Raw genomic sequence first — 72,089 nt, forward strand, 5'->3', positions numbered from 1 at the left:
CAAAGGAAAATTCAAAGTTCAAAAGCAAAGCCAAATGTTCCAATTACATCAAACTAGCTCCTATTTATACACTTTCCATTCTTGGATCTTAGGATTTGGATGGGCTTTTTATTTGGTGAAGAAATAAATTTTATTGGATTTTTAATCTAATTTTGGCCCATGAAGGATTGCTTCCAGGAGGCTGCCCTGCCCTTGTGGAGGGCAGGGCAGGATTTGATGCATGCGGCCATGGTGCGGGCGTGGCGTGTGAGCTTGGTGCGCAGCATGCGAGGGCAGGGCAGAAAAATTTGGTGCGCCAGATTGGTGCGCTGGCCGTGCCACAACAAAATGCTGCCCTGCCCTCGCGGAGGGCAGGGCAGTGTTTCCAAACTGAAGTCCCGCATTCGAGACATGGCTGAAACACATGCTACTTATTTTCCTTGGCTTTCTTGGCACCATAATCAAGCCTAGTTCCTTGCTTCTTCATTGTTCCGTGTTCGACTCTTGTGGCATGCATGTGTGAACTTTTTCCTTTGATTTATTTTCCATGAAGGCCCGATACTGCCCTTGTGGAGGGCAGGGCAAGGTTTTTCCTTCCTTTGATCCAAGGCACAATTTTGTGCTCTGCCCTTGTCGTGGGCAGGGCAGAGTTGCCTTCCAAGCCTTGTTTCCTTATGTTGCCCTCCTAGAGGGCAGTGTGCCCTTGTGGAGGGCAATGCTTGCTTCCTCCATTTATGCGGCACACTTTTCCTTCCTTTGGCCACGTTTTCTTTTCCTTGGGCCACGCTTCCTTAGGCCACGCTTTTCCTTTTTTTCTTTTCTTCACCTACAATAAACCAAAACAACCACTCCAAGTATCACTAAATTCACAAGGCTTATAAATCAATTAAAAATCAATTAAATTTAGCTTAAACCTCATGAGTTAACATTAATTTCATGGTGGTTGTTTGATTTAAAGAAGTTATGCATTTCCCTTCCAAATCACTTACTTAGAATGCAAGAAAGTGCATAAAGACTAACAAAACAAGTAAAATTAGCTTGAAAAATGGGTATATGATGACTTGTCATCAGACGTAAACCTTTTTTTTCCAAAATTCATGCATGTCTTGAAACCTTTTTTAGTAACCCTTTCAAATGGTACACAATTTCAAGTCAAAATACATCGGAATAGTAATTTTGAACTCTAAAATCACGCTGCAAAATGCCTTTAATATACCTCAATTTTGTGTTAATCTCTTATCAGTTTTTTGTTCTTAAAAAACACACAAATCCCAATTACTATTTGGACATTATTACTTTAACATTTAGGATCTCAACTCATTGAAGAAGATTGGGAAGGTTGATTTGAGCAATGGGTTATATATCTTGAAGGCTGATCCACCTTCTAAGATTGATTCATTACTGCAACAGTATGATGTTATTAGCGTTAATAATTTCTGTAATTTTGATATATGACATTTTTGCTTAGGTCATGTATCAAAAAAGTCTTTCAAAATTTTCTTGTGTCAAATAAATCTTCATTTAGTTCAATCTATTCCATTTATCCATAAGCTTAATTCAAAAAGCTTTCTTTCGAATAAAAATAATATATATCTAAATGCATTTGATCTTATTCATTGTGATATTCGAAGAGCTTACCATATTTTCATCTATAAGAAATATAATTATTTTCTAATTTTAGTTGATAATTGTACTAGATTTTGTTGGATTTATTTACTACATAGCAAGAATGAAGCTGCAAGATATCTTAAATAGTTCCCTACTTCTCTATTTATTTATTGAGACACAATTCAACATCAAATAAAGTGTTTTAGATCAGACAACACAAATGAACTAGGAGAAAAGAGCAAATCGATCCCTAACTTTTTGATCTACGAACATTTAAATTTCTAAAGATTTAAAAATACATTTAAGTCCCTAACTTCTTCAAAATTTAGACACATCAATTCCTGAGTCTAATTTATTCCATTTTAAAAACTCTTCCATGTGTGCATCCGTATTGACCAGGTCAGTACAACGAGAATCACGTTTAATTTTTTCGTTGGTTCTGACAGACCTAAGTGAATATAAGAGATTGATATGTCCAAATTTTAAAAAAGTCAGAGACTTAAATGTATTTTCAAATCTTGAAAAACTTAAATATCGTCTACGGATCAAAAGTTCAAGAATTTATTTCTCATTTTCTCAATGAACTAGTATTTGTATTTTCTTACTAGAAAGAGGAGTACCACATCAATCCTCATGCTCATATAAATCACAACAGAATATTGTGATAGAAAAAAATATCGACACATCTTTAATGTAGCAAAAGCATTATATTTAATTTTCATTCACAGGTTCTAATCTGGCTACGGGGAGAGTGCATCACCACTGCAATGTTCTTAATAAACAAAACACTACTATCGATCCCGTTTCGGTGACAAAGATGAGTTTTAGAGGCAAAGCATAGATGAGAAGAAGGGTGGTTGTAGCAAGCAGCTAGAGAAAAAAAAGAGGAACAACTATACGCAATTGGTCAATTCTATGGTGTCTTTCATGGATGTATTTGGAGTTCACGTTGGCGAATAGAAAAGTCCGTTTAAACATCTTGAACATCCTAATCTAAAAGTGCTTTCACCTCTGAACGTACGTTCACGTGAAGGTAAAAATTCTACCTTCTGCATTTACGTTAGGAAGGTTAATTACCGTTGAAGGAATTAGGTAAGAAATTTATTTCATATCTACCAACTCTACCCTTCATTTCTTCTATGAAAAGGATGCACATAACCACATAATTTCACAGCAGTTCTCTGTATGTTTCATTACAGATTTTTTTTTCCATCAAACTCTTTCATATTTGTTTCCATCACTGTCAAAGTAAAGATTTTAATTTTTTTTATTTTTAGTTCTTTCTTTCATATTTTTATTTTTATGTTTTTTATTATATTTTTTATTTATATAATAAATATTTTTCATATTATTTTTTTAGTGTTTTGCTGTTATGTTTTTAGTTTTCTATTGTTATATTTTTATTATATTTTTTATTTATATAACAATTATTTTGATATAAATGTTTATTTTTATTAATTTTTATGATATTTTTATTATTTTTTGTTTATATAAATTATTTTTTTCTATCCTTTATTGTATTATATTTATGTTGTGTATAAAATTTTTTATTTTTTATTTGATTTTATTCGTATGAATTTTATTCATTTTTATTATAATTTTTTTATTCATATGATATATGTTGATGGTTGTAATTATTATATACTATGTTTGTATGAATTTTTTTTGTTTTTGTTTTTTATTTTTATTATACTTCTTACTGTAGTTTATTTTTGTTTTTATTATATACTAATTATAAGTAACAAAAGAGTCATAAATAACAAAAATTTATAGTCTAAAATGATACTGTTCATACCCTGCCTCAATACTATGGTCCAGACCCAAGTAATCCAAAAAGGTCCAACTCAAAGATTGACCTTCACCAGTTACCCGACCTCATCCAAAGAGGTCGGACTCGACATGAACTGGCAGATAACACTTATTCAAATAAGTAACTGCTCCCTAAAATCTCTCATCCAATTCCAGAAGCAATATCTCAACAACCTTGAGATAAAGGGACGGTTATCCACCTTTAGAAGTGGAACTACTCTAACGGTGGTTATTGGATCACCACTATAAATACACTGACACACTCAAGTAAAACCAAGTTTCAGTACACTCTAAACCTGCTTACCCCCTTGTTAACTTAGGCATCGGAGTGTCTTTGCAAGTACCACCCCCCATTCTCCAAAATACACAACTCGAACGGCGGCTCCCAAACGTAAATAAGTAGAAGACCACCTTCCTCTAACGTTTGGGCCAATCCTTCAAGCTCAATCCGCCTATCTTAGGTTACCCACGTAACAGATACTAAAATAAAGAGTACTAACAGCACTAAAATAAATTATAAAATATTTTTCTTTTATTTGACATTATAAAATGTATAGTACTCTCTTTCATATTTTTATTTCTTATTGTTTTTTAGTTCATATGAATTTTTTTATCATTTACTGTTCTTTATATTTAATATGTAAAGTGTCTTTTTTATTTTTATTTGACTTTGTTCTTTTTTATTTTTACTTATTTTTATCATTGACCTTTTTTGTATTATTTTTTCAGTATTCTAATCTCTCAGATATGTTATTAAATTTTTTTATTAATTTTTTATGGTATTCTTATTATTTCTTGTTCATATGAATTCTATTTTTTTATGAATCGTGTTTATATCTTATACGAAGTTTATTTTATTTTTCTTATTTGATATAGTTCATATAAATTTTTTTATCTGAATCACACTTAACTATTGTGTCCACATTTTTAGTATCCGGTACATCTATTGGGGAAGTAATGGCTGAGATTCAAAAGATGGAAATAATTACTAATGATCCCGATTTTCATAGTCGTTGTTGTCAAGTAATGATGTTTAAATCTGCTAGAGAAATATTTGTATTCTTAAAAGAATATGAATAAAGATTGTTGGATTGACTCAAACATGCGGCATATAATCTACTACCATTCATGCAAATTTTTTTTTTGTGATTTTCATAAAAAACTAATTAAATTATTATTGTATTCCATTTTAATTTGTCCTTGAATTTTTTGTTATGCTAGGATAAAATAATAAAAAAATTTGGGTGTTGCTTATTTATCATTTTATAATATAATATTTGTGGTACTTAATTATTATTCTTATTATATATAATTTATTTCTTAGCTTGGTATTGATAAGAATTTATTTATATTTTTATGTAGGACTTAATTTTTGTTAATTAATTTGGAATGAACATGGAGTATTTGTTTGAAGAGTATGAAAAAGAACAATACGAAGAATCAAAATTACTTTTCATTATGGAAGAAGATACAGATAAAATTGAAAATATTTCAGCATTAATTGGTCAATATACAGTCAATTATTTGTGCAAAAAATCATGCAGAACTAGTGAACAAACAGATTATTTATGGGTGCAAGAAATTTTATGTGGCTATGACATTCGTTGTTATGAAATGTTTCAGATAGAAAAACATGTTTTTTTTTTAAATTTTGTGATGAATTAGTTGAACAAGGATTAAAATGTACAAGACAAATGAGAGTTCAGAAAATGGTTGCAATATTCTTAAATACGGTTGGTCATAAAATGGGTAATAAGATGATACAAGAAAGGTTTCAACATTCTAGAGAGACAGCAAGTAGACATTTTCATGAGGTATTGGTTGCTTGCTTGAGATTATCTATTAAATATATTAAGCCATCGGATCCTAAGTTTGAGAATGTTCATAGCAAAATAAAAAACGACCAATAATATTGGCCACTTTTTAAAAATGCTATAGGAGCAATTGATGGTACTCATATCCCATGTGTAGTTAGCCCAAGTGATCAACTCAAATTTATTGAAAGAAAAGGATATCCAACACAAAATATAACGGCTGTATGTGATTGGAACATGTGCTTTATTTTTGCTTTACTTGAATGGGAAGGCACTGCGCATGATGCTCATGTATTTAATAATACTATTACAACTCCTACCATGAATTTTTCGCATCTTCCTCCAGGTTAATTTTTATCATTTTCTTACAAATAAGCTATATTTACTTGGTTATCATGTAACTAATTTTATTGTTCATTAGGTAAATATTATTCGGTAGATGCCGGTTATCTAACACCGAAAGAATATATTGGTCCATATAAATGTGAGCGCTATCATCTTGCAGATTTTAGGCGTTATTCTTCTGGATTTACAAATCATAATGAAGTATTTAATTATTATCACTCAAGCTTAAGATGCACAATAGAAAGGACTTTTGGAGTTTGGAAAAATATATTTGCTATCTTGCGACACATATACCCAAGTTCAAAATTGAAACTCAAGTGCAGATAGTGTGCAACAATGGCTATTCATAATTTTATTAGAAGATATTCTAAAACAAATATTGAGTTTAATCAATATGAACATGCAAACATTCTTGATGGAGAAGATAATAGTTATGTTAGTGAAAGTTCAGATCAAACTCCAACCATTAGCTCTTCTACAGAAATAGAACGTGTTCGAAACTCGATTAGGGATCAAATTATTAATCACATGCAATAGAAATAATAGTATTCTTATGTACTAATTTTGTATAAGATATTTTTTATGTATTTTATTAGTATTTTATCTTTTAATTTAATATTTATTAGTGTTTTTATGTATTAAAATATATTTTGTCAACTTTTATATGTTACTTTAATTTAGTAAGTAAATATTAATTTTATTATAAAATAAATTAATAAGATCTATTCAAATATCTAAAGTAAAATAATAGAATAATATAAAAAAATTATTTTAATTGATGTCTCTTTTAATAATTTTTCATCTAAAAGTGATTTTGAGTAGTATAATCCAAATAACATTTATTTTACTATAATCCATTTTGATATAAAGATTGCTAAACATAAATCACGTTAACACAAATTTACTTTTCATCAAAATCAAGTTTGCAAAATCAATTTTATGCAAACTTTCGTTTGCAAACTGTAATCCAAACACACACTATTTGGTGTTTAACTTTTGTCCAAATTATCTTTTATAATAATTTTAAAATTTTTTAATTTTCATATTTTTAAATTTAAAATTAATTATTTAATCTATTTTTACAATTAGATAACATCTTTTAGACACCATAATAAATACTTTTTTATCCTCATTTAATAATAGTTTGAGATTGATGAAATAATGGAAGAGAAAGTAAAGGGAGACAATGATTTTAGTGTACAATGTGTACAATAGAAATAAAAATGATATTTAGATCATATAATAATTAATTAATTAGTTTTTAATAATTACCCTTTTTGAATTCAAACAGAAATTAGGATTTGTCTCAGGGTCAGTTATACTGAGACCGCAACCCCCTCTCTGCATGTGATTTCACGTCTTCGACGGTCATTATCTTCCATTCTCATAGGTCCATCGCTGCAAGGAACAACGCCATCGCCGCTTAGACCACAGCCTGATGCATCGCTGCCACCGCTGTTCAGACTATGACCCGACGCTGCCCTACTCATCGTGGTCGTCTGAGCATTCTCGTCGTGCACAAAGGTGGTTCAGGTCGAGCACACAACATCGGATTCCTCTGCAGGCCTTCCTTTCTTCCCCATCGCACACAAAGAGAGGTTCAGGCCGACCAAAGAAGGTTGGATCCCTTTGCAGGCCTTCCTTTCTTCCTCATTGCTACGGTTACGTCCGGTTACCGCACAACCGGCAATTGTTCAACGCTGCACCACCTGGATCCCGCCGTAGCCGCAACCGGGCACGGCTGAAGTCCCCGTTGACACACCGTGGTAGGAAATCCGAGAATAGGAAGCCCCCTCGCACAACCCGGTGTTGAAGATATCAAGAAGGCGAGTGATTTGTTTTATGAATTTAGATGATGGATGTTTAATTCACTAGGTATGTAGATGGTTATTTTAATTCTTAATTGGATGACTATTTTGTTTGATTCAGTTTAATTATATACAATTAATAAATCCTGGATGGTAATTTCACTAGGTAGTCGGATGTTCATTTTTCGTGAATAATTGTTTGATGGCCGGTGAGAAAGCTTCTAACACCGGAGAGGTGGAATAATTGATAAGGATGGGTAGCAGACGGGTTGGGGAGGAAAGAGGGTGTTTGGGTAAATTCTTTTGATAAATTAGAGTTAGGATGATTAATGTTTTGAAATAATTATTTAGGTTTCTTTTTTATTATTATTTATATTGGCCAAACTTAAAATTTATTGTACATATTGTCAAGATATCTCATTATCTTTCTAGCGGAGTTCTAGATAAAATTTGGTTATTGACTGTTTCAAAAATTAATTAAAGATGAAGTGTTAGATTATGATACATCAAAGTATCAAACTGTAAAATGGGATAATTCATAAATAAAATTTTTGATATTAAAAGATTAATTTATAATTATAAACTTATGAAGATCAGAGACAATAAAAATATGACACGTTCAATTGAATAATTTATTTCTATTTTATTTTGAGTTGTTCAATATATATGCATACATAGTTGTTATGAATAAGCATAAAATTAAAACGATCCGTACCACGAGTAAGTGAAATCAAAATTAAACAAGTGTGGAAACAAATAACTCTATTATATCAAGTGTAGTAGCTAGTGGACAGCAAGATAGGTGCGCAAGAATTCATCATCACACGTTTAATTATTACTGAGGGATCTTATTAAGCTTGCAGTAAGCATAATCTTTGTATTTCTTTGTCTTGTATTTTGGAGGGTTATCTTCGTTAACCAACTTTGGGTGAGGACCAACTACGTGCTCTCCTTTGGGCTCTATAAACACTGGCCACGACATTCTTGTCTCGTTTTCCTTCACTGTTGTTCTATGTAGTACTGCCTTGTACTTCCCATTGCTAAGGATCTTTATATTAGCACAAAAAAATGAAATGGAATAAGTAATTTTCTAATCATCAAAACTTTATGTAATAGTAATTTTTCTAAAAGTAATTTAATTTCATTCATTATATTTTTGTCCTGTAATAATGTTTGTAATTTTTTTTAAAAGTACTTTTAGGTTTAGTTTCATTTATTTTTGTCTCTAATATTTTTTATTTGTGCCAAAGTTATTCTTGGACGTTAATTTCATGTAAAACTTTAGGGATAAAATTAAAAACTTTTAAGGATAATTTTGACACATATTGAAAACATTAAAAAAAATTAAATGAATTAAAAATGTTAAAGATAAAATTAAATGAAATTAAACGTTAGAAATATTTAAAAAAATCACAAATATTAAAGATAACAAATATACTTTTATCCTTTGTAAAAATATTAAAATTTCTAGTTAAAGATTTTTAACTTGTACAATAAAAATCCTCTTTAATTCATGGATTAAACAAGAAATTAAATGCAAGATATGTAGATGTAGATGTACCTCCATTTGGTCACCAATGTGAATAACCAAGGCATTAGGCACATACTTAACATCGTACCAATGTCCATCTCTAAAGGCTTGAAGGCCTTGAACCTCGTTGGGGACAAGAATGGTAATGTAGGACATGTCTGTGTGCTGTGGCACACCAAGAACAAGATCAGGGCATGGGCATGGTGGGTAATAGTTGATCTTCAAAAGGTGAATCATGTCATCTCCACCAGCATACTCCTTTAACTCATTCTCTTCAAGCCCTAACCCTATTGACATACTCTTCATCAGCTTCTCTACCACTCCACGTAGGTGCTTGCTGTATTCTTCATTCACCTCCCTGCCATAACATCAAACATAAAATAAAATCATGTTATAGGACAATATTCTCCTGCACTACAATTGAATAGTTTTTCTTAATTAAAATTCTTTTAATTTAAATAAGAAATTAATTAATATTAATTTAAATATTCTCTTCGTTTTAAAATAAGGGTTCCTTTCATTTTTTTTTTCATTGAAACATCAATGTATCTAGAAAAATTCTTTGTCTAGATATATTAACTTTTTAATAAACCCAAAAAATAAAAACGATACTTAAAGCTTGTTTGGATGTTGTTAAATTATTAAAAAAATTAATAAAAAATATCTTTTTTATTTTTAGTATATTTAATAAAATTTTAGTAGTAAAAATAAAAATACTAAAAAAATTAAAAACTATAATTTATATATTTTTTAATAAATTTTTATTTAAAAAATATATTTTTAAAAAATATTTTTATATTATTATACCTAAAAATAATTATTAAAAAAAATATTTATATATAAAATATCCAAATATAAAATTACTGTTACTTTTATAAAAGATCTTTTAAAAAAATAACTTTAAAAAATATCATTTTGTATAAACTTACTCAAACAAATTTTTATTTAAAGAATACAAAAGAAAAAAAAAATAATTTATGAGACTCCTAGATTGTCCACGCAGGCCTCGAGGCCTACCCATAGTATAACTTGGGTGTTGAGATCTCACTCACACAATTCATGACATTTATTTGTGAAGTGGGACGTCCTACTCTATCTACACCGACTGGACGATTTCGTTCAATTTGGGCAATGCATTTACAAAAATATACCCAAAAAAGGCTATCACTAATCAATTATCTTATATTTGTATTATATATATATATATATATAATTAAATAAACAATAATTGGAATAATTAAATTAACAAACAAATTTAAGTTTATTCATATTTGTCTTATTTATCTAGTGCAACAAAATACAAAAAGAATGATTAATTCAAAAATTTAAGAGTTTGTTCATATATTTAAAGTAAAAAAATATTCAATACTTAATCAAGAGTATGCGAGTCTCTTTTTTGTGGCTACATTTTTTCGGATTTGAACTTTAATTTGAGAACTCGAATAATTGTGTCTAATATGGACCCGAAGCGGATTTTTTTTCTGAGTTATACACCTATTCTTTCTGGATTATTGCTTGTGAGTGATTGTGTGAATTTATTGATGATCGTGATTTAATCGGTGATGGGAATATGATTAACTTAATTAATATAGAATAAAATATATAAGATCTAGTGGCTTAGGTATATATTTATCGTACTGCTTTATTAAAAATATATAACAATTAAGACCATATTTTAAAAAGATAATAATAATTTTTTTAATAAATTATTTTTTATAATATTTTTAAAATATATCTTTAAGATACCTGTTAAAAAAGCTCATATTAATATTATCCTTTTAAATAAGGTTAGCACCAATTCTTGGTTGTAACTTGGAAAACCACCGCCGTAGGTAGTTGGAAGTTGCGGACTTTCGGTTTTATAAAGAAAAAGAAAATGAGAGACATTTCAACTCATGCATTTAATTATTAATGGTCAAAATAGTTGACTACATTTATCAAATCGGAGTGAATATTACATTTGGTCTCTGACAATTATCCCGAAAGGATATCGAGATCTCAAAAAGAAAAAATTCAACTCGACTCTTAAAATTTTTTGGACTGATTAGTTCTATACCAAAAAAAATAACATTGACTTTTTTTGATACAAGAACTAATTAATCCCATAAAAATAAAGCTCAGGAGCTGGGTTAAATTTTTTTTATTAAGAATCTTGTTGTTTTTTGAAGTAATTGTCAGGGCGTTTAGGATTTTTTTTTCTATCAAATTGTGACCTTTATAGAAGACTATTCTCAAAATTTATTTCCGGTTCTCTAAAAATAAACAGCAAAATAACAGTATATTTAGGTGGACGTTTATTTATAAAGATAAGAAAAAATTTATTCTTTTTTCTTAATATATGTTAAAATGACACTCTTTTCTTTTTTATTTATAATATATATATATATATATATATATATATATATATATTTATAACTTTTAAAAATTTTATTTTTAATTTATTTTAAATTTTTTAGGTTAACTAACGTTAATTTTTTTTTTTAAAAAAGATAAATTATTTTTTACGAAAATATTTTTTAATAAAAATTTTATTTGTTTGTAATTAAATTTTGTTTTTTAAAATATTCTTTAATAAATTATATTTCTATAAATTAAATTATATTTATACCAAAATATTTTTTAAAAATTTTTAGAAAAATCTGAAAAAAGAAACCCATTTAGAGAAGGAAAAATATGAATCCTCCAAAGACAACATTCAAAAGCAAGAATGATTGTTATTTATATTTTTTAAAAAATAATTTGATCATTAAAAAAAATATTTGTTATCTTATAAAAAAATAATTTAATTATTAAATTTTTTAAAAAATATTTTAGTAAAAATATAATTTAATTATTAAAAATAATTTATTAAAAGGTATTTTAATAAACAAAATTTAATCATAAAAGAAAATAAAATTTTGTTAAAAGATATTTTTTTAAAAAATGGATAAAATTAATGTTAGTCAAAATAATAAATTTAAAATGGATTAAAGAGAGTCTTTTAAAAATTATAAAAGAAGAGAGTGTACGTTTTAAAAATAGAGAAGATGAAAGTGTTATTTTAGCATCTCTTATAGAAGGAGAGTGTAATTTTTTCTAAAGATAAAGATACTGAGTTATGGACATAGAAACATAAAGAATAGACTCTATTATTATTTAAGACCGGATTCGGATTAAGACGAACTCGACTTCACTCGACCTATGTACACTCTTATTAAATATATATTCTAAAAATAATTTTAAAGATCAAAATTTGACGCAAATTTTTTGGAATTATTACTAAAAAAATATATTTTTATTCTAAAAATTTAATAATTTTTTGTCAAGTAAATTTTTTTAAAAAATTTATTATAAATGATCATATTTTTTTAAAAAATAAAATGAAAAATCTAAAAATCAAATTTTGTTCTAAATTTTTTTGAGCGTGTTTTAAATATTTATTCAAATATTTTTAAAAAATTTAGATTTAATGGATAAATTATTTGTTAAATAATATATAATATATAATATAATTGATCATTCTTAGAATTCAATGTTCAAATATTTTTATTTTTTAATTTTTCAAGCTATTTAATAACCTGACAGGCCAAAGGCCAAAGGCCAGGGGCTAATCTTTAATTAAGAAACCAAAGAAACTTATTACCTTAAAGATCACTCGAGCAAATGAAATAAATTGTATAGAAAGATTTTTAAATGTTTCTAAAATATTAGTGTTTCAAAATATTAGCCGTTAATTTTAATTATAATATATATAATATTAATTAAAATTAATGATTAAAAATATTAAAATATAAATATTTTAAAAATATTAAAAGTTTTATCTCAAAAATATATAATAAATTTATTACTGATAAAAAATTTTAAATATTTTTATTTATTAAATATAACATAAATATATTAAAATTTTAAATTTTTTATATTTTAATAAAAAAAATTTTATTTTATAACTTTAACATGTGTCTTTAAAACACATCATAGATAAATCCATATTTAAAAATCTTGATATGGTATACATATGCCATGATTGCTTGATATAAAAAAAGTTGAATGAGATGCATGTCAAAAGGCGGAAGAAATTAAATTAATATATAGTATAAAGTCAAATGACATTAATGTTTGGCAAGTTGGAAGTAACCTGTAGGAAGGAGGGTTTTTAGGCCAGAAACGGTAGTTAATTGATGAAGGTGGCCATATAACATGGAACAAATGGTCCACCCAACCCTTCTTTCCATTCATCTCCTTCGAAAGCTTTGTCCCATAACCTTCCAATGACTCAGATCCTTCTATCTTCGCATACACCTCCTTCTCCTCTTGTGGTAACTCGAAGAACTCTTTCCCCACACCTATATTCCTCAAATATTCAATATCATATTGTACCATAGGTAAATACATAATTTTGTTAAAACGTTTCTCACAAAATTAATTATAGAATTATTTCTAACATAGGTAATATTACTTAAAAAAAAAACGGATATTATATAGCTAACGATTTAAAGTAGTAGAATTTGATATATACATATACGAAAGGTGGAGTGTATGATACCTCTATCATTATGGTGTCTATGATAGCTAAAGAAATGAGTGTCATATTTTTTTATATTTTGATAATATTTTTATTTTTATTTTTTAAATTAAAAGGTTTTATTAAATAATAAAAAAGTATTATTTTAATTTTGATAATACTTTTTAAATATTGCTAAAATTGTATAGTGATTGTAGCTACCGTAATTATAAACAATGTCATAATATCACTTCTTTTAAAAATTTAAATTAATAAAATGAGACATTTGAATAATTATATTTTTAATATACTTCTTTATGCATGAATTTTTTGTTAGGTTTGCACAAATTTTTACATAATATTTTATTATTCTTATGTTAAAATATTTTTTAGGATCAACAAAAATTGAATTCTATATTTTAAGTTATAAAAACTCTTTTATTATTTCAGTATAAAACTAATAAAAAAATATATGTAAAAAAATTTATGAAAAATCTAAAAAAAACTTGCGTTGAGGATAAATATTAAAGATATTTTTTATCGGTTTAAATTTTTAGGAGAAGTCGTAGGAGATATTATAGTATACACCTAAATAGAATATGCATAGGTTAATAATAAAAATGTAACATTTGTGCATGGAGTAATGTGACAACACCTTGCAAGTTGCTTATGAGTTGACTTGGTATCTCATGGTTGACGATTTGGAACATGCCCCAGTCCTTACTGGCCTCATAAACCTCCCTGAGAACTTTCTCTTCGTTAGGGTTACTGAAATCAATGACAGGTACCTCAAGGTTCACGCCTTGAACTGTTGTGATTCCTGGTTGCTCTGTCTCAGACCTAACGAACATGGCTGGAATGGAAGCATCTTTGGATTCTGATGCCACCCTTTGCACCCTTAGCACCTCCATTATTATTATTTTGCCAACTAGCTACGTTCAATTTGTGTGACTTTCTCAAAGGTATGTAGGTAGGTATGTATTAAAGAGAAAATAATGGAACTCATAATTTGAGACTCTTTGTGCTGCGTTATAAATAGAAGAGGTGGTGATGCCTTTGGGTACCTACCAATCTACCAAACAAGGATAATGCTGAGTCATTTAGATACCAATTTTATACTTATCAAAATTAATTAGAGGAAATAAATATGCTAATTAAAGGTATAGATTCAGGAAATACTTGGGATTTTTATCATTTATGGTATATATTCAAATTTTTATTACTTTAACTTGAAATTGTAAGATAACTTTGAGGACTTGAAATAATATTTTTTTAAAAGATAATACTTATTTATGATAGATTATTATTTTATTTCTTTTTGTTCTCTTTTTGCTTTTTTATTTTTTCCCTTCAATTTATTTATAGTATTTGATATCTCAGAAAAATATATATTAAAAAATAAAATTGGCTAAAAAGTGTTCTAAATATATTGGTTAGTATAACTAAAAAAAATCTCAATTCTTTTAAAGAATTATTAATACATTCAACTATATTGAAAGTTAAGAACATGTATATTATTTAAATTATTTATTTATGATGATTTTATAGAATTTTATAACACTTAGCTTGTTATTAGCAAGACTTAATTATTAATTATTATTTTTTTTTTTTTTGATAAAAAGTCGAGTGTTAAAATGAATGCGAGAGCAAATATGTCAAGAGATAGTTAAATATATCACCAAACCAATAAACAATTAAGCATTTTAGCGGGTGATGACTGATGACACGGCCTAATATAAAACATTTTAAAAGCAATAATAAATAAATAATTGACCAACATAACATTCTGAGAATGTAACTCACAATTTTAGTGGTGATAATTTCTTGTGTGTTTTTTGCAATAGTTTATTTATTTAATTTCATCTCAGCAATGCGAGTTAATTTATTACCAATTTGATGTTAATTTTTATTTTATTAATTTTTAAATTTAAATTAAAAATAATAGTGGACTTATTATAATATTAATGCAAAAGACAGATCTAAACAAGAATACTGTCTTATTCTCAAAACGTAAGAATTTATCTTTCAATGGAATCATTTAGAACAAAAAACACTTTTATTTATTTTAGAAAAACATTTTTTCAACTACTTTATTTATCTATTTTTTTTTTCAAAAATTAATTTCACACACTTTCACACACATATATATATGAAAGAGAAATATAGACCAACTATTTTTACGACCTAAAGTATTTTAGATAATTCTTTTACCAACAAAGTGACAAGTGCATGAGAATTTATATTTTGGATGAAAACAAAAATATTAATAAAATTTTTTATGATAGTAGATATAAATATATTATTTTTAATTTAGTTTTATAATAATGATAAAAAATTTTAATTTAAATGTATTTTGTTCACGTTTGTTATCATTAAAGATTTTATTAGTATGTTTTTCAGAGACTTATTTATTTAAAGTATAAATAATTTTAGTAAAATATAATTAAATATAAAAAAATACGCATATCAAATAAGTGACAGATGAATATCATGGTTAACAGAGTGCTTCGTAGTTCAGTCCATAAAAAAGATAAACAAAAATTTATAAAAAATCATAACACATGATCTGTTTCCTCTCCAACAAAAGGTAATGTGTAAAGTGCAAAGTACAAACCACACCAAAAGGAAGGTACTAACCCTTGGATCCTAAGTAGTAGTTGAGATGTGCGGTTCTTGTCTCGACACCGAAGCAAACAATCTAGAAACCTTATTTATTTTATTGGACATGGTCTAGATTCTAGAAGCTTTATTAAGAGCTAGCCTTTTTTTTTTCTCTAAACATTATAATAATATTATAAATTCAGGTATATTATACACACGCACAGTATTTTAAAAGATTTTTATCCAATATTTGATTTCAACTAAGTTTGGAATGCAAGTATTGTTACTTATATGGTAAATGAATTGCCACTAAGTGAAGGACTCGACCACGTCTTGTTGCTTTCTATAACAGGTAGTTCCCTACCAGTCACAAGTGGATTTTACTGTTATAGCCTTTTATAGTGAAGCTCCATATTGAAAAGGATAATATGGGGATCCTTCTCCTTTCACACACGGTTTGCAATAATTTTTTTTATTTTTATTATTTTTAGTGTAGGGTAGTTGCAAGTTTTATTGGCATTTTAGTTTCTCCAAACTAAAACTACAAACACTGGTATTAAAGCCCGACAATCCATTTTTTGGCCAGAAATCTCGACAAGTTTAAAATTTCATTTTAGGTAAAGTATATTTTTTGTTTTTAAAATTTAATAAATATTTTAAAATATTTTTAAATTTTATTTTATTTTAATTTTGTTTTAAAAAATTTTTATTTGTATCAAATATATATTTTTCGTAGCTAAATTTTTAAAAAAATTTAGAGAAAAAGGACAAATGGATCCTTGACCTTTTGACTCGCAGACATTTATATTTTTGAGGATTTAAAAATACATTTAAATTCTTAACTTTTTTAAAATCTAGACATATCGATCCCTGAATTTAATTTGTCTCATTTTAAAAATTCTCCCATGTGTGTACCCGTATATCGATCAGGGCAGTACAATGAAAGTCATGTTTGATTTTTTTAGATCTACCAGACTCAAGTGAATAGAGGGATAAATATGTCCAGAGTTTGAGAAGGTCAGGAACTTAAATGTATTTTCAAATCGTTGAAAATTCGCGAACCAAAAAGTGAATGACCTATTTGTCATTTTCTCAAAAGTTTAAGACAAATCCAACAAAAATGCATAAAAATTATGCTTGATTTGTTTGTTTTAAAAGTTGTTCTTATGAAATTGTTATTAAATTACTCCTAAATTTTTTGAAAAATTAGCCGTCAAGAATATATTTAAAATAAATAAAAAATTTTTGAGACAAAATTAAAATAGAATAAAATTTAAATTTTTTTTTTAATTTTTGTTAATTTTTAAATATAAAATATACTTTATCTTTATTTTTTGCATGTCTAATTTTTTTTTTTTTTTTTTTTGGACGTGCAACTCCAATTTCATCCTCAAATAAGCTCAAGGAGACCAAGGCCCACCTTTAAAGAAACGCATTTAAGGGAGTGTCAAAATTTGGAATACATTAATAAAGGGACAAGGCAAGTCCAATAGGACAATAGAATTTAATGAAATTATCGGTAGTTAATCGATTTGGGTTAATTGAGTGAACTTGTCCACTTAAATAAGTATTTATGATTTAAATTTTATTTTGTATATCTAATAATTTATTGACCAACAATAAATATTTATATGTAATTAAATTTATGATAAATTAATCCTTAATTGACAGTTGTAAAAAATATTGTATGCAACTCAAAATAAAAGAAATTCAAATCCAAAACAAAATTATCCATAGTTAAATTTAAATTAAGAGTAAAGTATTGTTTTTGTCCCCAATATTTGGAGTAAATCTTAAAGTGAATTAATACTCAAAATGACCCCTAAAATTTGACCTCCAACTCAATTTAGCCATTGAATTACTAATTGACTCAAATTATACCCTGAAATTTTAATACGTGGCTTAAATTGGCCCTTCCGTCTATTTACATCACCAAAAAACTGACGTGGCATATGTAATTGACACTTGGCAGCCTCAACGGTTGTCTGACATGGCGAAATTCTTGTATGCATCAATTTAGCCCCCAATAATTTGAAAAAAAAAAACCCTGCATAAGTCTTCTTATCATGCTTCACATCTTCCTTTATAAACCTTGTACAATTCAACTTCATCCCCTCCACTGTGCCTTAGATCCCTCCTACCTTTCCTGTCACCACCACCATCTTCTTCACCATAACCACCATTTTCTTCTTCACACCCATCTCTCCTCCGCCTCTCATATCTATCCTTATCCTTATCCTTACCCCTATCGTTCTCTCTATCTCTTTTCCTTCTCCTAAAATCTCCTTTTTCATCATCATAATTATCATTATTTCTATCTCTATCTCTATTCTTATCTCTATGCCTTTCATCTCTATCATATTTATCATACCTATCCCTTTTATCTCTTCTATTTCTTCTATCTCTGTCTCTTCCTCTATACTCATCTTCACCGTATATTTCTATGTTTCTATCACCACCATGTTTCTCTTTGGCTTCAGCTTCAATCTCCTTCTGCAGCTCCTTAACCCTATCCCTATCATCTGCAATAGCTAGTGCCTTGAACTTTCCCTTCGAACCACCACCGTCCTACTTCGAACCCTTAACGTTGTTGTTCCCAGAACCCTTCTTCAGAGAGAGAATAGCGTGAATTATCGTGAGAAGTGTACGAACAAATTGGGAAGCTTGTGGAGGATCTCCACCGCCATGGCTCTGATGAAGAACCGAAGCGCGAATGATGAATTGGTAATTAGCGTGGATTCGTGGAGTTACCTGAGGTTTAGTTGCTGCTCCCCAACTCACCAGAAATGACTATAATTTGGGAGAAATAGGGGTTGTTAGGATTTTTTTTAATTATTGGGAGATAAATTGATGCATACAAGAATTTCGCCATGTCAGACAACTGTTGAGGCTGCCATGTGTCAACTACATGTGCCATGTCAGTTTTTCCGTGACGGAAATAGACGGAAGGGCCAACTTGAGCCACGTCTTAAAATTTCAGGGTACAATTTGAGTCAATTAGTAATTCGAGGGCTAAATTGAGTTGGAGGTCAAATTTCAATGGTCATTTTGAGTATTAACTCATCCTAAAGTTGTTCTTAACGTTTCAATCGTCCTATTTAAGTTTCTAACTTTTCAAAATTGACTCAATGTTGTTCTGCCATTAAGGATCCGTTAATAGAATTGAGTCAATTTTGAAACGTTAGGAACTTAAATAGGGCGATTAAAACGTTAGGAATAACTTAGAGACTTGTCCCAAATATTGGAGACAAAAGTGATACTTTACTCTTTAAATTGATGAATAAACTATATTAGGTGTACACCAAAATTAACTACCAGTATAAAATATACATTAAAATACAAAATAAATATTAAAAAAATTAAACTACACATATATTATTTATACACAAATAAATAACAACTAATTTTAATGTATAAATAATATTTTTGTTAATCAACCACATTTGCAAGTTAACTATCTGAGCATATGAAACATAATTTAATATTGAATAACTTTCATAGTTTGCATGAAATTCTTAAATAGTATTTTTAAGTCGTAATTTCATCCATTTTGGACACCGCTTATGGTGGATTAAAACACAACCCAATTTTCTTATCAATGTTACTGTGTCGATTAATCTAAGCTCTAGTTACATGCCTTATGTAACTGTTCTTGTGTTTGATAGTACAATCCCCGTTGAAACTGTTTTATTGAATTTGGGATATTCTTATTTTTATTATAATTTCATAACTAATATATTTGTGGGGATGAAAATAATATGTACCGTACATGAAATCTTTTGCAGGAGATACACACTTGTTATTATTTGATTTATTTTTTTGGTGATCTTATTTGATTTTATTACACGTTTTTTATATTTCTTTATTATAACAAAAAGCCCTTAGACAAAAGGGTCGATCTTTTAAAAAGCCTGCAGGGCCAAAATCTCTTACATGCCAAAAAGCCTAGACTAGCTCATGAATTGCTTTGCTATTTTTTTTAAATAAAATTTCTTTCTAATCATTAGATTTGTAATTATTTTTTTGTGAAATATAAAAAGTATAATACCCGAAAGCTAGGCGAGAAGCCATGAAACACACTTTGAATTCCCGCAAGAAAATCAATAGAGACTACAATAAATGCGGCAGATGGCAACGGCGGTTTTGCAATGGCTATGTGGGGCGTTGATAGTCGTTTGCCTTTTAGCGGCGGTGATTCAACGTTTATTTTCTAGTAGCGGTTTCAATCCAATCGCCGCCATATTTACTATTTCCTTTAATTTCGATATTCAGCCATTATATTTTTTTAAAGGCTAACAGAGTATAAATATTGTCTTTCATAAAATTGGAATTTTTTATTAATAATTAAATTGAGTTTGCCTGTATTTTAGTTTTTGATGTATTCTAATAAGTTTATTTTGACAAATACATTTGAGTTATTGTTACCTAAACCGTATCACTCGTTTTACGTTAAAAAAATTAATTTAAGAATATATTTAATTAGGTGAACAATCTTGAAAATGAGATTTTCTCATTTAGTATAAGAACTTCTATGTTTGTATTCAAACATAAATCTAAAAGAAATATGTATAATATGTATAAATTAATGCTAATTTCAATTGAGCATATGTTTATAATAGGCTTCTTTGAACTTATACATTACTAATCATAAATAAATTAATTGTTAAAGTAGTGAAATAGGTAATACTGCAATCTGGACCATTAAATTAAGGGACACAATGTAATTTGTTTAAATAAAAGGTCAATTTTTTTCGTCAAAAACATATTGACCTGGCCAGAAATATTTTGTCAGGAATTTACTGGCTTCACGTGACACAGGACCTGATAGGTCATCTCCAAACCATGATTTTTTGTTTAGATTGAAGCGCTGTTTTGCAACATGTACGTCATCTTCTAATTGTTGGTCATCTAGAATTTTATTGTCTTTTTCTGACACCTTATTCATGTCAAACTGCATGGACATGTCAATGCTAGTGGAGAAGATGTTGTCTAAATTGTCTGCTGAATCAATCTCTGTCCCATCTAGAGTATCGTTAACTATTTCGCCTGAATATTCAGCTAGAATTGAAAATATGAATCCGCATACAAAAATCTTAGTATAATAAGAAGATGCCAACAACTTCCAAGTCATTAGATAGTACTTTAGGAAAAAAAAGGTACGTGTAATTTTCTAACACAGGGTTCAAAACTAAACAACAATAAACAACGATTACCATCTCCGTTGTTGATAGTTTGGGCAGATTCTTTGGAAGAAGCTGTGTAATTTGCAATTCTATAAATTTCATTTTCTCCTGTAATGCAATATCCAACTCAACTGCATGCTTGTTTGTAAAGTGCATCTATATAATAAAATTAATAGTTCATTATCTTTTTCGGTCGACACTGTGTCTTTATTAAGAACTTTGCATATAATATATTTTTTTACCTTCAGTTCAGCAAGTATGTCTTCAGAGCTCTTTCCAGATGTACATGTCACAAAAATATATCCAAATTTCTTCTCGTACATTGATCCCCATTTATAAAGTTCCTACAAATATGAATGTTGATATTACAAATATTAACGCAGTGAGTTTGTTATCATATTTCAACTTAACATATGTATTGATCAAATATAGTTTAAGATACGTTTAATAGGGTATGCTTGATGAACAAACCTGCATGATAGATTCATTAGCCATTTCCAAGTATTCATTGAAACAAGAGCGTCCTGAAATAGCCTCCAACCAACACCACACATTCATTTTGCGAAACCATATCTCTCTAGCAACAGAAATTGCATGTTCCAATGAAGAGAATGGCGAGGCCATAGCCATCTCTTTAGCGAATGTTGTGCTTGCACATCATGATGAAAAGTCTTTCATTTTCATTCGCCTTGTTACGGTATCATTTTATGTGCAGTAATATTTAGTAGTAATAACAACATTAGCATTGATTATATCTAATAGTTTATATAATATGATAATAACGAAATTAATACTTCATTGTAAGCTAACTATTTCTAACAAAATTCTAAAAAGAATTGGGATGCTACTTTTATTTATTAAAACCCACTATTCAGTCAAGATTTAATTGAATTTTAAAAATACCAATCCTGATATAACTATCAATTTACATACGCCATGAACATTAAGCCACACATTAATCATAAAAAGACCGCTGTTAACAATCGTTGACTTTAACCCTAGTTCTGCTATGCAACCAACCTTAATAATTTAAATGACAATATTAAATGCTAAGAATGGTTTTACATATAACATTGATATAACTGAAAGAGAGTAGTAGAGAAGATGGTTTAGAATTCAATACATTAATTTTTGTGTTACAACTAAAAGTGATTGGAATAAACTTACGTGACAACTTTCTTCACATCGGAGAATGAGAATTTTAAAAATACAAAGCAAATTACAGGTCTTTCTTTATATATCCATAAGGAATGCAACCTTTTCTAATGGTTTAGATTTGGTGAAAATTGAAGTCAAATTAAAATAACAGATATGTACCATGTTATTTGCATTCTAATATTAGTTACGCAATATATAAGAGAATTAGTTTATGCAAAGCTAAGATAATAATGTGGTAGCAATATAAAATTTAAATTTGATTCTCACCGGTTATAAATTGTTAAAAAAATTAGGACTGTTATTGTTTACGAAACTTAATTTAAATTTTAAAATTGAAATTGTCGTTCATCAAATATGGTTAGTTAAGAAATTTTCAAAATATAAAAATAATTTATTTCAAAAGCAAAAACTTTAAATATTTGGTTAAATATTATATAAAGTTATGGTGACTTCAATTAATAAGTCGCCTCGTCACAATAATTGTAAAGTATTTTTTTAAAAATAATTATTTAGATGATAAAAGATTTACACCATCAAATTAAACAAGCAAACCCCTACCTGCAGCATAGTGAACAATGCATAAATCAACCATCATTATATTTGTTTAAATTTAGTCGATGGAAAATTTTAATATCCTCTTATAATATGGGTTTCAAATTATTTTCTATTTTGGTAATCTACTTAAAACGTTACACTAGCCTAGAATTACCTTAAACCGAAATCATATTAATCAGAATTTTAAAAATGTGAATAATAATGTCAACAAATTATTGTAATTAGATCACCTCATGTATCATAAGATATGTTATATTTGCATTCAATAATAAATATACAAGAAAAGATAATGATAAGGTAGAATTCGGAAAATTGAATACAATTTCAATCTAAAAATTCTATGTATTCTTCCAAGACTTAGTTGAGATCAGAATGCATGGCGAAGTTAGTTTTTTGGTTGGTGACCTCGCTTAAGTGGGTTTTCGGTTTCAAAAACTTTTTCTCTAATCCCATTCATTGTCGTTCCTCTCTTTTTAAGGAATTTTTAGATTCTGATTGTCTTTCTCGTTGTCTTTCTAGTACATGTTCGGGTTGCTCCAGCCAGTTTTGATGTCTGTGGACAAGTCGCATAAAATCAGTGGGATGTCTTGGCCTGGATGTTTCCGGTCGGTGTACTTGTGAGCGTAAGGCACACTCGTTGATATGTCGCTCATCTTCTACGACTTTAGATTCAGAAACTACAAATAAATCTTTAGGGATGTCGTCCGCTATGACACCGTAAGGTCTCTAGAAAAAACACCAATGTGTATATTAATTATACGTTGCACAGCTGCAAAATTTTGTTAAACAAATGATAATTTATTAAACATGAGAATCATTAAAAAAACATTGACTTCATAAAAGTGTTTTATAGTGAAAATTTATACTCATTAAGAGGGAGTAAATAAATAATTCTCTTAATTAAAATAATAATAAAATACACTCAAAATAGATACATTACCTTTGAATTAAATTTATTTTTTCAGAAGTTGAAAATTCAGAATTCATGATATCAAGTTAAAAACAGATCTATAAGTGTTCATTCAATATTTTAAATTGAGGATTAATATATGAAAAATAAGTTAAAACAAAATTTATATGTTACATAATATATTAGTGATCGTGGTTTATGAAAGTTAGTTAATATTTATGTCATAGTGGTGAAATAGTAATCGTAATTAAGTAGATATAATAAATAATATTTTTCTTGATAGCTAAATAATTAAAGTATAAAAAAATTATTTTAATTTTTAAATTAAAAAGATTTAGTTATAAACTAAAAAGCATTAACATGGCACATAGAGTTAATAGAGATGAACATAATCAACCCAGGTCATAGACTTTATAATCATTAATTAGAAAGCAAAAAACATGTACTGCCAATGGTAACGAAAATTATGAAGAAGATAATCAAAGCATTTTCAAATAGTTAATTGAAATATTAGAAAAACATTAGCAAGTAAAATAATTTTTTCGAAAAGATATTAGCCTAAGTTAGGAGTGTAGAACATAATTTCACATGCAGAATAAATTTAACATAAAATTAACACCTGTACCTCGGTGAATGTGACAATAAAATCAAGAAAAGATAAATGAAAAGTAATAGATGTTGACTTTAGGAAATGAAATTTGAATTGAAGAATGTAGTTCATAATAAGAATTTCTCTGTCTTAGTAGAAGAATATAGAAGTATTTATATAGCCTTTAGATAACATAAAATATATCTGTTCATATTTGGCTTTAAATTCTTTAGAAAAAATAACAATAAATATTTAAAAAAATCAACATTCAAAAAAGTTTAAATTTGTTGTGTAAGCATTCTAAATTTTAAAATAAAAATAAATTTACTAAAAAGATAAAATAAAAAATATGATCAACGAAGAATTCAAATCTATTTAATAGAAGTAGTTACACGTTATATTTGCAACTTAATTAACAACACAAAATGCATTACTATGCTAAAGGATAATCAATTTACACAAATATATTTTATAAAAGTCTCATTTAGTGTAACGGCACAAATCAGGCCAATATTCAAGGAAATATTTTTGTAACAAATCCAAAATTTTAGCTTTAATATTTTCACACGTTTATACCCCTCAGCACATACTGTTTTACCGAAAACCCTAACTTAAGCCAAACCACCTTCTCCTCACATTCATACGCCTAATTTAGGGCTGCAAGCCTTATTTTATCTCGCCGTACCATTGCTCCAGACTCTCTTATATAGTCTACGCTGCGCGCTTCTGCTGTTGTTGCTCCTCCTCTGTTGCAACTTAGATTCGTGTTTTGTTGACCAGATTAATACGTTCATTATGTTCGTCATTCCTCTTGGCTGTACTTGTATAAGGTCTTCCATTGCTTTCGGTTAGTCTGGTCCTTGTTGAGATCACTCCTTTGTTGCCTTTGTGGTGAGTTATTCTATCATTATTAACTTTCCAATTTATCCCATGAATATTCTATCATTATTGTTTTATTTAACATACTTTAAGTGCTTAAAAAATTAGTTGTATATTTACTAAAGTCTATGAAAATTGATAGTACGCCTAATGTTAAATTTATGGGGTATTGGATAGTCAGGAAATTTTGTTAACCCATTGAAATTGATAAAAGCTTGTAGCTATTTTACGTTTTCTTTGATTGAATTTATTTTTTATTTTTAGTTAATTAAGTTCAGTAAATTATTGAGCCTTGTTAAGGGATTCCTTCACTTAGAATAAAAGAGAAAAACAAAAAGAAACAAATTTTAAACTTTGACTAATATTAAATATATTAACTTTATTTTCAATAAATTTTTTAATATTTATTTTGAAGACCTTTAAATGTGATAAAAATTACATATTAAAAGAGAAAAAGGGTATGGTAAGTAATTTAATGGCCGAAAATAATACTACTATAAACAGAGAAGATTGAAACTACTACACTAGTGCTGCTCCAAATCACAATCCTTCCTTAACTAACTTGGATTGCAATCTTTGAATCTATTTTTTTCTCAAATACTTTGCATTCGATTTAAACCCTTGTTAGAAAAAAGTAGAAACAAAATTTTAAGAATAATTGGTTAACTTCTGTTGAGTCAACTTGTTAGGCTTTATTTAGTCACCATATTAAAATAATGTTAAGATTGTAACCTCAAGTTCTTGAACATGACAACAATGATTGTGGTCCCTAACAAGCCCACTTATTGACCCAATTTACATCAAAGCCAGTGCAAGAAGAACCCGGATATTTATCTTTGTTTATAAATGCTTTCGATGAACAATCAAATGATTTTGTGTACATATTTCCATAAGTATCTTAGGAAGCTCATCTTGTGTGTTTCTCTGCACAGTTTTCATGTTGTCAAATCTATGGTGTCATTTTGATTGTAAAATTTTAATAATAGATGTGATTTTTATGTAAGGCATGTAATCTGTTTAGTTACACTGAAATTTTAAAGGTATTCCATTTTTTGTTAGTTTTTTGGTAGATTTTACTCTCTAATAAGTGTTAGTAGTTTGCTTGAAGGTTTGAAAATATGCCTAGGAAACCGCGGTACAACTGTATTCCCAAACGCTGGCACTACTAACAAAAATCAGCATATCAATGCTGAGATTGAACATGTTGCTGAGCCTGTCCAAAATTCTTCGGATGATGAAGATTATGATCCCGAGGCTGATGAGGTTGACTCATGGGATGATTACGTTGATAACTTATATGCTGAAGAAGAAGTTGTACCCCATAACAAGTCCAATGGTTGCAAGGATACGGATTATTGGAGTGTTGTTGTAAGCGAAAAAATTTCTATCTTTAGTCTGGATTATTTAATTATAATTGGATGACTTTGGTATTCTTTTTAATTTTAAGGCAACACTAATGCAATTAATCCTTGTAATTTGTTTCTTAGATGATGGCGTCACAAGAACGATGAGTTTGAGCATCAAGGAGGCTATAGTACTTCCTCTAAGTAGACAAATTATTCTGGAGTTTAAGTCCCATCAATAAAGAGAGTTGGAAGACAATGGACAATGCTTTAAAAGAACATGCATATAACACAATTAAGGTATGATATTAAAATTTGAAATTTATTATATTATGTAAAATTAGATCAAATTCTTACTTTTCCATTTGTGGCCATGCATCGCATTATGTCTCAAATTTTTAGCGCACTTTTTTGGTATGAGGAGGATGACAACGGAAAAAAAAAAAGCGGGTAATGATTCAAAGGCTAGGAAAAATCTGGAAGGAAGCAAGAAACCACTTGTTTCACAAGGTTTGTTTCACAAGGTTTACGACGAGGAAGAGAGTTCCAAAGAAAATGCCAAGCATAAACCATCAGGAATAGATGCACAGCAGTGGAGATGGTTCCTTAACTATCGTTTGAAGGAATCTACGAAGGTAATTAATATTGAATTGTTACTCCATTTAGTGTTGCAATTTTAAACATTTTTAATACCTGAATAAAATGATTAATTGAAAGTGATAAAATCAAAAAGCCAAAAATTAGTTAAATAAGTTTCAAACCCTAAAAAAATCTAGGACACTATGAAGGGGTCATTACTTTATAAAATTACTTGCATGATCAACTGTATTTGTGTCTTTATTTATAGAAAAAGTGTAGACAAAATACTCTAAATCGGTTGAAGCAACTATATACACATACCGGGGGCTCTAAGACAACGACAAGGCTAAAGGATGAAGAGGTAATTATGTGTGTATTATCTTTGATACATATTTTTGTGGTTTGTCATATTCTTTTGTAACATGTATGATTGTGTAAATATTTAATGTGGTTATAGGAGAAAAAAACAGCAAAGGCGCATTAGCAGAGGAGAGATATTTATTATGACTCATAAAAAAAGGATGACTCATATATGAATGATGATGCGCATATTGTTGGAGTAAGTATTGGTTAAGAATGATTTACATCTCTTGCTAACTTCGAAAACACAAAAACTTAACTCTGGTATGTCTGTAGGAAGCAATTGCGAGTATCGAGAGTCAAGGTGGAACTTCGAACGAGATTTCTGTTACTGATTCGCTTGCGCAAGTCCTTGGAAAGGAGCATTCAGGACGAGTTCAGGGGTTAGGTTTTGGACCATGTCCAACCAAAATTATTCGGAAGACTACACAATCGAATTCTGGAGTACAAATTGAGGAGTATCAGAGAAAGATTACAGAATTGAAGGCAGTGACAACAGAACAAAAGGTAGAGATTACAGAATTAAAGACAACAGCAGCAGAACATAAGGCGGAGATAGCAGAAGACAAGGCAAAGATACAGACCATGGAGAACCTGGTAAAATACTTCATCCAACAGCAAGGACATACTTTGCCACCTGAAATTGATGCACAGCTGAAGTTTTTGGAGAGTGGAGCAAAATAAGGATCTTAAACACAATTTATTTTTTTTCCTTTGTGAACAGTGCACTTTGAGAACAAATTGTTATTAACTATTTTCTTTTGTGATCTATATATATATCAGTTGGAATATCTTAGAATTGTGTTTTAAGTCAAGTATTTTTTTTTTTACTGTAATTGCAAACATAATCAGTTAAATTAACACGTAATATTTTAAAATTAAAATATTTTTTAAATATTGATTGTGATATGAACCCAAAATTCAAATAATCAATTTAAATGAAAAAAATTGAACTTTTAGCGGCGGTTACTATAGAACGCCGCAAAATCCTATTTTTTAACTAAATTAAATAGCGGCAGTTATCTAGTCGTCGCGAAAAGGGTCTAAAATCAGTGCTGGAAGATAGCAGCGGTTGCTAACCACCGCAAAATGTATTCGCCGCTAAACACAGTTTAGCAGCAGTTATTCCAGTGGTCATAAAAAATCGCCGCTAAAGGTTTACTGGCGCCCTTACTATCAGCGGTCGACCAACCGTTGCAGAATGTTTAACAGCGGTTGCCGCCATCTGCCGCATTTGTTGTAGTGATAGAGTAAATGAATTAATACACATATATAAAGATTACTCAGTATATAAGATGATGAAAACACTCACAATATATATTTTATATATAACATCGTCACCAATATATAAAAAATTTATCGTATTGATTGATTTCCATTACTTTGTAGTAATCGACTACATACCAAGAAAAATAATTTTTTAATATCAGCATGAAGATCCCCCAATTATTACTGAGTCAGTTACTCCATCACTCTATAAATACATCAACTCTTCAAATAAATTTCATTCAATTTTCACTTATAATTTACTCAAACACTTGCTAATTTTGATATCAATGTCTCCTGTAAATACTCTTGAGCCGTTGTTCAAGAGATCAAACATGCATAATTTCAAGTGATCGAATCACATCATACAAGTTCAACACTTTCATCATCGTTTCAGTTAATCCTTAAAACAACTATTATACTACTCTCTGCAAAGGAAAATATGAACAATGTTAAAAAAACTTCACATGATTTTTATATTTTTTATTAATTATTTGGTGAATTTTGTTTCACCTTGAATAATATGGGTAAAATTTATATACACCCAAATATTATTAGTTTTTATCATTTTAATTTTTAAATACCTCTTTATTATATATTTTAATTTTTAAATTCAAATATGTGTTTTTATGTCGATAGTTGATTTTTAATTGATACGTAACATGATTGTAAATTTAAAAAAGTTGAAGGAATCACTTAGTTGACAAAATCAAAGCAATTTAAAAATATTTATTGGAGAATAAAATCCAACAAATAATTCAGCTTAGAAATAAAGAAAAATAAATAATAGAAAAATAGTTGTGCCCACTAGGGTTATTGTGCTCTGCTAGGGTTTCTTGTGTTTACAATGCGCCTTATGGCCTATTGGCAATATTGTGAAATATAAAATTGTTGCGGATACTCACTACTCTCTTCACTCTTTGCTCTATCTAATTTATCTATGGCAACAAAAGAGGTTAGGTCGATACAAAATCCTGATATGTTAGGGGATGAAGAAGAGATTGTTGCACTGAAGGAAAAGGATGTTAGAGAAGGAATGGAGGCATGTTCTAAGAGTTTAGATGGTAGATTAATGGTGGATAAAGGATTCCGTGGCGGTACGATGGAAGGGGCATTCAATGCTATTTGGAACAGACCGGAAGGATTTAGGGTAAGATGCATGGTGAAAACATCTTCCAATTCTTCTTTGCTAAGGAATCAAAATTGATCAACATGGCTGTTTAAACAATTCATGTTATATCTGAAAAGATAAAATCCTGACATGAAAATTGAAGAAGAAGATTATACTAGGATTTCAATGTGGATCCAGATGTGGGACATGCCGGAATTTTGTAAAACAAAAACAATGACAATTAGAATTGGGCAACGAATGGGGGATATAATGGATGTGGCAGAGTTTAATATGAAAGGCAAGGAGGACTGTGTCATAAAGATTAGAGTCAAAATGGATGTCACTAGAACCTTGAAGCAGTCAATCAAGGTCTCCAATCTAGATAAATCCATCATTAAAATACACTTGAAGTATGAAAAATTGGGTATTTATTATTTAATACACTCAGAAGTTGTCCAGCTTATTTAAAGACATTAGTTGCTCAAGAAAAAATGGGAGGAGAGGTGGAGTAGAGACCTGAAGGTTGATCAGATCGATTGGAGAATTCAAGACCAAAAATAAAATCACAACCCAAATTCTTCACAACCTTCTAAACCCTATAAACCAAACCAAAAACTCACACCTGTTAGCTTGTTAAAAAGCTTCTCAAACCTCTCATTTAATAACCAAAATAACTACACTCAACTATCTCCTAATATTAGACTATCACACATAACAAATTACAACAACCCACACCTATTACCTAACCTAATTATTTCAAACACAGAACTATAGCATTTAATACCTTACATTGAGAACGAACCGGAGGTAGAAAGTAGAGGAGGGAGGCTGATGTAGAAGGAGTATGAGTTTTCACAATAGGGAATAATGGAAAAGGGACAAAAATAGGTAATAAAAAGCAGAAGATTAAACACTTAGCTAGGAGTAAGGAGGTGAGGGGTAGCATCAATCCAATTGTGAGGATTAAAAGAAGTTATGGACAATGAGAGGAAGAAGTAGAGCAAGGTGGATCTCACTTATATACAATGACAATTGATAACGAGCTATAAGGTGCCATCCCACAAACGGCACCCCAATCGCCATGAAGATGCTCACGTCGAACTGTCGGGGTTTGGAAAAATCCCTAACAGTTCACAACATCAAAGGGATACATAGATCCCATTCCCCAAAGGTGCTATTCCTTTGCGAAACCAAATAATAGCCCTCTTTTGTAGAGAGACAATTGAAGGATTATGGATTTGAAGAGTTTTATTCAGTGGAACTAATAAGTACAGTTGGAGGACTAGAATTAACATGGAAGGAAAGTGTGAATGTGGAGATAGTTAAAGGGGGACAATATTACATTCTTTTTACAATAGAAGATCAAGAATACTGATTGCTCTAGGAGGTTATTTGTGTTCATTTACACAGTTCTGAAGCTATTTGAAGCACTCAGTATGAGGAGATGCTAGAGTTGTTGGGTTCAATAGGGGAGAGATACTTAATCATGAAAGATTTTAACGATATCCTATCGAATATGGAGAAACAGGGTGGCAGAGAGAAAACTCCTCAATCAATTGAAGGTTTTCAAAATTTTATTAATAGGGGTCAGTTGGTAGATATGAGGTTTGTGGGTGATGCGTATACTTGGTGGAATCGAAGCTGTCAGGAAATGTTTATACAAGAAAGATTAGACCGAGGGCTTTTCTCTCCAAAACTAAGAGAGGAGTACCTAGTGGCGGTGACATATCACCTTGAAGATAGAGGTTCGTACCATAAACCTCTTTTATGTTCTAATCTGAAGGCAATTAAATGTAAATAACTGCTCAGATTTTAGGAAAGATAGTGTGAGAATGAGGAGTAGATCATATAGTGGCTTAGACATGGAAGCCAACTTTCTCGGGTTCACCAATGTTTCAATTGTTTCAGAAACTAAAAAAGTGTAGACATGAGATAGTGAAGTGGCAAGCAATAGGTTCAAGCAATTCTAGAAGACGAATTGAGGAGTTGGAGTTTACATTAGCTACTGCCACAACTAACCGTTAATAACTGACAAAACCATGATCATATCACTGAAAGAAGGGGTTGCGACCGCCTATGGTAATTTGTGCACGAAAATTACACTCACACTATGTAATTCCGCACAACTAACCAGCAAGTGCACTGGGTCGTCCAAGTAATACCTTACGTGAGTAAGGGTCGAATCCCACATAGATTGTTGGCTTGAAGCAAGCTATGGTTATTTTATTATTCTTAGTCAGGATACCAATAGAGTTCTTTAGTTTCAATTGTAAAAAGTGAAAGAGCATAAAATAAGTAATTGTTACGCAGTAATGGAGAATGTGTTGGAGTTTTGGAGATGCTTTGTCTTCTGAATCTCTGCTTTCCCCCTGTCTTCTTCTTCACGCACGCAAGGTTCTACCTATGGCAAGCTATGTGTTGGTGGATCACCGTTGTCAATGGCTACCATCCGTCCTCTCAGTGAAAATGGTCCAAATGCGCTATCATCGCACGGCTAATCATTTGTCGGTTCTCGATCATGTCAGAATAGAATCCATTGATCCTTTTGCGTTTGTCACTACGCCCAACACTCACGAGTTTGAAGCTCGTCACAGTCATCCAATCCCTGAATCCTACTCGGAATACCACAAACAAGGTTTAGACTTTCCGGATTCTCAAGGATGCTCCCAATGGATTCTAGCTTATACCATGCCTGTCTGTTTGCCACAGACTAGAGTAGAATTCCTGAACCATGTTTCTTCCCACCTTTGTTTCAGGATTAGCTAGGATTTCCCAGCTCCTGTTTCGAATTTGCTCTTGGATCTCCAGATATTCGTCTTCTTTCAGATCGAATTTAACTTCTGGGATCACTGACCTTAGACCCATTATTTTGTAGTAATGGTCTGAATGTTCTTTGGTTAAGAACTTCCCTTGATTCCAAAGTGGTTTTGGAATATTCTCTTTCTTACCTCTTGGAGTGGTTTATTTTCCCTTAGGAGCCATGATCTTAGTGGGTATTGGTTTAGTGATCATGAATAAACACACCAAACTTAGAGGTTTGCTTGTCCTCAAGCAAAAGAAAGGAAAGGCGAGGGATAGAAGGAGAGCCAATTTCGAATGGTGGAGGAGAGGAGGGAGGCCGAATGTGGATTTAAAGGGAAGGGGGTGGGTTTTCGAAAATTTTGAAAAAGATAAGATAGAAGATATGATTTGTAAAAGATAAGTATGATAGGAAAAAGATATAATTTAAAATTTGAAAAGTTATGAAAGATATTTGAAAAAGATAAATATGAATTTTGAAAAGAAGATATGATGAGTTTAAAAAGATTTGAAAAGAATTTAAAAAGATTTGAAAAGAATTTAAAAAGATAATTGAGTTTTGAAAAAGTTTTGAAAAGATTTTGAAGAAGAATTAAGAAACAAGTTTAGGATTAAAAATTTTTGGAATTGAAGTTGAAATATGAGAGTTTGTAACATGTTTAGCCAAGAAATCATGAATCGAAACATGAAAAATGAAAAAAATTTGAAGTGAAAAACGAATTTACGTCCTCCCCACAATCCTGGCGTTAAACGCCCAAACGCTGCATGTTTCGAGCATTTAACTCCCATTTGTAGCTTCTTCTGGGCGTTTAACGCCCAGTTGTAGCATTGATGATTGAGTTTCTGACGGCATAGAAATGATCAAGTAACCAATCGTAGTATAGTCTAAACCGACACAAAATCCATCATCAAACAATTCTACAATCTATAATCGAGAGTATTAATCTCCCGAGTCGTTCTTCCCTAGGAATGCTACAAGGATGCATGCAATTGGTTAAGTGGTCTTTTGTGGCTTGAAGAGTGTGGCATAAAAGTGCTAATAAAAGAAAACAACAATCAATCAATATTAAAAGCCTTGGCCAAGGTTGAACATTTGAAGTTCCATCACTATAGCTTCCTTCAATTGTGATAACAAAGGAGTATTGCTTCACTTAGTTAACCCCTAATCATAGAGGAAAGTCAAGTAAAAGTAACTAACTTGAGTCACAAGTCCTAGTCTTACCCTAGGGAAGTCTAGCTTTAGTGCACTCTAAGTCAATTAGCAATGCTCAATTCTTAATCAACAATTGACATCCATTATTCAAGTGTCTCCAATGACTCAACCACTAGGCTAAGTGAGGGGATGCTACTCCATATCTAAAGTTGGCATTTTCTCAAACATTTGGAGAGCAAGAATGAAAGACATAGTGAAATTGAGAAGAGATTTAGAATCAAAGTAATTCAACACAAGAGATTAACAACAATCAACAATGAACAACAATGAAAATGAGATCTTCAATGAATTAACAGAATCCAAAACTACAAAGTTAAATCTAAGATCTATGAGAATTGAACAATTACAAACACTAATTGAGATTAGAGAAGAGGATCTACAACATGAACAAAGTAAATTGAGAGTTGCAATAGATCTCACCAAGGAATGGTTGAGAATTGAGAAAATGAAGATGAACCCTAGAGAGAGGTTGAAGTCTCCCTTTCTACAAATGTAACTAACTAACTAAAAAAATATCTAAAAAATGTAAAAATGAGTCTATGGATGTGAATGTGTCAATCCCCTTCAATCCTTGGTTCTTATATGCAGTTTGGCGCCAAAGTTGGTTGCTGAAACCCTCCAAAATCGCCAGGCACGTGTTGCACTAACAGAATCACGTGCGGACTACGACGCGTGCGCGTCCCTGGCTGATTCCGCAATGTGCGCGCAAGTGCCTTATGCGCGTGCGCGTGCTTGGCCGAGATCAATTCTTTGGCTTTTGTGCTTCTCTCCACTTGCATGCTTACTTCCTTGCTCCTTTGATTCATGCCTAGCCTATTTCAACCTGAGATTACTAGCAAACACATCAAGGCATCTTATGGAATCAAGGATGAATTAAAATTATCAAATTAAAGGTTTAAAAAGCATGTTTTTACACTTAAGCACAAATACGGGAGAGATAACAAAAACATGCTAATTCATAGGCTAAATGCGAGAAAAGGTCATTAAAATATTCTAAATTCGATACAAGATAAACCCTAAAAATGGGGTTTATCAAGCATCTGGTTGGCGTTAAACGCCAGAAAATCCTTTATCACTGGGCGTTTTTCTGAATGCCCAAGATGTTGCGAATCTGGCGTTAAACGCCCAGAAGTTGCTTCTTTCTGACATTTAACGCCCAGATGGCTATCTCTACTGGCGTTAAACGCCCAGTAGATGCTCCTTTTGGGCGTTTAACGCCCAAAACAGCTCTTATTGGCTTTTTCGCACCAGTGAGCTTCTTTTTGCTGTTTTTATCCTCTGAATCCTTCTGTAACTCTGTGAACTCATGCAATTGCTATTTTACCTTGAAGATAATTAATATGAACCTGTAAAATTCAATTAAAACAAAATGACTGGGTTGCCTCCCAACAAGCACTTCTTTATTGTCTTTAGCTGGACTATTACTGAGCTTTAATCAAGTCTTAGTTTTGAGCATTCTTGCTAAAAATTGCTTTCAAGATAATGTTTGACTCTCTGTCCATTAACAATGAACTTTTTGTTAGTATCATTATCCTGAAGCTCTACGTATCCATATGGTGACACACTTGTAATCACATATGGACCTCTCCATCGGGATTTCAATTTTCCGGAGAATAATCTGAGTCTATAATTAAATAGCATAACTTTCTGCCCTGGCTCAAAGACTCTGGATGACAGCTTCTTATCATGCCATCTTTTTGCTTTCTCTTTGTAAATTTTTACATTTTCGAAAGCATTGAGTCTAAATTCCTCTAGCTCATTTAACTGGAGCAATGTTTTTCTCCAGCTAACTTGGCATCAAGGTTTAGGAATCTGGTTGCCCAATAGGCCTTATGTTCCAGTTCCACTGGCAAGTGACAGGCTTTTCCATACACAAGCTGATATGGAGAGGTCCCTATAGGAGTCTTGTATGCTGTTCTGTATGCCCACAGAGCATCATCCAATCTTCTTGCCCAATCCCTTCTACGGTTAATCACAGTCTGTTCAAGGATTCTTTTAAGTTCTCTATTAGAGACTTCAGCTTGCCCATTTGTCTGTGGATGATGTGGAGTTGCCACCCTGTGGCTGACTCCATATCGAACCATAGCAGAGTAAAGCTGTTTATTGCAGAAATGAGTGCCCCCATCACTGATTAGTACTCTAGGGACACCAAATCTGCTGAAGATATGTTTCTGGAGGAATTTCAGCACTGTCTTAGTATCATTAGTGGGTGTTGTAATAGCTTCCACCCATTTGGATACATAATCCACTGCCACCAGAATATAAGTGTTTGAGTATGATGGTGGGAAAGGCCCCGTAAAGTCAATACCCCATACATCAAATAACTCAATGTCCAAGATCCCTTGTTGAGGCATGGCATAACTGTGAGGCAGATTGCCAGATCTTTGGCAACTGTCACAATTAAGTACAAACTCTCGGGAGTCTTTATGGAGAGTAGGCCAATAGAAGCCACATTGGAGAACTCTCGTGGCTGTTTGCTAACTTCCAAAATGTCCTCCATATTGTGATCCATGGCAATGCCATAGGATCTTCTGTGCTTCTTCTTTAGGCACACATCTACGAATTACTCCGTCTGCACATCTCTTGAAGAGATATGGTTCATCCCAAAGATAGTACTTTACATCCGTGATCAATTTCTTTGATTGCTGCCTACTATACTCTTTGGGTATGAATCTCACCGCCTTGTAGTTTGCAATGTCTGCAAACCATGGCACTTCCTGAATGGCAAATAGTTGCTCATCCGGAAAGTTTTCATAAATCTCAGTAAGAGGGAGGGACGCCCCTTCTACTGGTTCTATTCGGGACAGGTGATCTGCTACTTGGTTCTCTGTTCCTTTTCTATCTCTGATTTCTATATCAAACTCTTGCAGAAGCAACACCCATCTGATGAGTCTGGGTTTTGAATCCTACTTTGTGAGTAGATTTTTAAGAGCAGCATGGTCAGTATACACAATCACTTTTGATCCTACTAAATAAGATATGAATTTGTCAATGGCGTAAACCACTACAAGTAACTCTTTTTCTGTGGTTGTGTAGTTCTTCTGTGCATCATTTAAAATACGACTGGCATAATAAATAACGTGCAGAAGCATGTCATGCCTTTGTCCCAACACTGCACCGATGGCATGGTCACTGGCATCACACATTAGTTCAAATGGTAATGTCCAGTCTGGTGCAGAGATGACTGGTGTTGTGACCAACTTAGCTTTCAGAGTCTCAAACGCCTACAGACACTCCTTATCAAAGATAAATGGCGTGTCAGCAGCTAGCAGATTACTCAGAGGTTTTGCAATTTTTGAAAAATCTTTTATAAACCTCCTATAAAATCCTGCATGTCCCAGAAAGCTTCTGATTGCCTTAACATTAGCAGGTGGCGATAATTTTTCAATTACATCTACCTTAGCTTGATCCACCTCTTTTCCCTTGTTCAAAATTTTATGCCCAAGGACAATTCCTTCAGTCACCATAAAGTGACATTTTTTCCAGTTTAAAACTAGGTTAGTCTCTTGGCACCTCTTTAGAACAAGTGCTAGATGGTCAAGACAGGAGCTGAATGAGTCTCCAAATACTGAAAAGTCATCCATGAAGACTTCCAGAAAATTTTCCACCATATCAGAGAAAATAGAGAGCATGCACTTTTGAAAAGTTGCAGGTGCATTGCACAGACCAAATGGCATCCTTCTGTATGCAAATACTCCAGATGGACATGTGAATGCTATTTTCTCTTGATCCTGGGGATCTACTGCAATTTGATTATAACCTGAATATCCATCCAGGAAGCAGTAGTATTCATGACCTGCTAGTCTTTCTAGCATCTGGTCTATGAATGGTAAAGGAAAATAATCCTTTCTGGTAGCTGTATTGAGCCTTCTATAATCAATGCACATACGCCACCCTGTAACTGTTCTTGTAGGAACCAGTTCATTTTTTTCATTATGAACCACTGTCATGCCACCCTTCTTAGGGACGACTTGGACAGGGCTTACCCAGGGGCTATCAGAAATAGGATAAATAATTCCAGCCTCTATTAATTTAGTGACCTCCTTCTGCACCACCTCCTTCATGGCTGGATTCAGCCACCTCTGTGGTTGAACCACTGGCTTAGCGTCACCCTCCAATAGGATCTTGTGCATGTATCTAGCTGGGCTAATACCCTTAAGATCACTGATGGACCACCCAAGAGCTGTCTTGTGTGTCCTTAGTACTTGAATTAGTGCTTCCTCTTCCTGTGGCTCTAAGGTAGAACTTATGATTACATGAAAGGTATCACCTTCTCCCAGAAATGCATATTTCAGGGATGGTGGTAATGGTTTGAGCTCAGGTTTGGGAGGTTTCTCCTCTTCCTGAGGGATTTTCAGAGGTTCTATTATTCTCTCTGGTTCCTCCAGATCAGGCTGAGCATCTTTAAAGATATCTTCTAGCTCTGATTCGAGACTCTCAGTCATATTGACCTCTTTTATCAGAGAGTCAATAATATCAATGCTCATGCAGTCATTTGGGGTGTCTGGATGCTGCATAGCTTTGACAACATTCAACTTAAACTCGTCCTCATTGACTCTCAGGGTTACTTTCCCTTTTTGGACATCAATGAGGGTTCGTCCAGTTGCTAGGAAAGGTCTTCCTAGAATGAGAGTTGCACTCTTGTGCTCCTCCATTTCCAGCACCACAAAGTCAGTGGGAAAGAAAAATGGCCCAACCTTGACAATCATGTCTTCAATCACGCCTGATGGGTATTTAATGGAGCCATCAGCAAGTTGGAGACATATCCGGGTTGGTTTGACTTCTTCAGTCAAACCAAGCTTTCTGATAGTAGATGCAGGTATTAGGTTGATACTTGCCCCAAGATCACATAGAGCTTGCTTGGTACAAGTATCCTCTAATATGCATGGTATCATAAGGCTTCCGGGATCTTTAAGCTTTTCTGGTAAGCTTTTCAGAATGATTACACTGCATTCTTCAGTGAGGTAAACTGTTTAAATTTCTCTCCAATCCTTCTTATGACTTAAGATCTCTTTCATGAACTTAGCATAAGAGGGTATTTACTCAAGTGCCTCTGCAAACGGAATCTTTATTTCAAGAGTCCTGAGATAGTCTGCAAAGCGGGCAAATTGCTTATTCTGTTCTGCTTGGCAGAGTTTCTGAGGATAAGGCATTTTGGCTTTGTATTCCTCAACCTTAGTTGCTGCAGGTTTATTGCCTATAGATGTGGGTTGAGAAGCTTTTTTAGAGGGGTTGTTATCAGCACTTGTATGTGTCTGATTCCCCCACTGGCGTTTAAATGCCAGGGGTGGAAGCTGGAGTGGCGTTAGACGCGAACTCTTTACCTGTTTCTGGCATCTGAACGCCAGAACTGAGCTTCTTTTGGATGTTCAACGCCAGTTTCTTACTTGTTTCTGGTGTTTGAACACCAGAACTGATCATGGGTTGGGCGTTTAACGCCAGCCCTTCACACTTTTCTGCCATTTGAACGCCAGAATTGTTCCTCTCTGGGCTCTTACTATCCTCAGAGGGATTTTGGGTAGCAGTTTGTTCATTTCTTGGCTTCGTGCTGCCTTGAAGTGAGGTATTTAATGTTTTCCCACTTCTTAATTGAACTGCTTGGCACTCTTCTGTTATTTGTTTTGATAACTGCTGTTCTGTTTGCTTTAACTGTACTTCCATATTCATATTAGCCATTCTTGTGTCTTGTAGTATCTCCTTGAATTCGGCTAGTTATTTTGTTAGAAAATCTAATTGCTGATTGAATTCTGCAGGACTGAGTTCAGCAGTTACTGTTTTAGCCTCTTCTTTCATGGAAGGTTCACTGCTTAGGTATAGATGCTGATTTCTGTTAACTGTATCAATGAGCTCTTGAGCTTTTTCAATTGTCTTTCTCATGTGGATAGATCCACCAGTTGAGTGGTATAGAGAAATCTGAGCTTTCTCTGTAAGCCCATAATAGAAAATGTCTAACTGCACCCACTCTGAAAACATTTCAGAGGGGCATTTTCTTAGCATCTCTCTGTATCTCTCCCAGGCATCATAAAGAGATTCATTATCTCCTTGTTTAAAGCCTTGGATGCTCAGCCTTAGCTGTGTCATCCGTTTTAGAGGGAAATATTGATTCAGAAATTTTTCTGACAGCTGTTTCCATGTCCTTATGCTAGCCTTAGGTTGGTTATTGAACCACCTCTTAGCTTGGTCTTTTACAGCAAATGAAAATAGTAACAATCTATAGACATCCTGATCTACTTTCTTATCATGTACTGTGTCAGCAATTTGTAAAAACTGTGCCAGAAACTCTGTAGGTTCTTCCTGTGGAAGACCGGAATACTAGCAACTTTGCTACACCATGATAATGAGCTGAGGATTCAACTCAAAACTACTAACTCTGATGGAGGGTATACATATACTACTCCCATATGAAGCAGTAGTGGGGTTAGCATATGACCCCAGAGTCCTTCTGGACTGTTCATTTCCACTTAGGTCCATGATGGAGAAAGGGAGATGATGTGGATTTATTTTATTTATTTTATTATATAAAAAATAATTTTTGAAATAATAAAATAATAAAATAAAATAAAATAAAAAATAAAAAATAAAAAAAAAATTTGAAAATATTTTATGAAGATTTTCGAAAAAGTGAGGAGAGAGAAAGTGGTTAGGAAGTTTTAAAAAAAAAGACGATTTTAAAAAAACTTGACAACTAAGATATGATAAGATAAATTTTGAAATTGAAATCTGAATTTTTATGAAAAGTTTCGAAAAAAATTGTTTAAAAAAAATTAGAAAAAATATTTTTTTATTTTTGAATTTTATTATGAAAGAAAAAAAGCACACAAAAGACACAAGACTTAAAATTTTTAAATCCAATGCTCCTTGTTTTCGAAAATTTTGGAGAGAAAACACCAAGGCACACTGATGAGCGGATATTTTATACGCTTTTTGGGGGTAATTTCATGTAGATTTTAGCATGTTTTAATTAGTTTTTAGTTAAATATTATTAGTTTTTAGGCAAAAATCATATTTCTGGACTTTACTATGAGTTTGTGTGTTTTTCTGTGATTTCAGGTATTTTCTGGCTGAAATTGAGGGAGTTGAGCAAAAATCTGAGTTAGGCTGAAAAAGGACTGCTGATGCTGTTGGATTCTGACCTCCCTGCACTCGAAATGAATTTTCTGGAGCTACAGGAGTCCAATTGGCGCAATCTCAACGGCATTGGAAAGTAGACATCCAGGGCTTTCCAGAAATATATAATAGTCCATACTTTGCGCGAAGATAGACGACGTAACTTGGCGTTGAACGCCAAGTACATGCTGCTGTCTGGAGTTAAACGCCAGAAACACGTCATGATCCGGAGTTGAACGCCCAAAACACGTTATAACTTTGAGTTCAACTCCAAGAAAAGCCTCAGTTCGTGGATAGCTCTAGTCTCAGCCCCAGCACACACCAAGTGGGCCCCAGAAGTGGATTTCTGCACCAATTATCTTAGTTTACTCATTTTCTGTAAACCTAGGTTACTAGTTTACTATTTAAACAACTTTTAGAGACTTATTTTGTACCTCATGACATTTTCAGATCTGAATTACATACTTTTTGACGGCATGAGTCTCTAAACTCCATTGTTGGGGGTGAGGAGCTCTGCAGCGTCTCGATGAATTAATACAATTCATTTGTTTTCCATTCAAACACGCTTGTTCTTATCTAAGATGTTCATTCGCGCTTAATTATGGAGAAGGTGATGATCCGTGACACTCATCACCTTCCTCAATCCATGAACGTGTGCCTGACAACCACCTCCGTTCTACATCAGATTGAATGAGTATCTCTTAGATTCATTACTCAGAATCTTCGTGGTATAAGCCGGATTGATGGCAGCATTCATGAGAATCCGGAAAGTCTAAACCTTGTCTGTGGTATTCCGAGTAGGATTCTGGGATTGAATGACTGTGACGAGCTTCAAACTCCTGAAGGATGGGCGTTAGTGACAGACGCAAAAGAATCAATGGATTCTATTCCAACCTGATTGAGAACCGACAGATGATTAGCCGTGCTGTGACAGAGCATAGGAACGTTTTCACTGAGAGGATGGGAAGTAGCCATTGACAACGGTGACACCCTACATAGAGCTTGCCATGGAAGGGACTTTGCGTGTGGAGAAGGATTTCAAGGAAGAGTTGAAATTCAGAGGATAAAGCATCTCCAAAACTCCAACATATTTCTCATTACTGCACAACAAGTAACGCTATTATTCTCTTTTATTTTTTCCAATCTAATAATTCCAACTGATAATTTTAATTAATATCCTGACTAAGAATAATAAGATAAACATAGCTTGCTTCAAACCAATAATCTCCGTGGGATCGACCCTTACTCACGTAAGGTATTACTTGGACGACCCAGTGCACTTGCTGGTTAGTTGTGCGGATCACAAATTCGTGCACCAAGTTTTTGGCGCCGTTGCCGGGGATTATTCGAGTTTGAACAACTAAAGGTTTATTTTATTTCTTAGATTAGGAATAATTTATTTTTATTGTTATAGAGTCATTAAATCTTGGTAGGATAGTTTCTTTTCAAAAAATTTTTCTTCAAAAATATTATTTTTCTTTATTAATTGTGAATTTTTCGTGAGTCTAGTGTCTTGTTCTAAGTTTGGTGTCAATTACATCTTCTATATTTTTCTTTGAATTTTCGAACTTGTGTTCTTTGTTCTTCATTGATCTTCAAGTTGTTCTTGTTTATTTTTCTTGTTTAATCTTGAGTTTTTCTTGTTTTGTGTCTTTTCTTGTTTTTCTTGTGCTTTTTCAAAACATTATCTTTCAAAAATTATACTTTTATCCATAAAAATAATACATCTTTAAAATACGTTACATTTTTAGCTCAGTTAATTATAGCGTGGGTTTATGTTCTTAGCAATTGGGCACCTTCTTTTTAAAATCCTTTTTCAAAAATAATTTTTCTTGATTTAATCTTGTGCCAAACTTTAAGTTTGGTGTTTTCTTGTTAATCTTTTTATAATTTCGAAAATTTTATTAAAGTTTTCTAAAAATTTTAAGTTTGGTGTTCTTCCTTTTGTTCTTGGTGTTCTTGTGAATCTTCAAGGTGTTCTTGAGTTTTTCTTGTGTCTTGATCTTAAAATTTTTAAGTTTGGTGTTCCTTGGTGTTTTCCCTTCAAAAAATTTTTGAAAATAAGGAGCATTAGATCTAAAAATTTTAAGTCTTGTGTCTTTTGTGTGTTTTTCTCTTTCATCATAAAATTCAAAATTAAAAAAAATTATATTTTCTAACTAATTTTGAACTACATTTTTCGAAAATTTTATATAAAAATTCAAATTTCAATTTCAAAATATTTCCAATTTCTTTTATTTATTTCGTTTTTTATTTTATTTTATAAAAATTAATTTAAAAAAATATCAACATATATATTATCTCTTTTATTCCATCATGGAAGCAAGTAGGAATGAACAGTCCAAGAGGACTCTGGGGTCATATGCTAACCCCACTACTGCTTCATATGGGAGCAGTATCTGTATACCCTCCATTGGAGTTAGTAGCTTTGAGTTGAATCCTCAGCTCATTATCATAGTGCAGCAAAACTGCCAGTATTCCGGTCTTCCACAGGAAGAACCTACAGAGTTTCTGGCACAATTTTTACAAATTACTGGCACAGTACATGATAAGGAAGTTGATCAGGATGTCTACAGATTATTACTGTTTCTGTTTGCTGTAAAAGATCAAGCTAAGAGATGGTTAAATAACCAGCCTAAGAACAGCATAAAAACATGGAAACAGCTGTCAGAAAAATTCCTGAATCACTATTTCCCTCCAAAACGGATGACACAGCTAAGGCTAAGCATCCAAGGCTTCAAACAAGGAGATAATGAATCCCTTTATGATGCCTGGGAGAGATACAGAGAGATGCTAAGAAAATGCCCCTCTGAAATATTTTCAGAGTGGGTGCAATTAGACATCTTCTACTATGGGCTTACAGAAAAAGCTCAGATTTCTTTAGACCACTCAGCTGGTGGATCTATACATATGAGAAAAACAATTGAAGAAGCTCAAGAGCTTATTGATACAGTTGCCAGAAATCAGCATCTGTACCTAAGCAGTGAATCTTCCATGAAAGAAGAAGCTAAAACAGTAACTGCTGAACTCAGTCCTGTAGATCAGGCTAATGAATTCAATCAGCAGTTAGACTTTCTAACTCAGCAGATAGCCGAATTCAAGGAAATACTACAGGAAACAAGAATGGCTAACAGGAATATGGAAGTACAGCTAAAGCAAACAGAAAAGCAACTGTCAAAACAAATAGCAGAAGAATGCCAAGCAGTTCAATTAAGAAGTGGGAAAATATTAAATACCTCACTTCAAAGCAGCAGGAAGCCAAGAAATGAACAAATGGCTACTCAAAATCCCTCTGAGGACAATCAGAGCCCAGAGAGGAATAAAGCTGGCGCTGAACGCCCAGCTCATGCTCATTCCTGGCATTCAACGCCAGAAACAAGCATGAATTCGGTGTTGAACGCCCAAGGGGAGCATGGTTCTGGCGTTCAAACGCCAGTAACAAATAAGGAGGTGGCGTCTAACGCCACTCCAGCTTCCACCCTTGACATTCAAATGCCAGTGGGGGATCAGTCACATACAAGTGCTGATAACAACCCTTCTAAAAAGGCTTCCCAACCCACTTCTGTAGGTAATAAACCTGCAACAACTAAGGTTGAGGAATACAAAGCCAAAATGCCTTATCCTCAAAAACTCCGCCAAGCGGAACAGGATAAGCAATTTGCCCGCTTTGCAGACTATCTTAGGACTCTTGAAATAAAGATTCCGTTTGCAGAAGCACTTGAGCAAATACCCTCTTATGCTAAGTTCATGAAAGAGATCTTAAGTCATAAGAAGGATTGGAGGGAAACTGAAAAAGTTTACCTCACTGAAGAATGCAGTGGAGTCATCCTGAAAAGCTTACCTGAGAAGCTTAAAGATCCTGGGAGCTTTATGATACCATGTACATTAGAGGGTACTTGTACCAAGCAAGCTTTATGTGATCTTGGAGCAAGTATCAACCTAATACCTGCATCTACTATCAGAAAGCTTGGTTTAACTGAAGAAATCAAACCAACCAGGATATGTCTTCAACTTGCTGATGGTTCCATTAAATACCCATCAGGCGTGATTGAAGACATGATTGTCAAGGTTGGGCCATTCGTCTTTCCTACTGACTTTGTGGTGCTGGAAATGGAGGAGCACAAGAGTGCAACTCTCATTCTAGGAAGACCTTTCCTAGCAACTGGCCGAACCCTCATTGACGTCCAAAAAGGGGAAGTAACTCTGAGAGTCAATGAAGAGGAGTTCAAGTTGAATGTTGTCAAAGCCATGCAACATCCAGACACCCCAAACAACTGCATGAGTGTTGATATTATTGACTCTCTGGTAAGAGAGGTCAATATGGCTGAGAGTCTCGAATCAGAGCTAGAGGACATCTTTAAAGACGTTCAGCCTGATCTGGAGGAATCAGAGAGAATAGTAGAACCTCTGAAAATCCCTCAGGAAGAGGAAAAACCTCCTAAACCTGAGCTCAAACCATTACCACCTTCCCTAAAATATGCATTCCTGGGAGAAGGTGATACCTTTTCTGTGATCATAAGCTCTACCTTAGAACCACAGGAAGAGGAAGCACTAATTCAAGTGCTAAGGACACACAAGACAGCTCTTGGGTGGTCCATCAGTGATTTTAAGGGCATTAGCCCAGCTAGATGCATACACAAGATCTTACTGGAGGGTGACGCCAAGCCAGTGGTTCAACCACAAAGGCGGCTGAACCCAGCCATGAAGGAAGTAGTGCAGAAAGAGGTCACTAAGTTACTAGAGGCTGGGATTATTTATCCTATTTCTGACAGCCCCTGGGTGAGCCCTGTCCAAGTCGTCCCTAAGAAAGGTGGCATGACAGTGGTTCATAATGAAAAAAATGAACTGGTTCCTACAAGAACAGTTACTGGGTGGCGTATGTGTATTGATTACAGAATGCTCAATACAGCTACCAGAAAGGATCATTTTCCTTTACCATTCATAGACCAGATGCTAGAAAGACTAGCAGGTCATGAATACTACTGCTTCCTGGATGGATATTCAGGTTATAATCAAATTGCAGTAGATCCCCAGGATCAGGAGAAAACAGCATTCACATGCCCATCTGGAGTATTTGCATACAGAAGGATGCCATTTGGCCTGTGCAATGCACCTGCAACCTTTCAGAGGTGCATGCTATCAATTTTCTCTGATATGGTGGAAAAATTTTCTGGAAGTCTTCATGGATGACTTTTCAGTGTTTGGAGACTCATTCAGCTCCTGCCTTAACCATTTAGCACTTGTTCTAAAGAGATGCCAAGAGACTAACCTGGTTTTAAACTGGGAGAAGTGTCACTTTATGGTGACTGAAGGAATTGTCCTTGGGCACAAAATCTCGAACAAGGGGATAGAGGTGGATCAAGCTAAGGTAGAGGTAATTGAAAAATTACCACCACCTGCCAATGTTAAGGCAATCAGAAGCTTTCTGGGGCATGCAGGATTCTACAAGAGGTTTATAAAGGATTTTTCAAAAATCGCCAAACCTCTGAGCAACCTGCTAGCTGCTGACGCACCATTTATCTTTGATAAAGAGTGTCTGCAAGCATTTGAGACTCTGAAAGCTAAATTGGTTACAGCACCAATCATCTCTGCACCAGACTGGACATTACCATTTGAATTAATGTGTGATGCCAGTGACCATGCCATTGGTGCAGTGTTGGGACAAAGGCATGACAAGCTTCTGCACGTCATTTACTATGCCAGCCGTGTTTTAAATGACGCACAGAAGAATTACACAACCACAGAAAAAGAGCTACTTGCAGTGGTTTACGCCATTGACAAATTCAGATCCTATTTAGTAGGATCAAAAGTGATTGTGTATACTGATCATGCTGCTCTTAAATATCTACTCACAAAGCAGGATTCAAAACCCAGACTTATAAGATGGGTGTTGCTTCTGCAAGAGTTTGATATAGAAATAAGAGACAGAAAAGGAACAGAGAATCAAGTAGCAGATCACCTGTCCGAATAGAACTAGTAGAAGGGGCGTCCCTCCCTCTCACTGAGATCTCTGAAACCTTTCCGGATGAGCAACTCTTTGCCATCCAGGAAGTGCCATGGTTTGCAGACATTGCAAACTACAAGGCAGTGAGATTCATACCCAAAGAGTACAGTAGACAGCAAACAAAGAAGCTGATCACGGATGCAAAGTATTATCTTTGGGATGAGCCGTATCTCTTTAAGAGATGTGCAGACGGAGTAATCCGTAGATGTGTGCCTAAGGAAGAAGCACAGAAGATCCTATGGCACTGCCATGGATCACAGTATGGAGGACATTTTGGAAGTGAGCGAACAGCCACAAGAGTCCTCCAATGTGGCTTCTACTGGCCTACTCTCTATAAAGACTCCCGAGTGTTTGTACTTAATTGTGATAGTTGCCAGAGATCTGGCAATCTACCTCACAGTTATGCCATGCCTCAACAAGGGATCTTGGAGATTGAGTTGTTTGATGTATGGGGCATTGACTTCATGGGACCTTTCCCACCATCATACTCAAACACTTATATTCTGGTAGCAGTGGATTATGTATCCAAATGGGTGGAGGCTATTGCAACACCCACCAATGACACTAAAACAGTGTTAAAATTCCTCCAGAAACACATCTTCAGCAGATTTGGTATCCCTAGAGTATTAATCAGTGATGGGGGCACTCATTTCTGCAATAAACAGCTTTACTTTGCTCTGGTTCGTTATGGAGTTAGCCACAGGGTAGCTACTCCATATCACCCACAAACTAATGGGCAAGCTGAAGTCTCAAATAGAGAACTCAAAAGAATCCTGGAACGGACTGTAATTAACCGTAGAAGGGATTGGGCAAGAAGCTTGAATGATGCTCTGTGGGCATACAAAACAGCATTCAAGACCCCTATAGGGACCTCTCCATACCAGCTTGTGTATGGAAAGGCATGTCACTTGCCAGTGGAACTGGAACACAAGGCCTACTGGGCAACCAGATTCCTAAACCTTGATGCCAAGTTAGCTGGAGAAAAACGATTGCTCCAGTTAAATGAGCTAGAGGAATTTAGACTCAATGCTTTCGAGAATGCAAAGATTTACAAAGAGAAAGCGAAAAGATGGCATGATAAGAAATTGTCATCCAGAGTCTTTGAGCCGGGGCAGAAAGTTCTGCTATTTAATTCTAGGCTCAAATTATTCCCCGGGAAATTAAAATCCCGGTGGAGAGGTCCATATGTAATTACAAACGTATCACCATATGGGTACATAGAGCTTCAGGATAATGACTCTAACAAAAAGTTCATTGTTAATGGACAAAGAGTTAAACATTATCTTGAAGGCAATTTCGAGCAAGAATGCTCAAAACTGAGACTTAATTAAAGCTCAGTAATAGTCCAGCTAATGACATTAAAGAAGCGCTTGCTAGGAGGCAACCCAGCCAATCACAAAATTTAATTTTATTTGTTTCTGTTGATTTTTACAGGTATAGGTCAAAATATCTTCAAGGTAAAAAAGTAATTGATGGAACTCACAGAGTTACAGGGGAATTTGGAAGTTCACTGGCGAAAAAAAAATGCCAGTAAGAAATATTTTGGGCGTTGAACGCCCAAAAGAAGCACCCACTGGGCGTTCAACGCCAGTAAGGGTAGCCATCTGGGCGTTAAACGCCAGAAAGGAGCATCTTCTGGGCGTTAAACGCCAGAAAGAAGCACCTTCTGGGCGTTTAACGCCAGATTAACAGCATCCTGGGCGTTCAGAAAAACGCCCAGTGACAAAGGACTTCCTGGCGTTCAACGCCAGAAAGATGCATCAGCTGGGCGTTGAACGCCCAGGAGAAGCAACATTTGGGCGTTAAACGCCCAAAACATGCAGCGTTTGGGCGTTTAACGCCAGGATGGTGGGGAGGAGGTAAAATTCATTTTTCTTTACAAATTTTCTAAATTTTTATGTTTCAATTCATAATTTCTTGCATCAACATGTTTCAAAATGTCATCCTTCAAATCAAATTAGTTTTCTAAGAACCCTAATTTCTAAAATCCCTTTTTCAAAAATTTCAAATATATCTTAATCCATAAAGACAAATTGTTTTTCAATCCAATCCAACTCTTTTAAAGCTTGTTTTCAAAACTCAATTATCTTTTTTAAAATCTTTTTCAAAATTAAAAATTCAAATCTATCTTTTTAATTATTATTCATATCTTTCTCTTTTTAAACTATATCTTTTTCTTATCATATCTATCTTTTATAAATCATATCTTCTATCTTATCTTTTTCTTATTTTCGAAAATTTCCACCCCCTCCCTATATATTGAATTCGGCGCCCCTCTCATTATCACCATGCCACACTTGCTCTCCTCCTATCCCTCTTCTTTCTTCTCTTTTGCTTGAGGACAAGCAAAACTCTAAGTTTGGTGTGTTTATCCGTGATCACAAAAACATACTCATTAAGATCATGGCTCCTAAAGGAAAACAACCCACCCCAAGAGGTAAGAAAGAGAATACTCCAAAGCCACTTTGGAATCAAGGGAAGTTCTTAACTAAAGAACATTCAGACCATTACTACAAAATAATGAGTCACAGATCAGTGATCCCGGAAGTCAAATTTGATCTGAAAGAAGATGAATATCCGGAGATCCAAGAGCAAATTCGAAACAGGAACTGGAAAATTCTGGCCAATCCTGAAACGAAAGTGGGAAGGAACATGGTTCAGGAGTTCTATGCTAACCTATGGCAGACAGACAGGCAAAGAATAATTGGAGCTGCTCTCTATGACCATCGGACCTTAGTCAGAGGAAAGATTGTTCATACCCATCCTGACAAGATCAAGGAGATATTTAAGCTTCCTTAACTGAAAGATGACCCAGACTCCTTTAATAGGAGAATGATGAGGGTAAATAAAGGTCTAGACAAGATCCTAGAGGATATATGCATCCCTGAAGTCAGGTGGACCACCAGCACGACTGGCACCCCAATTCAACTCAAAAGAGAAGATCTCAAACCAGTGGCCAGAGGCTGGCTGGATTTCATTGGGCGTTCCATACTGCCCACCAGCAACCGTTCTGAAGTCACCATTAAAAGAGCAGTAATGATTCACTGCATCATGTTGGGAAAAGAAGTAGAAGTCCATCAACTGATCTCATGTGAGCTATACAAAATAGCAAACAGGAATTCCAAGGACGCCAGATTGGCATATCCAAGCTTAATTTCTATGCTCTGCAAAGATGCCGGAGTAAAGATGGGAATAACAGAGTATATCCCAGTTGAGAGGCCAATCACTGGAATATCAATGGTCAGACAACAGCAACAAGATGATTCAGCCAAGAGGAGAGCACAGGAAGCCCTCCCAGAACTGCCTCAATTTGAATATTGGGGACATCTTGAGGCTTCTATTTCCAAATTGCAAGAAGCTATGGACCAAATAAAGGAAGAACAGAACAATCAAAGTAGCATGCTTTGCAAACTGCTTAAGGAACAGGAAGAGCAAGGGCGTGATCTAAGGGAGCTGAAGCGCCAAAAATTAATCCTTGAAAAGCACCCCACAGATTAGAGGAACATCTACTCCTCAAAACAATAGGTTGTTGAGTTCCAATTTTTCTGCTTTAACTTAGTGATAGTGTTATTATAGAAATTTACCTTAGGAGATATATAGTAGCAGTAATTAGTATATCTATTTTGATTTTATTTTCAATTAAGCTATAATTTATTTTTCTCATCATCATCAGGCATGAATAAAGTAGTAGATTTTTTTAGAATAAAGAAGTAATCTATATTTTTCGAGTTCTTAATAATAAAAATTATAATTAATTACATGTGGTGGCAATACTTTTTGTTTTCTGAATGAATGCTTGAACAATGCATAATTTTTATCTTGAATTTTATGAATATTGGCTCCTGAAAGAATGAGGAACACGAAAAATATTATTGATGATCTGAAAAATCATGAAATTGATTCTTGAAGCAAGAAAAAGCAGTCAAAAAAAATTTTGATCAAAAGGAATAAAAGCCAAACAGCCCTTAAAACCAAAAGGCAAGGGTGAAAAGGATCCAAGGCTTTGAGCATCAGTGGATAGGAGGGCCTAAGGAAATAGTTCCAGGCCTAAGCGGCTAAACCAAGCTGTCCCTAACCATGTGCTTGTGGCATGCAGGTCCAAGTTACAAACTTGAGACTGAGTGGTTAAAGTCGTGATCCAAGGCAAAAAGAGTGTGCTCAAGAGCTCTGGACACCTCTGACTGGGGACTCTAGCAAAGCTGAGTCACAATCTGAAAGGGTTCACCTAGTCATGTGTCTGTGGCATTTATGTATCTGGTGGTAATACTGGAAAACAAAGTGCTTAGGGCCACGGCCAAGACTCATAAAATAACTGTGTTCAAGAATCAACATACTACACTAGGAGAATCAATAATACTATCTGAATTCTGAGTTCCTATGGATGCCAATCATTCTGAATTTCAAATGATAAAGGGAGATGCCAAAACTGTTCAGAAACAAAAAGCTACAAGCCCCGCTCATCTAAATAAGAATCTGAGCTCCATTTAAAACTCTTAGATATTATTACTTCTTAATTTCTTTCATCCTATTTTATTTATCTAGTTGCTTGGGGACAAGCAATAGTTCAAGTTTGGTGTTGTGATGAGCGGATATTTTATACGCTTTTTGGGGGTAATTTCATGTAGATTTTAGCATGTTTTAATTAGTTTTTAGTTAAATATTATTAGTTTTTAGGCAAAAATCATATTTCTGGACTTTACTATGAGTTTGTGTATTTTTCTGTGATTTCAGGTATTTTCTGGCTGAAATTGAGGGAGCTGAGCAAAAATCTGAGTTAGGCTGAAAAAGGACTGCTGATGTTGTTGGATCCTGACCTCCCTGCACTCGAAATGGATTTTCTGGAGCTACAGGAGTCCAATTGGCGCGCTCTCAACGGCGTTGAAAAGTAGACATCCAGGGCATTCCAGCAATATATAATAGTCCATACTTTGCGCGAAGATAGACGACGTAACTTGGCGTTGAACGCCAAGTACATGCTGCTGTCTGGAGTTAAACGCCAGAAACACGTCATGATCCGGAGTTGAATGCCCAAAACACGTCATAACTTGGAGTTCAACTCCAAGAAAAGCCTCAGTTCGTGGATAGCTTTAGTCTCAGCCCCAGCACACACCAAGTGGGCCCCAGAAGTGGATTTCTGCACCAATTATCTTAGTTTACTCATTTTCTGTAAACCTAGGTTACTAGTTTACTATTTAAACAACTTTTGGAGACTTATTTTGTACCTCATGACATTTTCAGATCTGAATTACATACTTTTTGACGGCATGAGTCTCTAAACTCCATTGTTGGGGGTGAGGAGCTCTGCAGCGTCTCGATGAATTAATACAATTCCTTTGTTTTCCATTCAAACACGCTTGTTCTTATCTAAGATGTTCATTCGCGCTTAATTATGGAGAAGGTGATGATCCGTGACACTCATCACCTTCCTCAATCCATGAACGTGTGCCTGACAACCACCTCCGTTCTACATCAGATTGAATGAGTATCTCTTAGATTCATTACTCAGAATCTTCGTGGTATAAGCCGGATTGATAGCGGCATTCATGAGAATCCGGAAAGTCTAAACCTTGTCTGTGGTATTCCGAGTAGGATTCTGGGATTGAATGACTGTGACGAGCTTCAAACTCCTGAAGGATGGGCGTTAGTGACAGACGCAAAAGAATCAATGGATTCTATTCCAACCTGATTGAGAACCGACAGATGATTAGCCGTGCTGTGACAGAGCATAGGAACGTTTTCACTGAGAGGATGGGAAGTAGCCATTGACAACGGTGACACCCTACATAGAGCTTGCCATGGAAGGGACTTTGCGTGTGGAGAAGGATTTCAAGGAAGAGTTGAAATTCAGAGGACAAAGCATCTCCAAAACTCCAACATATTTCTCATTACTGCACAACAAGTAACGCTATTATTCTCTTTTATTTTTTCCAATCTAATAATTCCAACTGATAATTTTAATTAATATCCTGACTAAGAATAATAAGATAAACATAGCTTGCTTCAAACCAATAATCTCCATGGGATCGACCCTTACTCACGTAAGGTATTACTTGGACGACCCAGTGCACTTGCTAGTTAGTTGTGCGGATCACAAATTCGTGCACCACACACCTAACTTAAAAATTTTAAGATCAAAGCACAAAGAAGACTCAAGAACACCTTGAAGACTCACAAGAACAACAAGAACAAAAGATAGAACACCAAACTTAAAATTTTTAGAAAACCACAATAAAATTTTTGAAAATTAAAGAAAAATTAACAAGAGAACACCAAACTTAAAGTTTGGCGCAAGATTTAGTCAAAGAAAAATTATTTTTAAAAAGATTTTAAAAAGGAAAACTCAAAGGGGCAACTATTCCCAAGAAAATAGACACATTTAACAAATGCAAGGATTGAACAGATAAAAACTATTTTTTGATGACAAAAACACAAAGGACACCAAACTTAAAATATGCAACTAGACTCAATGAAAACTAACAATTAATGAAGAAAAATAATATTTTTGAAGAAAAAATTTTTTTAAAAGGAATAATAAAAGATGCAATTCTAGTGACTCTAAACCAAAAAGACAAATTTTTCCTAATCTAAGCAACAAGATTCACCGTCAGTTGTTCAAACTCAAACCCAGCAACGGCGGCAAAAACTTGGTGCACGAAAATTACACTCACACTATGTAATTCTGCACAACTAACCAGCAAGTGCACTGGGTCGTCCAAGTAATACCTTACGTGAGTAAGGGTCGAATCCCACGGAGATTGTTGGCTTGAAGCAAGCTATGGTTATCTTATTATTCTTAGTCAGGATACCAATAGGGTTCTTTAGTTTCAATTGTAAAAAGTGAAAGAGCATAAAATAAGTAATTGTTACGCAGTAATAGAGAATGTGTTGGAGTTTTGGAGATGCTTTGTCTTCTGAATCTCTGCTTTTCCCCTGTCTTCTTCTTCACGCACGTAAGGTTCTTCCTATGGCAAGCTGTGTGTTGGTGGATCACTGTTGTCAATTGCTACCATCCGTCCTCTCAGTGAAAATGGTCCAAATGCGCTGTCACTGCACGGCTAATCATCTGTCGGTTCTCGATCATGTCAGAATAGGATCCATTGATCCTTTTGCGTCTGTCACTACGCCCAACACTCACGAGTTTGAAGCTCGTCACAGTCATCCAATCCCTGAATCCTACTCGGAATACCACAGACAAGGTTTAGACTTTTCGGATTCTCAAGGATGCTGCCAATGGATTCTAGCATATACCATGAAGATTCTGATTAAGGAATCCAAGAGATATCCATTCAATCGAAGGTAGAACGGAGGTGGTTGTCAGGCACGCGTTCATAGACTGAGAATGGTGATGAGTGTCACGGATCATCACCTTCATCATGGTTAAGTACGAATAAACATCTTAAAGAGAAACAAGCGTGTTTGAATAGAAAACAGAAATAATTGCATTAATTCATCGAGACACTGCAGAGCTCCTCACCCCCAACAATGGAGTTTAGAGACTCGTGCTGTCAAAAAGTACAAAGTTCAGATCTAAAATGTCACGAGGTACAAAATAAGTCTCTAAAAGTTGTTTAAATACTAAACTAGTAACCTAGGTTTACAGAAAATGAGTAAACTAAGATAGATAGTGCAGAAATCCACTTCTGGGGCCCACTTGGTGTGTGCTGGGGCTGAGACATAAGCTTTTCACATGCCTGGGCTGTTTCTGGAGTTAAACGTCAGGTTGTAACCTGTTTCTGGCGTTTAACTCCAACTTACAGCCTGTTTCTGGCGTTCAACGCCAGAATGCAACATGGAACTGGCGTTAAACGCCAGTTTACGTCATTTATCTTCGTGCAAAGTATGGACTATTATATATTGCTGGAAAGCCATGGATGTCTACTTTCCAACACAATTGAGAGTGCGCCAATTGGACTCCTTTAGCTCCAAAAAATCCATTCCGAGTGCAGAGAGGTCAGAATCCAACAGCATCAGCAGTCCTTTTTCAGCCTGAATCAGATTTTTGCTCAGCTCCCTCAATTTCAGCCAGAAAATATCTAAAATCACAGAAAAACACACAAACTCATCGTAAAGTCCAGAAATATGAATTTTTCCTAAAAACTAATAAAAATATACTAAAAACTAACTAAAACATACTAAAATCTACATGAAATTATCCCCAAAAAGCGTATAAAATATCCGCTCATCAGTAATGAGAAAAGATTTTGGAGGGAAAAATCGCGTGTTAACTGACTGAAATGAAGGGATCAAAACACTTGATTTTTTCACTTTAAATGCCAATCAAGAAATAGGAGGAACAAAATCTGAAAATTGGAGGATGAGGCTGGGAGCTACTATACATCCCCGGAGGATATTAGCGAGTGGGCACAAAGATATTTTAACAAATCATTCACAACCAGCAACCTGGAAGATCCTACTCTGTATATGGAGGAATTGAAATGTAAATTGACACTTGGGATGAACAGAATTCTTACTCAACCAGTCACTAGAGAGGAGATCAAGAGGGTTATTTTTTTCAATTAATGCAGGGGCAGCCCCGAGTGAGGATGGTCTTATGGCAAACTTCTATCAATACTATTGTAATTGTATCAAAGGGGATGTTTACAAAATAATGAAAAGTTTCTTTGGGGGCAACTACATTCTAAAGGGTTTTAATCATACACAAATCTGCTTAATCTCTAAGGTGTCAAATGCCACTTCTATGAACTAGATTTGACTAGTCAATCTTAGTACGATCTTTTACAAAATCATATCAAATGTACTTGTTTATTGTCTAGAACCCTTTATGAATACAAAGTCACATGGAACCCATATATTTTGGGTCAGATTACGTTGGAAGAAGGATAGAAAATGCTCTATCATAACTACAAACTTTGACCAAATGACCTTCTACTCTTGAAACACAAGGGTTAAAATGACTTCGATGTGTGTCTCTTTCAAACCCGGTTTTACGTTCTGTCCCAAGGGGAGCCTAGCAACAAAGGGATCATATTGATTTCATCCAAACCTAGTCCTAGAGGGTGTCGCATGAAATCCAGCCAAATACGATGACGAAGAGTCTCTCCCCCAAACTCTCCTACACAACATCAGACTCGCACAGGTTGCATCAATATTCCTAGAAACGCAGCTGTGATGGAAGTGGCAGAGACATTTCGCTCCAACCACCCATTCTTTGTAATGCACATAACAAGAAGGTTATTAGCTAACCACTTCCTCGTGAGTCTATTCTATCACATACGATGTTTATATACACTTCCCAATATAAACCTGTTCCAGTATTGGTCCACATTGGTAGTAACTGGTTTTGTTTGTGGTCTTCTACTAACCAAATGTTCCACATTTTGGGGACGGCATTGGTGACAATGTGGCCGTCACTCTACACGCAAGGGATATCTCTGTTCAGACGGCCTATAGCAAATATGGAAGCAAGCAAAGGTGTAACTGTGGCTCCATCACAGGAGGTTGGGCAGAATTCATCTGGTTATGCAATCTCAGGGATGAACATTTGGGTATTTTTGAGATATTGATGACCAACCCAGACATGGTCCTCATGGTTCGGTTTGTTGATTATGAGCCTTTAAGGTTAGCAGGCCAGAGATGGATATTTTTTGGGATTAATGGTATTGCCTATAACTCATCATGTTTTTTGCTGTGAGAAGGATAAATGAACCTAATATGTTTTTTTGTTGTTATGCTTGGAACCCTGATTGCTATGTTATATTTTAGGTTATTTGTACATTGGCCATATCATTAGTATGAAATATTTCCTATGAACTCTATAATGCTACTTGATAATTTTAAATTGTTGCTTTGGTAAAACAAGATATCTAAAAATTCATAATATAGACTCTTGCATCATTGAGATCATATAGACTCTTAAATCATTGAGGTAACATATAACATATAGAGGTAGAATTTGATTTTCTCCCTACTTTATCAAAAATTCATAACCATGTCCACACCATAAGCATAACTAAATTATTTCATATCACACAATTCTAGCAAAACTATTTCACAAGGTTTGTTAATGCTAAGACAGATGAATGGATCAAGACAGACCTGCTGCTGCTTCCATTTGAATGATTGAGTCATGCAAAATCATAGGGGTTTGAGCTGAAGTATGGATTTCTCCAGGCCAGGTAAAGTAATTAATTCAATTAGCTATAAACTAGTAATTGTCAATTAACTAAACCATCAATGAACTAAATAGTAAATGAAGTAACATTCTTACCTCGAATGAGTCACCAATAGTTCCAGTATCATCTTTACTCTCAGTTCCATAATATGCTGTCCCATCTTGTGTATTCCTTTAGCTACTGTGGTTTAAATGTCAAGATAATCGATTATGGCCTATTTGGTGACAAAAACTACACCTCTTGATGCCTTTCACCGATATATGGTTTGCGTCCTTTCGTTGTCCCTTTGCATGCTGAGCCATTTGTGGGTCCCTAATGCACCCTTCTAGTTTGGGTGATTTCCTAACATCATTCCGACCTTCTAAATTTCCACAATCCTTTTTTTCTTTCAGCCGCAGGATCTTCCAACGAACTTTGTCTGTCATGTCAACAAATTTAGCATCGTTACCACATGACAATACACACATTTTCCTGCAAAGATCATTCAGCACCCAATTGCGATATGTAATCATTAAATCCCAACAAAATGGTCCCTTCTCCACAAATGCCTTCACTTTCGGGCGAGCTTTTTTCGACCAACAATGTAAAATAAGACTATCGGGTATATTGGTAAATTTCACATGTACAAGTACTGCTACAATGTGATCACACGATATACCCAGAGACTCCATCCTCAAGCAAGAGCACTTAAAAATGGAACTGTCACGACAATGAAATACTTGCCACTCTTTATGAGGTTTGCCTGACCAAGACACGGTATATACCTCACAACTTGGTGTGCAAGTACATGTGCAGACTTTGAGTGTACAAGTCTGCGAAAGCATCGGCCTAAATCGGAAGAAAACGTTCCTTGTGAGTTTGTTGGTAGCGGATCTCTCCAAATCACGCAGCAGACTCTATAGCAGTAGATCCTAAATCATAGACAACAGATCAGAGTGTGCTTCCTTAGACCTCATTTGGGATATGTAATGCATAAACTTTTCAACAAAGTCCCTCAAATTATGCCGCGAGTGCAAAAATTTACCAAGCACTGAATGCAATTCCTCACATCTAGACATTGTATGAAAACCCCCCAAAGAAATGGCCATGAATATGTGCAGTTGTTCACATCTTCCTCCTAGCACAAAGGTCGGAAGCTCATTGATTATCCAAAAGATCCAACGTAGTCACCATATTATACCAACAATCTTCAAACTCAGAAACCTCATAATCGAACAACATGCATTTCTAAAATTTAGAAGTGAGCGTTTGGGTTGCTTAGATTAGAAGTTGCATTCCTTAGCAGATGCCATTCACACAACTGATGATAAGCACCAAAAAACACCGCTTTGATTGCCTTTCTCATGGCTCCATGTCCGTCTATTTTGACACATCCATGTGCTTTACCCTTCATAGCCTCCAAGAACTGTTGAAGCAACCATGTGTACGTCTGCTCATTCTCACTTGCCACTAGCACAACAGCAAACACAATGGTTTGGTTATGGTGATATAAACCGGAGAATACAATCAGTTGGTATATATACTTGTTCTTTCGATATGTTGCATTAAATGCTATGACATCCCCAAATAGATGATAATCCAGTTGACTACAATTATCCGACCAAAACAGGTGTACAAGACAACCATCTTTATTAGCCAAATAACACACACAAACATTTCTAGATTCTCCCACGCTATTGATTCTAAAAATTTAAGGCAAGACATTGCATCCCCACCAATTAATATCCTTTGCTTGCATATCTGGTGATACATATCCCTCTTTAGAAAGAGAATGTTTTGCAAACTCCCAGCAGTGTACACAAAACTTGAATAAATCTGTGATGTTTTAATTCCAACTTTTAGCATCATGTTCATTTGATCAACGGTGGATGCATTCATCTTTCTATGCCCCCATAGCATACAAGTTAGTCTGTCATCCAATATCTCATGGTTGTGAGCTTCCTAAAAGTACAAGATTATCCATCTACCACTTCTGCATGCACATGAACACATATTTCCTCCTCACACCCGCATCTAATCTCAGGCTTTGGCTCACATTTATGTTGCTGGCCGTCATTATCGGATCCTATATCTTTGAATGCCTATCGAAAGCATACAAATTATTGTGGTGTCTTCTTGTTCTTTACATTTCACCGAATCTTATTCTTCTGAACAGCAAAATCATTCATTTCTGTGTACAAATTGTAAAACAAGAACACAACCGATCGATCCAGAAAATGGAACATCATAATGTCACTTGCAGTGATTTGTTTGAAATTAATACAGCCGAGCTCGGCTACACCGTTAACACCTCTTTCTTTCCAATTGTCATAGAAATTGTCACCGAAATACTCATGTGGATCTGAATCCTCCTCCCAAAAAATTGCATACTCAAAGGCATCACCACCAGTATAGAATCGTCACCTACATCCTCATCCGCACGACAATCTTGGTCAAAAGCAAAAAAAAGACCCATCCAAATGGTTCACTACCGATTCTTCCTCCAACCATGCCTATGCAGAACAAATTTTTAGAGTATACTCCTCTTACGAAAAAAAATTAAACATCCAAATACATAAAAATGAAATTTTGTGACAACATTATCATGACTTGATTTGCTCTAAATTCTTTCATGGATAAATCTGCATATAACAAAACGTTAAAAACATACTGAAGGTTACATTAATGAAATTGAACTTGTTTCCCTGAAATTGAAGAGTGAATCAATAACCTACCTGCCAGCGATAGAGACTCCATTGTTTGGATCCAATTAGGGTTTAACCATAAATTCAACATTTCACTGTAAGAAAAATCCTGAATACCGTCAGTTTTAGCGTCAAACGTTAGCAGCGGATTTACCGGTGAACTTATTAATAAATTCATCGCGTAAAAGAGTTATCGTCGGATTAAAATTTTTGACGGTAAATGAGTCGATAATAATTGGAGAAAAAACAAAAAAAATTGGCGCGGAGATTACCACGGGATTTACCGGTAGATTTGGTAACACTAATTAGTATAATGATGTGTTTTGGTCACTCACAAAGTGTTACTGTCGGATTTATCTGCTGATACATTTCATGGTAATCTTGCCCTAAATTTGAACTGCAAACCTTCTTTCCCCTTATTTTCGAATTAAACACACTCTCTCTAACCTACTCCTCTTTCTCTCCCCCCCCCCAGCAAACCACCTCCGGCAGCATCCTCTGCTAGCGTCGGCCACCACCAACAGCGTCCAAAGTGTGGACTCGGCTGGTGCTCCTTGCGTCACATTGGTCACTTTGTCACTGTTGCTCCTTCCTCCCTTCAGGTTAGTTGTCCTCCTTCCTCTTCTTATTATTTTTTTGCAATTTATTTAAAAAATCCTAATGCAGGTTTTTGAACTAATTTTCTATATTCTCTGTTGTAGGTTCTTGCATTAATTTTTTTTAATTCTATTAATTTTAGTTTAATTTAGTTTATGTTTGATTAGAATTTTAGTTTTAAATTTTGAATTAGTTTTATAGTTGGTTCAATGTGTTGAAACTTTTTAAGCACAAAAAGTTTTAAATAAAAAAATTCAAAAACTGGGAAAGCTAAGAGTTGAGTGAGAGAAACTTACTCCTATGAAAATTGGCTAGTAGGCTGTTTCAAGTCCTCCCATTGGTAGAGCCCAACACTTAATGATGTCTTATTAAATAAATAGTATTGGCCATGAACGCAGAATTTAGATCCTGAAATCTACTGATGAACCAACTTAAGACATGCATATATATGATTTCTAAACGAGTTAAGATTTGAAACGGCCTATATCTACACTACATGCATTTATGGTCAGTTTTTAATATTGAATAATACTATACATCCAAATCTTTTTATGAATCAAATTTAACCAAGTTAAACAATAAAATTTAGAATAATACTAATCATAACTTATATTATATTAGATTAACTTGGTCAAACATGATTAACAAAAAAAAGACTTAAATGTATATATAGTATTATCTTTTAATATTTTGTACGTTGATATATACTATACCATGCTAAGTTTAAACAACCTGAATACAAAGACGAAATAAAACATATAATAATAAGATTTTAACTGTTAAGATTATCATTAATATAAACTTTTAAATTTTTTACTTTAATAAATAATATATATTAGCTAATTAAGTGCTAGGTATATATATATATATATAATGTTTTTATAATTTTATTAGCTAAGTCCTAGTTAATAACTAACAGATAGTATTAATAAGTTAGAGCCAGTCTATCCCAAAATAAAAACATTACTTAATTATACTGGATATTCAATTATTAGCCAATGAAAATACTAAATATAATACGAGAATTAGTGGAATATATTATATGATCAATTGTGGTGAGTGGTGACAACCAAGTAGTCCACACGTATTTGTTTCCAATATAATCCATAAATAATGATCAATTAGATTGAGAGGAAAAAGGAAAGACAAGAAAATCTTAAAATGGAGTTGCTTAACCACATGAACAAGAGGAGCTACAATGGCAACGGCAAACAATCAATATCATAATCAAGAGTTCAAGACACGGTTTTTTTACTTTTTCTTTTAGCAATAATGTTCATTCCCTTGATGAGCAGCCCTGAAACTGGTGCTTTATCTTTATGTTGTTGTTCTGTCCCTAAAATTAACCTACACAACATGGCTCTATCCTCCTATTTATTTGTCTAAATTATTGACTTGTGACTTGTCATCTTCTACATACATGTTCCATATTCACTTAGCTCCTCACTTGTTTTCTTCTATCTTAGCTTCAACTCAATAATAATAATTATGTTCCATCCATGTAGTATATCGACATAATACGTGAATAATATTGAATTAGCATATTGATGAGATATCGAGTATGAATCTATTACTATACATTAATGAACGAGTGGCCTGTGTGTAAAATCATGTAACAGGTAAATGTTTCTTTAATTTTCCTATCTCTAAATTTGAATAGATAAAAATTTTAACAAATTTTGTTTAATACAAACTAGTTTGATATATATTTTTTTCCCAACAAATTATATCTTGTAGTATTTTTATGTTTTTATTTAAAGACGTTTACTTAGTACTATTTTCTATTAGAACAAGAAATATTTCTTTTACTTTTTCCTTCATACTGCCTTTCTTGACAGAAAAATAAACATAGTTGCATAATGCATGTTTCTATAAAGAGACTGTTGTTAGAGGAGTCTAAGAACAAGTTCAACGGTTCAGTTCTATTATATTTTTTCTGACATATGAAGAGGAACCAACCATCGGAGAGAAGAGAAAAAGAGTCTCTGTACAATTTTTGAGAAAAGATAGTCCTCTAAATGAGAATTTGTATTGTCAAATAATAACTTGTCACATGACAAATTATTATAAAAATAACAATGCTAGGGAACAAAAAGGGTATTAGCAAAAAATCAGTCAAATATCTTTAGGTGAATTCAAAATCTTTACGAGTTAATATATATAGATGTTTCTTCTATTAAGTATCAGAATGTTTCTTTTTCATACTAAATGGATGTTCTTTTATATATTTTTCGAATTTTTTTATATTAGAAATGTGAATGTCTCTATTTCTTTAAGAATTTCATAATTTTTTTAAATTTTATAGATATTTATTAATTATTTTTGCTAAAATATAACTGGATATTTCTTTTTTTAAGTATTAGGATGTTTTTTTTCATATTAAATAAATATTTTTTTATATTTATGTAATTGTTCAAAGACTCCTTTTGGCTAAGATCAAGTGTGTAGATTACAGTCTCTTTAATCATCAAAACATCACTTAATATTCCAAAACGCAGAGAACAACATCATGATCACGTGGATAACTTCGAGAACTTGAATCTTCGCGCGACGCACCAGATTGTGGAGTCCTGGTCACGCGCTACGCGCGTGCTGCTCAAGTGTTGTTGAGTCGGTGGAAGGAAGAAGGTTCGAGAAGGCCGCGAGGGATTGCTACGTAGTGGAGTGGATCTGGAAGCTTCTAACGGAGATCGAGGAGCTTCACTTATTGATGGATCCAAACGATTTGATGAAGCTGAAGAAGCAGATCGAGATTCGGTGTTTCGGTGATACGGCGGCATTTTGCTTCCGGTCGAAGGAGCTAGTGAAGGTGACGAAGATGTGTAGGGAGATGAAGAGGATGGTGCCGGAGATATTGGAGGTGAAGGTTGATCCGAAGGGAGATTCGGGGATAGTGGAGGCCGCGATGAGGGTTTATGCGGAAAAAAAGGAGAGTATGGTGGAGGTGTTGCAAGCGATGCAGGGAATAGAGGCGGCGATGAAGAGATTCTTCTTCGGTTACAAGCAGGTTGTGGCAGCAGTGATGGGGAGTGCGGAGGCTGGTGGGAATCGAGTTGGTTCCGACGACTCGCTGATAGAAGAGGAGTGGGTCGCGGTGGGGAGACGGAGAGGGCCTGACGATGAGAGAGAGGGGTCTGTGTGTGTGATTGTTGGAGGTGGGTAGGTTAATGTGAGAGAGAAGATGAACGATTTTATAGGTTTTAATTAGGTTTACTTAATCTTTTAAATTTTTTAAATTTTGAATTTAAAAAATTTAAAATTAATTAATTATTAATATAAATTAATATGATTTTATTTAGTTTTTGGCTGGTAACCTCTTGTTTCTATATACTTTTTCTAAAAATAAATAATTATATAAAATTTGAATTAATTAAATAATTATATCTCTATTTAATTAATAATTTATATCAATTATTTAAATAATAATTAATTAAATAATTAAATTATAACCAATTTATTAATAATTATAATAATTAATTATATTAAATAATTAAATTTTTATTTAATTAATGATTTATATTAATTATTTATATCATAATTAATATTGAATATTATTTATATTATTATATTAAATTATAATTAATTAAATTTATTTACATAAATAAATAAATTTAACTTTTACACCTTACAAAATAATTTTTGGTTGGATTGGTTAATTTTATTTATAAAATTTAAAATGCTAACCACATTATTAAAATTAGCCGTTGGAAACTAGCCATTATTATGTTTCTGTTATTATTAATAAATTAATATTTTATTACTCTATATATACAACTTACATACACTTCTATTCTCACACTTTCTTCTACTCTTCTTCATCTTCTTTCAAGTTTACGAAATCAAAGTTCTGTTAATATTATTTTTTGTTCAAGAAAATGGATCCCAACCAACTTAACTCTTTTTTTCAATTATTTACAAAAAAATGGATCCCAACCAACAAAAAAATAGATCCCAACCAATCTCAAACCTCAAACTCTCAAATTCTAAATCAAAACTTCTCACACTACCAAATACATTTCAAAATCCAAATCCACAAAATCTTCCTAATTTCAATTTTCAAACTCCTTATAATAATTAATTTCCTATATTCCAACCTCAAAATCAAAATTTACAAACACCATATTTTTCATTTTCATCCATATTTAACCCCTCTATCGGAAATGTTACTCCAACATCCTTGCCATTTCCAACTCAACTCAGTGCATCAAGACATAACTTATCTGGTGTTTGTGGCTCTTCTAACCTATTCTCTCATACTCCGGTATAATCTAGTCCATATTCGCAATATTCAGATTTTAACAATCCTCGTGGATTAGATGCTATTGACCTCAATGATGATGATATTGAAAATCGGAAACAAGATAGTATTCAACACTGGCATTGGAAGGAGGATGAGATGTTGATCAGTGTATAGTTAAATGTTTCAACTAACCCTATAGCTGGTACCAATCAAAAGAGCGAAATATTTTGGAGTCGAATTTATAGCTACTGTGTAGAATCGCTGACATGACAAGGGGGTAGTTTCATGTAAGAAACGATGGTATAAAATCAACAAGGCTGTTGTACAATTTGCTGGTTGCTACGATCAAGCTAGTCGAAACATAAGGAATGGTTTGAACGCTGAATATATAAAGGAGTTGGCCTATAAACTTTATTCCACAAATTATGGTAAAAAATTTACTTTTGAGAGGCATTAGAATATGCTTCGTTTGGAGTAAAAATAGAGAAGTCAACTACCTACACAAAGTGGAGGCTCAAAGAGAACTAAGATTAGTGTAACTGGAGCATACTCATCCTCATCAAATTCAGAAATACCATTGGCTGACGAAACCGATGTGGACTCTCCCGTTCGCCCACAAAGATCAAAGAAGAGCAAGAAAAAATATAAGAAAAAAGCATAAATGTCTAAAGATCTTAGCAAAAAGAATCATCGATTGTTAAAAAACTATCTCTCATGGAAGATATTAAGAATATTAGAGAAAAGAAACTAATGGATATGAAAAAAGAAAGAGAAGCGGAGAGGGAACATAGAGCAAAGATCATGGTAATCAAAGAGAAGGAGTTACAAATGCAAGCAGCAATGAAAGAACAAGAATTATAAACTCAGGGGTATATTAAAGAAATGGACATAAATACAAAAGAAAGGAAAATGGAAAGGATGGCTAAGGAAAGAGAAAAAGAAATGGATATGCAAATACTTAATGCTAATACGTCTACAATGAGTGAAAAAGCGACGAGCTCTTCATGAGATTGCATGTGAGAAAATAATCAATAAGTGGTTTACTTAATGGTTCCTTGTATTCGTAGAGTTAAGTAGTATGTTTTATTTTTATTGTGTTTTACTTGTATGTGATGTAGTCTGTTTTATTCATTTCTGATGTAACTTTTTAAATTAGTCAATATTATTGTGTTGTTATTGTTTATGAAAGTGACCATTGCAAAACTAGCCGTTTTAAACTTAAAAAAAAGCTAGCCGTTAAGTATCCGTTGCAAAACTAGCCATTTTAAACTTAGACAAGAAAAAACTAGCCGTTAAGTAGCCGTTGAGAAGTAGCTACTTGTTGTGGACACACTTATAAATATCAACTATCAATGATTCAACAACTCTATTTCAACTCTTGTTTTTCACCTCAAAAGAATACTAAAAAATACATCTCAACATATGGCTATAAATTTTGATGATATGTTTAAAGAGGCTTTGTATGGTAAAAGAAGACGGCAAGATAACACACTCATGGATAATTGGATCAATGAATGTTTATTCGATGATTTAGAAGAAGGTATTGATAGAAGCTCTATCTCAACTCCTTATAGATGGATCAACAGAGATCGAGAAGCAGGACATGATTGCCTTTTTCAAGATTACTTTGCAGATGAACCGGTGTATAATGCTAACATTTTTCAAGGGAGATTTCGAATGAGAAGACATGTGTTCCATCGATAGTAGATTCTCTCTCAAACGTCTATCCGTATTTCCAATAGAGGGCCAATACAATTGGAAGAAAAGGCTTGTCACCACTCCAAAAATGCACCGCTGCAATATGGATGTTAGCATATGGCGTAGCAGCTGATGTTGTTGATGATTATGTGTGCATATGCGAGAGCACTACAATTGAATGTTTGAAAAAATTTGTTGAAGGTGTAATTTCGGTATTCGAGGATGAATACTTGCGAAAACTAAATCCAAATGATGTACGACACCTGCTACAAATGGCGGATGGTCGTGGCTTTCCTGGCATGTTGGGTAGCATTGACTGCATGCATTGGCAATGAAAAAATCATCCAAAGGCATGAAAAGGTATGTACATGAGTGGTTATAGTGGATTTGCAACCATAGTACTTGAGGTTGTAACATCTTTAGACCATTAGATATGGCATCCGTTCTTTGGAGGTTCTGGTTCAAATAACAATATCAACGTGTTAGATCGTTCTTAAGTGTTCGATGATATTCTAAATGACCGTGCTCCGAAGTTAAATTATACTATTAATGGTAACAATTATACTATGGGATACTAATGCGTGAGCATCTTTTCTATCTTTTCCTAGTTAATTTGCATCTAAATTTTTTTGTTTAATAAAGAATTAATTATCTTTTAGCCAATATGGATGCTACTTTGAGTCTTTTGTAATTTTGTTTATTTTAGGTAGCATTCGGCTGAATTTGATGGAGTTTCTGCAGCACAAGAATCAAAGGAGATGGCAGCGAGGAGCGACGCGTACGCGTGACTGACGCATACGCGTGATTTGGAGCTTTACATGGCGAAGCGTGCACGTGACTGACGCGTACGCGTGATTTGAAGAATTGCACAGCGACGCGTAAGCGTGACCGACGCGTTCGCGTGACTTGCGAAGAAGACTAGCAATGCGTACGCGTGACTGACGCGTACGCGTGACATGCGCCACGTGTAGAAAATGCAGAAAACGCTGGGGGTGATTTCTGGGTCCCATTTTAGCACCCAAGTTAGGCGCGGATCCAGTGAAGCCAAGTAGTCCCCACGTTACAAGACGCGGAGTTGTTAGTTAATTCTGATTTAAATTCAAATTTGATTTTAAAATAGGAAAAGATATTATTTTAATTTTGAAAATTAGATTTTAAATTAATTAGGATTAGTTATAAAAAAGGGAGACTTCTCTTCTATTGGGAGATTCCATTAAGGGGCCGTTAGAGAATTCTATACAATTTTACATTCCACATTCCATGAGCAACTAATCCTCCATTGTTAAGGTTAGGAGCTTTGTCTATTTGTATGGATTAATTTTATTTCTTTTTCTATTTTAATTTATGCATGGATTTATAATTTAAGAATTGTTTTTGCTCTTTATTTTATGAATTTGGGTGGAACGGAAGTATGACCCTCTTTCTATTTAAGTTCTTGTATAACTTGGAAAAGCTCTATACTTGAACAACAGCTTAAAAACAAATTCTCCTGAATTTTAATTATCTGAATTTAATAGGATACGTGACATATAATCCTTTTATTTCTTGGGTAATTAGAGTTTTTATGGCATATAAACTAGAAATTGATTATCGCCCTCTAATTGGAATTAATTGACCAAGGAATTGGCAGTTAATGAATTTTAGAGGAGACTAGGAAGGTCTAAGAAATTAGGGTCTAGTCACATACAGTTTGTCATAAATTAAATCCTACATAATTAAAATAGTTAGTAAGAAAAGTAAATTCGGAAAAATAGATAACTCTGAAGCTGATGAGCGGATAATTTATACGCTTTTTGGCATTGTTTTTAGTATGTTTTTAGTATGTTTTAGTTTATTTTTAGTATATTTTTATTAGTTTTTAGTTAAAATTTACTTTTCTGGACTTTACTATGAGTTTGTGTATTTTTCTGTGATTTCAGCTATTTTCTGGCCGAAATTGAGGAACCTGAGCAAAAATCTGATTCAGAGACTGAAAAGGACTGCAGATGCTGTTGGATTCTGACCTCCCTGCACTCGACGTAGATTTTCTAGAGCTACAGAAGCCCAATTGGCACGCTCTCAATGGCGTTGGAAAGTAGACATTCTGGGCTTTCCAGAAATGTATAATAGTCCATACTTTGCCCGAGATTTGATGGCCCAAACCGGCGTTCCAAATCAACTCAAGAATACCCAGCGTTAAACGCCGGAACTGGCACAAGAATGGGAGTTAAACGCCCAAACTGGCACAAAAGCTGGCGTTTAACTCCAAGAAAAGTCTCTACATATGAAAGCTTCAATGCTCAGCCCAAGCACACACCAAGTGGGCCCGGAAGTGGATTTTTATGTCAGTTACTCATCTCTGTAAATCCTAGGCTACTAGTTCTCTACATATATGACCTTTTACTATTGTATTTTCATCTTTGGATCTTTGATCATCTTTAGATCTTTGAATCTTTTGATCACGTTTTGGGGGCTGGCTTCACGGCCATGCCTAGACCTTGTTCTTATGTATTTTCAATGGTGGAGTTTCTACACACCATAGATTAAGGTGTGGAGCTCTGCTGTACCTCGAGTATTAATGCAATTACTATTGTTCTTCTATTCAATTCAGCTTGTTCTTGTTCTAAGATATCACTTGTTCCTCAACTTGATGAATGTGATGATCTGTGACACTCATCATCATTCTTACCTATGAACGTATGCCTGACAACCACCTCCGTTCTACCTTAGATTGAGTGTTTATCTCTTGGATTCCTTAATCAGAATCTTCGTGGTATAAGCTAGAATTAATGGCGGCATTCAAGAGAATCTAGAAGGTCTAAACCTTGTCTGTGGTATTCTGAGTAGGATTCAATGATTGAATGACTGTGACGAGCTTCAAACTCCTGAAGGCTGGGCGTTAGTGATAGACGCAAAAGAATCAATTGGATTCTATTCCAACCTGATTGAGAACCGACAGATGATTAGCCGTGCCGTGACAGGGTACGTTGAATATTTTCTCTGAGAGGACGGGATTGTAGCCACTAACAACGGTGATGTCCAACATACAGCTTGCCATGGAAAGGAGTAAGAAGGATTGGATGAAGACAGTAGGAAAGCAGAGAGATGGAAAGGACAAAGTATCTCCATACGCTTATCTGAAATTCCCACCAATGAATTACATAAGTATCTCTATCCTTATTTTATGTTTTATTCATAAATTATCTATAACCATTTGAATCTGCCTGACTGAGATTTACAAGGTGACCATAGCTTGCTTCATACCAACAATCTCTGTGGGATCGACCCTTACTCGCGTAAGGTTTATTACTTGGACGACCCAGTGCACTTGCTGGTTAATTGTGCGAAATTGTGATAAAGTGTTGAGATTGCAATTGAGTGTACCATGTTGATGGCGCCATTGATGATTGCAATTTCATGCACCAAGTTTTTGGCGCCGTTGCCGGGGATTGTTTCGAGTATGGACAACTGACGGTTCATCTTGTTGCTTAGATTAGGTATTTTTCAGAGTTCTTAAGAATGAATTCTAGTGTTTCAAGGTGATGTTCTTATCATCACCAAAGCTGATTGATTCTCGTCAATTTAGCTCTTGAATGCAATGTCCTGCTGAAGCTTGGCTAGCCATGTCTAATTTCTTTAGACTAAAGCTTTAGACTAACATTGCATGATTCCTGGAATTCTCATTAAGAATTTTGATACCTTTATTTTCTTTTTCACTTAATTTTCGAAAAATCCAAAAAAAATTACAAAATCATAAAAACCAAAAATATTCTCATGTTTCTTGTTGAGTCTAGTGTCTCATTTTAAGTTTGGTGTCAATTGCATGTTTCTATTCTTTTTGCATTCATTCATGTGTCTTCATTAATCTTCAAGTTGTTCTTGATGATTTCCTTGTTCTGATCTTTAAATTCTCTTGTCTTGAGTGTTTTGTTGTTTTTCATATGCATTCCCATTTTGTTAGTGTCAATGGTATACAAAACTGCTAAGTTTGGTGTCTTGCATGCATTGTTTATTTGATTTTAGTTACATTTTGATTATTAAAAAAATCCAAAAAATTTTTAATTTGTGTCTTTTCAAGTCAATAATACAGAGAATTGAAGATTCAGAACATACAGCAGAAGAATTACACAGAAAAAATTGGGCTTTCAAAACGCCCAGTGAGGAAGGCAAACTGGTGTTTAAACGCCAGCCAGGGTACCTGGCTGGGCGTTTAACGCCCAAAAGGGTAGTGTTTTGGGCGTTAAACACCAGGATGGCACAAGAGGGAAGATTTTGTTTTTAATACAAATTTTTTTTTCAAGTTTTCAAATTTTTTTCAAAATCAAATCTTTTTCAAATCATATCTTTTCAATCAAATCTTTTTCAAAATCAATTTCTTTCCATTTTCAAAGATACTTGCTAACAATTAATGATTTGATTCAACATTTCAAGTATGTTGCCTTTTCTGTTGAGAAAGGTTTAATGTGTGAATCATATCTTTTCTTGTTAGCCAAGTCATTAATTTTTAAAATCAAATATTTTTAAATTGTTTTTCAATCATATCTTCTCAATCACATCTTTTTCAAAATAGTTTTCAATCATATCTTTTTGATTTCTAATTTCAAAATCTTTTTCAAAAATTACTTGATTTCTTTTCCACTCTTGGTTTTTGAAAATCAATTAGTGTTTTTCAAAATGTTTTTAAAATCTTTTACTTAATTTTCGAAAATTTCTTCCCCTCTTCTCACATCCTTCTATTTATGGACTAACACTCCTCCTCAATGAACAATTCAAACTCCATCTCTTTTGATAAGTTCGAATTCTTCTACCTCTCCTTCTATTTTTCTTTTCCTCTGACACCTCAAGGAATCTCTATACTGTGACATAGAGAATTCCATTTTTTCTTGTTCTCTTCTTTTTCATATGAGCAGGAGCAAAGACAAAAGCATTCTTGTTGAGGCTGACCCTGAACCTGAAAAGACCTTGAAGCGAAAGCTAAGAGAAGCTAAGGCACAACTCTTTAAAGAGGACCTAACAGAAATCTTCAAACAAGAAGAAGACATGGCAGCCGAAAACAACAACAATGCCAACAATGCAAGGAAGGTGCTGGGTGACTTTACTGCACCTACTCTCGACTTCTATGGGAGAAGCATCTCTATCCCTGCCATTGGAGCAAACAACTTTGAGCTTAAGCCTCAATTAGTTTCTCTAATGCAACAGAATTGCAAGTTCCATGGACTTCCATTGGAAGATCCTCATCAGTTTTTAGCTGAATTCTTGCAAATCTGTGACATTGTCAAGACTAATGGGGTTGACCCTGAGGTCTACAGACTTATGCTATTCCCTTTTGCTGTAAGAGACAGAGCTAGGATATGGTTGGACTCACAACCTAAAGAAAGCCTGAACTCTTGGGAAAAGCTAGTCAATGCCTTCTTGGCAAAGTTTTTTCCACCTCAAAAATTTAGTAAGCTTAGAGTGGAAGTCCAAACCTTTAGACAGAAGGAAGGAGAATCCCTCTATGAAGCTTGGGAAAGATACAAACAATTGATCAGAAAGTGTCCCTCTGACATGCTTTCTGAATGGAGCATCATAGGTATCTTCTATGATGGTCTATCTGAACTGTCCAAAATGTCATTGGACAGCTCTACTGGAGGATCTCTTCATCTGAAGAAGACGCCTACAGAAGCTCAAGAGCTCGTTGAAATGGTTGCAAATAACCAATTCATGTACACTTCTGAAAGGAATCCT

The 72,089-nt window shown here is 33.7% G+C and overlaps 2 protein-coding genes and 1 pseudogene across 2 annotated transcripts; 2 read left to right on the forward strand and 1 right to left on the reverse strand.

Moving 5' to 3' along the window:
- Positions 1–7,986: 7,986 nt before the first annotated feature.
- On the reverse strand, positions 7,987–14,391 carry LOC130940767 (flavonol synthase/flavanone 3-hydroxylase). Its single transcript, XM_057868999.1, has 4 exons — positions 14,030–14,391; positions 13,009–13,216; positions 8,925–9,252; positions 7,987–8,411 (listed from the first exon to the last, which is right to left on the reverse strand). The coding sequence occupies exons 1-4, from the start codon at positions 14,283–14,285 to the stop codon at positions 8,199–8,201; spliced, it is 1,005 nt and encodes a 334-aa protein (XP_057724982.1). The 5' UTR covers positions 14,286–14,391; the 3' UTR covers positions 7,987–8,198.
- Positions 14,392–61,643: 47,252 nt separating this feature from the next.
- Positions 61,644–64,859, forward strand: LOC130939596 (nematode resistance protein-like HSPRO2; annotated as a pseudogene).
- A 1,248-nt stretch (positions 64,860–66,107) lies between these two features.
- Positions 66,108–66,718, forward strand: LOC130939597 (uncharacterized). The gene is made up of 2 exons (XM_057867689.1): positions 66,108–66,326; positions 66,428–66,718. Exons 1-2 carry the CDS (start codon positions 66,108–66,110, stop codon positions 66,716–66,718), a joined length of 510 nt encoding a protein of 169 aa, XP_057723672.1.
- Positions 66,719–72,089: the final 5,371 nt, after the last annotated feature.

This window comes from Arachis stenosperma, chromosome 7 (genome assembly GCF_014773155.1).
Source record: "Arachis stenosperma cultivar V10309 chromosome 7, arast.V10309.gnm1.PFL2, whole genome shotgun sequence".
Taxonomy (NCBI): Eukaryota; Viridiplantae; Streptophyta; class Magnoliopsida; order Fabales; family Fabaceae; genus Arachis; species Arachis stenosperma.

Excerpts from the sequence above, each read along its gene's own strand:
- LOC130940767 (XM_057868999.1), bottom strand. The coding sequence starts at position 14,285 with ATGGAGGTGCTAAGGGTGCAAAGGGTGGCATCAGAATCCAAAGATGCT. Across the intron at positions 13,217-14,029 it reads ACTCATAAGCAACTTGCAAG|GTGTGGGGAAAGAGTTCTTC; the intron begins GTGTTGTCACAT and ends TGAGGAATATAG. Across the intron at positions 8,412-8,924 it reads ACATTGGTGACCAAATGGAG|ATCCTTAGCAATGGGAAGTA; the intron begins GTACATCTACAT and ends GCTAATATAAAG.
- LOC130939597 (XM_057867689.1), top strand. The coding sequence starts at position 66,108 with ATGGCTATAAATTTTGATGATATGTTTAAAGAGGCTTTGTATGGTAAA. Across the intron at positions 66,327-66,427 it reads ATTACTTTGCAGATGAACCG|AGGGCCAATACAATTGGAAG; the intron begins GTGTATAATGCT and ends TATTTCCAATAG.